Source organism: Tasmannia lanceolata, unplaced genomic scaffold, assembly GCF_043159265.1.
Source record: "Tasmannia lanceolata isolate RefF3 unplaced genomic scaffold, GAP_Taslan_0.1 ptg000003l, whole genome shotgun sequence".
Classification (NCBI taxonomy): domain Eukaryota; kingdom Viridiplantae; phylum Streptophyta; class Magnoliopsida; order Canellales; family Winteraceae; genus Tasmannia; species Tasmannia lanceolata.
The window spans coordinates 13,615,662-13,687,394 of NW_027518680.1; the positions used below are offsets into that span (position 1 = coordinate 13,615,662).

Sequence of the window (71,733 nt, forward strand, 5' to 3'; positions counted from 1 at the left end):
AATAGCTATTTTTTATCTTTCATTATACTCTAGTGTATCTATAGTTTTACATATGTGACATTATACTAAAAGGATTATGATTTGAAGTGCATAAAGCATCACTGGGCGTTGGTTATACATGAACATGAATTAGAATCAAGTTTTTTTCATATTATTATTATGACCATTTTATGATATGTATGACTAGTTAGGTTTATTTCTTGTGGGCATGAATGAAATGACACTGAAATGGCCATATTTCAATGATTAAAATAGTCTTAATACTTTTTTTCTTTTTAAATAAAAGATGGTGTGAACTTGTGTCATAGATGGAGTGAGGTTATGGTAGCAATATTTCATAGGTTGTTGATATGTTGTAAAATTACTCTGTTCAGAAATTCAATCAGGGTATGTTTTTGCATTTTTTTATTTATTATCCTTGTGAGAGTACTGAACTTGTCACTCGTTTCTGGTGTATTTTTGCCGGAATAATTTTCCCTTTAAAGGTTCATTTTGTTGGATTAAGTGCCCTATATTGTCATTTTCCTGAAACTCCTTAAGGTTTTGAACTTGTTTGAAATGTTAGGTGGCAATTTCAATTATACCTTTTTATTTTGATGATATGAAAATGGAAATTAAGATGGTCTTGACCGATATTAAATCAATTGATTTGTCCTTTTGTCATACATATTTTCTTAAATTGTATATGTAATAACATTAAATTTTAAGAAATTTTGAAATTTCATCTCTAAGTTGATGATGATTTTATCCCAGTTTTATGATTAAATGATTTTCAAAATAATTTAGTTTAGTCTGTAATAGTTTCTAAACTAACAGTGTCTCAAAGTAAAATTGAAATAAAATATTTGAACCTTTCAGTTAGATACATATCCTAAAGTCAGAGACTTGCCCAGTCTTTTAGATGCATATCCTGATATATCATAGCCATGGCGATGAAGGCGCTAGCCCAAGCCCATCCTTAGAGGACTCACTTAGTCCAAGTAGCACTCCCCTCTTTCATTTAAAAGATTTGCCCAGTCTTTTAGATGCATATCCTTTAAGACCTTAGGTTCCCCTTTTCATTGCACGGGCAGTGAAAGAGTTATTTAGAGCCCCCACTAGGAGACACACTATGTCTCGTAAGGCACTCTTCCCTTGGAGACAAGCCTTGTCTAGAGCTTACCCTTTAGGAAATTTATCCAAGTCTCACAACTCATACCTCTTAGGGGACAAGCTGTGTCTCAGAAAAATCAAACCCTTTTAGGAGACAAGCTATGTCTCATGTAGAAACGCCACACCCCTTTTTGAGGAGACAGGCTATGTCTCATATAGGAAAATTCACCCCCTTTGGAGACAGGCTTTGTCTCATTGGCCCTAGTTATCTTTTTGTTTTAGGAGACATGTCATGTCTCATTAGAGCCCTTCTCAGAGTCATTAGCATAGGAGTCTGTCGTTTAGTGTTAGGGGTCAGTCTTTCAGTTTCCGGAGTCAGTCCTATCATCATAGGGGTTAGGATTCTTTCCAACCTCTCATCAAATCATGTGATTTTTTTTATCCACTCTTGCAAGGTATAGGATGCTGTCCAACCCTTGCAGAGTCGTGGTTCTGTCATTTTCCCCCGCAAAGCATAGGATGCTGTCCAACCTTTGCGGGATATTAGGAGTCTGTCTTACCCTTATGATGACAGGATTATGTCCTCTTGTGTCAAAAACTCAAAAACATTCAAAAATTTTAAAAACATCAAAACATCTGAAAAATCAAAAATCTCAAAAATCAAGAGTCATTAGGAGTAGTTAGGGAATTCTGTTCCGAACTACGTTGGCTTGATCCCTATCCACAGGGTACGTAGTGCAGCTTGGGATTCGCATCCCAAGTCCAGCCAAACCTTTAATAATAAACATTTCAAATCTTCCAAAAATACAAAACTCTTCAAAACCTTTTCAAAAAGATCTTCCCCTAGAGTTAGGAGTATGTCCTAGTTGTTTAGGGTATTTTAGAATTAGGAGTCTGTCCTGATTTGTTGATAGGGTGTGTCCTGTCGTGTGAGTGTCCCTAGAGTTAGGAGGCCTCAAGTCGATTGGTTAGACATTTAGTCGAACCGATGGCTAGACTAGGAAGCATATAGTCAGCCCATGATTTTCCTTAGGTTGCACAGCCTAGTTACACATAGGATGTAGGGCTCACCTGCATTAGCTTAAGGCTAAACAACTTGCATTAGTGAGGGCATATAGAGAGTCCTAAAAATTACAATCCACTTGAACTTAAATAATCGTACAAAAAGCTTTAAAAATCACTCGAGTCTAGTGGAATCGAGTCTAGGATAGCGGTTCTAGATGGTTAGGCATCGTAGTTTAGAATAGGTCATCGAACTACGTTGACTCCGATTCTTCCCGAGGCCGGGATACGTAGAGCAGCTGGGATGGACGGCCATCCCGGTCCGAGTCAAGTCGCATTAGAGTTAGGATTTGTCTTGTCCTGTCATATATAGGATTGATTTGTGTTTTATGTTTTGATGTGTTTTCTTACTTTCTTGTACAGATCCTATACTTTTAGCTGTAGCATGCATGTGTTCGCACACCAGAACTTAGACACCAATTAGGTATGACATTCATAACCTAGATACTTTTAGGTGACACTTATTTTATTTCTTTTTTAAGTGTGTTCATTAATCGTCTTCGAGACATGCATGATTAGGTAGACGTCTTTTCGGAGATATTCGTTCCCATTTTATATGACTTTCGCCCAAAACTCTTCAAAATCAATAAGTAAATGGCATAAGAGACCAGGTGTTTACACTTGGGCGGATGAGGTGCTCTTTAGACCTTCCGAATTCGTAACCAGGCACGAACCTTCTTTTATATCTCTGGTTATCCGTTGCAACAGAGCATAGTATGGGATCCTTGGCCCATTTCCTTGGATGGCGACTCTTCTTTGTTTAAGGTACGCCTCGAATCTGGGCTAGTCCCCGAATCGAGAGGTATCTCACCTTTTAACGCCACTCATACTGTGAGTGGCACTTCTTTCGAGAGTTCCTTGGTAGAGCTCTCCATTCACGTGGATGATCCATAGAGACATAGCGTGTGGGGCTCGTCCCTCACCGCCTCTCTCGGATCGGGGTCCACACATATGTCCCAATCGGTTGTGTAACAACTTAGGAGCTTCAAGATTGTTAGAGTAATTAGGTCAAGCAAGAGGTTGCTTGAAGCATTACACCCAAGGTATCTAATTTGGAATACCAAGTTTGTTGCCTCCAGCCCCTATATATATTAGATACACTAGGGTTTTAATAGGTTAGTGGGCTCTAGCCCAAATAGGCCCACTACATCGGTTCATTATCTTATTGGGCTTATATTAGAACATACATGGGTTATATTATATACCCAACAATAATTTCTAGCCATCTGTTTGAAAACCTCCACTAATCATAACCATAACCATAAAGCATAAACCTAACCCTAACCATAAACATAATTCTACCTATAACCTACAAAACTAATGGGGTGGATGAGTCAACCAACTATGGGAGATAGGGTATTTAGAGGGCTGCTCAGGGTGAGCGATACCTCAGAAACCTTTTTCCTGTTTATATAAATATTAGAGCATATTAAGTATTAGAAAATAAGTTTATCAACCGATTTTTATTTCAATCTCATCACCCCTTGAATTTCATTTTTTTAGCTTCTAATACTAAGAGAGAGAGTGGGAAGAGAGAGATGAACGGTCTTATACTTCTTGTCATTTGAGAGAGACGAGCTGGAGAGATGAGTTGACGGTCTTACACTCTTTTGGTTAAAAACATAATGTATATAAACACCCTCCAGTCTTGTTAGAATGCTAATGGTATGAAATGCTATTAGGATCTGTGAATTTTGACACCTGTTTTCTTTTTTATTTTATTTTTTCTCTTCCTCCTCCTATTTTATACCTACATATAGTATTGTAAAGTATATATACTTTGAACATTATTTTCTAAGAAGGTACTCTCTTATATCTTATATCAATAGATTTTTTTTCTATTTTTTCTTTATTAAGTATCAGAAATAGGAGATTATAAATTACCAACCTAGGAACAATGTCGGTTCCTGATCTAGCAATAGGATATAAGAGATTATAAATTTATGGAGCATTAATTATGAAAACCCCAACTGTAAATGATTTAGATGAGGAAATGATATATTATGAAAGGCAAGATCGAAGATGAGTGTTACCAGATGTGTGTGCCATTGAGCGTGGGGGTACTCTTATAGAGAAGGAGTGAACAATGAAGTAGGAAACTTACCCTTTTAGGAGTCTTTCCTTATTGGGTGGTTTCCTTAGAGATAAACACCAAGTTTCCCTTCATGGGAGGATTTCTATCTCGAGCAGTCAACTTTTTAAGAAGGTTTCCCTATTCCAGTAGAACTCTCGGTGACGCTGACTTCCTTACTTGGAGACGTTATTAATTTATAGGGATGGGAGGATCCGTCCGGATATATCCTTCTCCAATAGATTCGCTTTCTAATCTGGGAGTAGCACCACTTTTTGACCATCCAAGGGAGGTACTGATTTTGCCCCTAACATATTGCCCCCACTCTCTTAAGCCATGATATGGGGTTGAGGGAGTAACTTCTAGTTTTGAGGATCCTTCGGTACTGACCTTTAACGGATCATCGATTTGAGCTTACTGAAGCTCGGTGAGGTGAAGCTTATAAGCATGAAGAGCATCTTAGCGTATCCGAGCTTCATGGAGGTTATGGGCAAACTTAGGCAAGTCTGACCATCGGGAGAGACCGTAGTTGCCCCTTCATGGAGATTGGTACGGCTCTTCTCATTCATTTTGGTCAGATTTAGACGAATTATGGTTTTTTAGAAAATGACGGTTGTCGCGGGCGAAACGAAGTGTTTCACCCATGTTTTGTCAAACCCCACTCTCACTTACACAACAAATAGACAACAACTAACATCTACAACCTAATACACATAACATATAACCACATAATTAACCCTACTGACATGCACATATAACATATAAGTCTTTTGTTTTTGTTTATTTGTGTTACGACCGATTAGGCACGTAACAAATTGGTATCAGAGTGGTAGATCCTGTGCCATGGATGTGTCTTCGGAGCTGTGGGAATCCATACATGAAGATCTGCAGGAGATTAAAAAGCACTAGTTTTGAAAATGATGGAAGGACATCAACAATTTGTGGATTGAAAAAAATCAGCATAGTAGTGGAGGAAATATGCAGAGATGGAGGAAGGCTGAAGCTTGAACATTTTGATGTTCGGACGGAGAAACAAGCAACAATTGATGATAATGAAAAATCCTATGTCTTCTCAACTTTGATCACAACATATTTCCAAAGTGTGATTTGAAAGATCACAATCATATTTTATGAAGAACCTGAAGGCCTGATGTCAATTCTGATGTTCAACAAAATTGTGTCCCTTAGGATTGGAGACTCTGGTGGAATAACATATTTTCTCTCACAAATAAACCTTGAGGACAAGGTTGCTTGTAAGGGGGAAGGAATCATATGTGCATGTGTTACTATGGTATATATATGATTAACTAAAATGTAGTTATTATGAAGTTAGGGCTTATGGGTTTAGCGTAGTGGGAGTTAGTTGTTGATGATGTGTCTTGTTAGTGGGTGTTGGTTACTTATTAAGTGTTATGTAAGTGGGTTAATTGGGTAGTTATGTGGCACTACCTTTATGCTTGTATTTAAGAAGTTTATGTTAACAAATATGGAGAAAAAAAAATCTACAGCACAAAGGAAACTTTGTTCTAAGAGAGTTGTGGTTCCTCTCAAATCAAGCCATTAGGAGGTTCGGTTGCCTCGAATCAACCATCATCTTCTCTTTTCTCTCTTTTGTTTTTGTTCATTTGTGTCAAAGCGGATTAGAAATCTCTTACCAGGACGAGTTTTTATCTGCTATTTGCCACGTGTGAAGTCCATTTTTTTCCAAAATGCTAATGTGGGACCCACTTCATAGGATACTCCGAACGGTTCATTTATTGGCCCACAGCATAAATAGGTTGTAGCTCCTAGATCATCTCTGTAGGATGATCCTAATCCTCAAATCTATAGAGGTTTCTATAATGTGTGCAATCCCCTTACACATCAGAGGGTTGGGATCATCCTATGGAAATGATCTTTGGATACATCCTATTTCCCAACAATTGAACCGTTTGGATCATCCTATAAAGTGGGCCCCACTGTACTTTATAAAAATTATTGGATTTCACTGAACTCACAGCATAGAAAATCTTGCTGACCAGAAATGAGGTACTTTGCACATGCCTAGTTCTATCGAGTGGCAATATCATTATCACTACTGCTAGCTTTCTATAGGTCCCTCAAATTCTATATAAAGGACCTATAAGGAGCCTCAAAAGAGAGACGAGTCGCCATCGCCATTTTCTCTCACCGTTGCTGTTTTTCGACGGCCTCGCCGGTGTTGCTGTTTTCTCCCTCCGTGCAATCTGACCTTCGGTTGCTGGAAGAGAAAAAACCTCCCGCTTGAGACATGGAACCTCCCGCTTGAGACATGGAACCTCCCGACCCTTGAAAGCAACCCACCTCCTTTCCCCGGAGAGTTGATGGGGAAGGTTGGCCTCTGCAATCTTCTCCCTTTGATTTTTTTTTTAACTTTGTTGGCTCTCTTCGTGACAAATTTCAGGAGGCTAAATGTCTTGGAATGGAGCAAGATGAAGCCAACCCTGGTGTGGCTCTGACCATACCCTCTGGGCAAGAAGATACCCTCTGGCCTTCCTACTCAATCCCAAAGAACAGATTCCTTGAGTGCCCTGATTCCTCTCCGATTGAGGGGAAATCCATAGACTATAATCCAGATACCCACTCTAAAACCGGAACTCGTCTGCACAAAAAACTGATTCGACCTTCCCCTCACGGTAAACCCTCTGGCCCCTCCAGGAAACTACCGGAAATTTTTTCCAACCCAAAACTTCTTGCGCGAAGAACTTGTCTGAGTGAAAAGCGCTCACCTACCTCCCCTGCCAAAACCAAACCAGCCCCACCGCCCCCTACACTGAACCGATATCCCCAGACGAATCCTGGAACCCATTCCCGCCCTCTCCAAAATTCAAATGTAACTCCCCCCACCTTTGTGTTCTCCACCACCCCTCCATCTGCTACACTCAAAGTCCAAAACTCCCCAACTGTTGAACCACCGACAGCCACTTCTCAGGCCCACAAATCCCCATATGTTGACCCCCCTCCTTTGTCTAAAATACTCACCTCCCCCGGAGCTCCCTCTAACCGGGGGACAGACACTCAAAACCCCACTAAACCTGACTTTTCTCTCATGAGACCTTGGAGTACCCTCTTCCAAAAGGAAACCTCTCCAATCCCTCCTACTTTGAATTTTATAAACCCCCATGTCTCTCCTGAAGGAATCGAAAAAGCTAAATTCGGAGCTGATGAAGTCAGTACAGGAGGTGAAAAATGGAGGAACTGCCTTCTTGGCTTTTTTCTTGGGAAAAGACCGTACTTCAGGAATTTGAAAGATAACCTCACAAGGAAATGGAAACTCAAGGGAGAAATGCACCTCATGGCTCTCCATAAAGGATTCTACCTCTTCAAGTTCTCCTGCCCAGAAGACTGTATCTCTGTCCTTGAAACAGAAAATCACTCCTATGCTGGAAAACCCCTCATCATCAAAAGATGGACCCCTAAAGGTCTTCTTGATCAGGGAAAAATAACCAGAGTACCTATTTGGATCAAATTCCCAGGTCTCCCACTTGAGTTCTGGAATCAAAATGGGATAAGCAAAATTGCCAGCTTGATAGGCACCCCCCTCTACATGGACTCCCTTACTGCAGAATGCACAAGATTGAACTTTGCTAGACTCTGTGTTGAAATACAAATTGGAGCCAAACTCCCTGATTCTGTAATCATAGAAACACCTGAAGGAACCCAATCTCAAGAAGTTCTCTACGAATGGAAACCCTCTGCTTGTCCCCAGTGCCTGACCTTCAGTCATTCCGCCAAAGCTTGCCCAAAATCTGTTAGAGAGGAAAAACCAAAAGACAAACAGGAATGGAGAGCAGTAGAAATGCTACCCTCCCCTGATGAGACAACCCAAACCTCAACTTTAAACCCCACTGAAACCTCCATCCCCAACCTAGTCCCAAACTCTAAGAAACCCAATCCAGCATCAAGCCCAAAGAAAACCACAACTCTGGAGAGCAATAAGGATAAACCCATAATCATTTCAAACAAATTTGACATCCTACTCTGTGAGGTCCAAGAAGAAGGAACAGATGAAGGAACTGAGAAAGATCTATCCAATCCTCCTCCAAGACCTGAAATAGAAAAGAGCAACCCAATTAATGGCAAAGGCAAAGAGGTACCGATATCTTCTTCTGGTCTTGTAGCCAATGGAGCCACCAAACCCCCTCCCCACTCTGATAACTCCACGGACTTACCCTCAATGGCAGACCCAGTGAACATCCTGTGTTGTCCCGGACCCTCTCTCAAATCTCCCTCCCCTTTTCAAACCCATCACCCCTCCCCCCATCCATCCCCCCACCCATCTCCCCTTCCCCTGCGTCTGGATCATCAATCCCCCTCCACACTCCCCCTCCCTCTCAATCCTGCTCACCAAAACTTCCCTCTCAATCCTCCCCACTTGCCCAGGACCTGCACCTACCCTATGCAAAACCCCCATCAAGATGCTGCCTCAGTCCCCATTAAAATCCTTCCCTACTCCAATGATCAAGCTAGCAAGCTGGAACATTAGAGGTCTTTGCTCCTCTACAAAGAGAGGATTTGCTCGAGACCTGACTGCCTCTGAAAACCTTGAGATAATCTGCCTCCTTGAAGTAAAAGCTAAGAAGGATGACCTCCTCCCCTTCATTCAGGAAATCTGCCTCGATTGGAATGCTGTTACCAACTACTCTCATGTGATCAAGGGTAGGATTTGGGTAGCCTGGAACCTCCACTACATTAACTTCACTCCTCTGGGGGACTCTGATCATCATATCCATGGAACTGTCCTTCACCTTCAATCACAAACCTCATGCTTTCTCACTGCTGTATATGCTAGTAACTTTGGGATTCTCAGGAGAACCTTGTGGGACAACCTCAACAGATCAAAGCCCCCAAACTCCCCGTGGCTGATAATTGGAGACTTCAACATCATCAGATACATCAGCGAAAAACTGGGAGGAGCTGATCCTAACAGAGAAGACATGAAAGAATTCAATGACTGCATCGATCATTGCTCCCTTCTTGACCTAAAGACTATTGGTCCACTCCTTACCTGGTCTAACAAGTCAAAAAATGATAATCTCAAACTGAGAAAATTGGACAGGGCTCTTGTAAATGATGAGTGGCTCTCCCTTTTTCCACAGTCTTTTGCAGCCAACAAAAACCCCGGCATTTCTAATCACTCTCCAATCATTATCCACTTGCATCCGGAATCCTCCAGGGATCACCCCCCCTTTAGATTTTTCTTTGTTTGGCTGGAAGACCTCTCCTTGTATGAAGTTGTCGAAAGAATGTGGCAAATCAATCTTAAAGGGACTCCCATGTTCAGATTAGTCAGAAAGCTAAAGTTGGTGAAACAAGCTATCAAAAACTGGAATTATAAAATCTATGGAAGAATAGACATCACCCTCCCAATTATCAAGGATCAACTAAATGAAATTCAATCCAAAATTGCCGTTGATCCCACAAACTATTCCCTCAGAGAGACAGAAAGACTCATCAGAGAAAACCTCCTCATTGTAGCAAGGAAAGAGGAAGCCATTGTCAGACAAAAAGCCAGAATCGATTGGCTAAATCTGGGGGACTCCAACACCAATTTCTTCCACTCAGCCATCAACTCAAGAAGGAACATGAACCACATCTACGGAATGACAAAGTCCAATGGAGAAATCTCTACCTCTAAATCAGAGATTGAAGAATCTTTTGTCAACTACTTCAAAAACACCCTTAACTCTACTGACTCTCACTTCTGGCAGGTCCGTGACCCTTTAAAGGTCATCTCCCCCCTTCAAGCTTCTTCCCTTACCGACCCTATCTCCAAAGAAGAAATTGAAAGAGTCATTCACCAAGCGGATGGAAACAAAAGCCCTGGGCCTGATGGGTTCAATGCTGATTTTTTCAAGGCTTTTTGGCATCTCATTGGGGAAGAAGTGACAACAGCTATTCAGAATTTCTTCCATTGTGGTGAAATGCTCTCGGAGCTAAACACCACATTCATCACTTTGATCCCTAAATTAGCTTATGCAACCTCCCCAGACAAATTCCGGCCTATCTCTCTCTGCAATTTCTTATACAAAATTATCACCAAAATTCTAGCTTCTAGACTTAGTGGAGTCATTAGCGACATCATCAGCCCCAACCAGTCAGCATTCATAAAAGGTAGGCTCATTCAAGATAACATCCTCCTTACCCATGATGTTATGCACAACTTCCATTCAAAAGACTCCAAACAAGCCATCTGTCTTAAACTTGACCTCCAAAAAGCTTTTGACAATGTAAATCTCCAAAGCCTTTTGACTTTCATGTCCAAACAGGGATTCAATGATACTTGGTGCAACTGGGTATCTCAATGTATCTCCACCCCCTCCTTTTCTATCCTCCTAAATGGATCCCCTAAAGGCTTCTTCAGTTCCTCAAATGGTTTGAGGCAGGGAGACCCTCTATCCCCCCTCCTATTCACCATTGTCATGGAAATGATGTCTTGTTTCCTAAATGAAGCTCTATCTATTGGCTCTCTTGGAACTCCATTTTCTAGGGGCAAAACAAAAATTTCTCACCTCCTTTTTGTAGATGACGTGATGATTTTTGTAGATGCAAACCCATCCACAGCTAAAGCAATCCTTAGTTGCCTTGATAGATTCAAAATGTGCTCTGGCCTCGACATTAACCGAAAAAAGCGAAATCTTCTTCAGTAAAGCCTGCATCCATGGTAGAGAGACCATCCTTGATATTCTAAAAGTTCCTGAAGGCACCCTCCCAATCAAATATCTTGGTCTCCCCCTTACCTCCTCCAGGATGAACTCTTCTGATTGCATCCCCCTTGTTTCTAAAGTTAGGAAAAAGATCTCCACCTGGTGCAACAAAAACCTATCCCGAGCTGGGAGACTTGAGCTGATCAAATCCGTCCTTAACTCATTTCAGATTTATTGGTCCTCTTCTTTCAACATTCTGTGGGACCCGATCCCGCGAGAGGGGTGGGGCGCGAGCCGCCACGCTCTCTCTTGGTCTCTCGTACCCACGCGATTGGCGTGTGCATTTTAATTATTGATTTTAATTCATCTTTTATGTGAACTTGGGATCACTAAGGCAATCCGAATTCCACACAAAAGAGACTGACAGAGTCGCCACCTAGATGTGAGATCTAGGACCGTAATTAACCAGAAATCTAGACTCGCTACCTGGTTGCAAGAATGGAAGGTATGGGGATTTATCCACCACATGCACCATTCCTGCCCGATAATCGGTCTTCAATTCCAAAAGCTAACTCTTTTAAATTTATTTTAAATGGCTCATTCAACTCTCTATTAATGTACTAACTACGGGACATGCATCCTATGATCTAATTTCAATGTGAATCCTAGATGTGTATCTTGATTTCTTAATTGGTTTGAATTCAATCTAAGTGAAAGTTCTCCTAAAATTCTAATTTCATGGAAAATCCTAAGTGATTTAATTAAGCATTTACAAGAAAATTAATATACAAAACCCCACAATTTGTTGTGGAGCCGACTCGCGGTTGGTATGCCATCAGACATCCAAGCTGCCTACGTACCCAAGCCTCACTGGGATCAGAGTCGACGTAGTTCGGTGCACCTAAGCTAAGCTACTTATGCCTAACTCAACTAAGACACCGACCTAGACGGGATTGACTGTTTCAACAGTTTTAGGAGAAGTTATTTAATTCAAGTTGAGGATTTTATTATCCTAGGATTTCATCTAAGATGCTATATGATTCTTATCTAAATGGAAGTTGTTCCTTAGACTAATGCAGGTTAGCCTACATCCTAGTTTACTAGGCTTGTCCTGGGGAAAGATTGGGTGACTAGTGTAACTAGACCTAGGGCACGGTTGCTATCCATAGCAAACGTACGTGATGAGGCTGGACTCCTAACTCTAAGACTCCTAAAACCTAAGACTCCCTAAAACTTAGGACAAGACACGACACCAGTGTTCCTAAATTGGGCTCTAAGGGTTCTTATGACAGAAACCGTAATCCAACGGTTCCGAAAGACACGAGATGAATCGATTTCAATTCTTGAAGTTAATTAATTTCAGATTTCAAGGATTTTTGGTTTCTGGACATTTAAGGAATACCAATGGTTCTAGGGTTCACCAATTTTGGCCTAGAATGGCATCCACGGAAGGGAATCGTGCGCTCATTCCTTGTGCAATTTAATACTTAGGTTATAGCATCTTATTGCCTGGCATTTCTCAGGATTTTCGTGGACAGTAACCTCGGAGCCAACAACATGCTATAGCTTAAATGTTCAAATTGTCAAAGATCGAGTGCAATAGGGATACGATTATGGATGCACTGGCCAATTTTCCAGGAAAATCTAAAGATCCTAAAATTTCTATTTCAATGGATTTAGGAATTAATATGTGACAAAAATTCAAGGTTCTTTAGAAACTTTATGATGATTTTTAATTAATTTCGAATTTTCAATGAATTTTATCAATTTTAAACTATATGAGTGATTTTACAAGTGAAATTATTGCAAATGACTTTGAAATGAATTGAAACTTCTACAGAAGCAAGATATGATGGGATGTAGCTTACTGGAAGATTTTTGCAGATTTTTACATTCAGCTCATATTTAATTTTGATTTAACAATAACGAGACCAGATTGCAAAAATAACACAGAAACTACTAGAAATAGAAATCTAAATTCATTGAAATTTGTACAGTAGTAAGATATAAGTAAACGTAGCATGCTGTGAGATTTTCTATCAATTTCGGATTTTTCAATTTTCAGATCAGATTATAAATTAACACTACATCCCATAGGAAACAAGATCCAAATAAATGAAAAATTTTACAATAGCAAGAAATATGAAATATAAGACTACTGTAAAAATTTTGAGAATTTTAATGGTGATCTGATGTCAGTAACAATTCTCACAAAATCTGATAATTTTCAAAGAAAGCATTAAATAATATATCAAACAGAATCCAAAAATTCTTAAAAATTCATGGTAGAATGTATCAGTACCATATTATTTTCCCACGAAATTTCATTAATTTTGGAATGCATTTAGTATATATTTTATTTTTCTTCATCGTAAAGATATTTTTGAAGAGTTTTACATTTTTAAAAACACGATTTTCGAGGAAATTACGACTCCGGAAAACGTCCTTTAATCTTGTTCTGATATGATGAACACAAGAAAAATTTTAAATTCCAAAAAATAGATCATCCTGAGATGGCTATTTTTTCGAATTTTGTAATTTCTGAGCCATTATTTTAAATAAAATTCCACTTATCACTCAAATTTTCAAAATCCTTTGATTCAATGTCCGATCCAATCCGATGGTTATTTTAGTCTATTTAAATAGATCAGTGTATTAAATTTCGGGACGAATCGGAATTGAAACACTCATGTAGATCGTGATTTTGAGCAAACACATATAATATTGAATTAAATTCAATTAAATGCTAAAAATCGTGCAAAAATACATAAAAAAAATATCAAATAATCCTGGAAAAATCTGAGAATAGTGCACCTACCTGTGATGGAGATTTTGGGTATCATTTGAATAGGACAAGATTTGAAGGCGGGGATATGGAGGATTTCTCTAGTAGTTTTCTTTGAGTCTTCTTCCTCTTTTTTTCTTTTTTTTTTCACTGCGGAGAGATGGAGGGTGACCGAGAGAGATGACACAGAGAGAGAGAGTTGAGAGAGATAGAGATGGAGGGAAAGAGAGAGAGAGTGAGAGAAAGAGTGAGAGAGAAGTCGAGGGAGAGATGACAGAGAGCAATAGAGCGAGATATGACAGAGAGAAGGTGAAGGAGAGAGTGAGAAATAACAGAAATGAGAGAGGGTAACTGAGAGATGACAGATAGAGAGAGAGGAAGTGAGCGTGAGAGATAACAGAGGTGAGATTGAGTTAGAGAGATAGAGATAGAGAGGGGGAGAGAAACAGAGATATATAGAGGGAGAGGGAAAAATAGAGAGATAGAGAATGAGCGAGAGTCCGAGAAACAGAGAGATAGAGAATGAGCGAGAGTCCAAGAAACAGAGAGAGAGAGAGAGAGAGAGAGAAAGAGAGAAAGAGAGAGATAACAAAAAAAAAAAAAACAGAGTATTCAATACTCTATTTTTTCACATTTTTTTGTTTCGTTTTTTTTTTTTTTTTATATAGGCTGCTGTTGGTGGGGATGAGATGGGCTGTGGAGGAGGGGTTCACAGAGAGAATCAAAACCGTGGGAGAAGGTAGGGGAGAGCCAAAAAATAGAGGGTGAGGGAGAGCTTAAGATGAGGGTGAGAATGAGATCTTTTTTTTTTCGTTTTTTTTTTCTCCCCAAAACCGGCACTCTGTTTTCGTAGAAAAAGATCAATCTCTCGGCTGTGCTTGAGGAGAGGTTAGAGGGCTTGAGAGAGCTTGAGTTGAGAGATGAGAAAAAGCTTGAGTTGAGAGAGAGAGAGAGATCTGTTGAGAGCTTGCGAGAAAAAAAAATGAGATGGGAGAGCGAGAGCTGTCGGGAGCTTGTTTCTTTTTTTTTCTTGAATAGAGACGAGAGCTCCTCCCCTTCCACACTGCCGCCCATCCTCTTTTTTGCCCGACCAAGAGTTTAGAAAAACTCCTCAAAATAGAATGTTGCTCCCTTTTAAAAAATTGTCTTTCTCTTTCTTCTTCTTTTCTTTCTTTTTTTTTCTTTTTTTTTGAGGATGGTTCCACCTTATTGCTGTTTTCTACATTCTCACCCATACGGGCATGTTGCAAAATTAGAAAGCACAAGTATAGGCGTGTTGACAAATTAAAGGCCACTATTCCCCAATATTATTCTTGTAAGCCCAATGGTTTCCACCTTGGCATTCCCATCTTATTTTGATGATTCCAATACACAAGTGATTTATGATCACTAATGTGTTTGATTGTCTAAGTTGTAGATCACATTGGTGCTAAGACAACATTGCTTGGATTGAGGCCAAGAAGCACTCATTGGACCACTTCATGAAGGCCAAAGACATCAAAATCCAAGACAAATGAAGACTTGAATAATCCATTGAAGATCAAGTTATATTAGATTGTATTAAGATCCAATCTTAGTTTTAGATTTGAAAGGCATAATTAAGTAAATAAACACACACCCTAAAAATATAAGTGATTGTATTTGTGGAGTTCCAACACCTTGGAACCCTCATAGCAATCCCATCTTGGTGTTAAGTTGGAAGCCCAAAAAACAGAAATGAAAATCTGCTCAGACATAGGCTTCTCGGAACTCCGAGAGTTTTTCTCGGAACTCCGAGAAATGGTCCAGTGACATTTTTTCATCTTCTGTTTGAATTCCCGGAACTCCGAGATTTTTTCTCGGAACTCCGAGAAATATTCTCGGAACTCCGAGAACACTACAACGGTCGGAAAAATGGCCGTTGGGAATTTTGCTGGAATTACCACAATGCCATTGAACGGTCATATTTTGGTTTTCCTATATATATGGGCATTCCAAACATTACAATAATCAATCTTAACACTCTAAAAACCTTCTTGAACATCCTTTGAGTGAATCAAACTTGTTTATGCCTCTCATCATCAAAGATTAGGATTTGGATCATAGGCTCAATTTGTACATCTTCTACCATCTTGTAAACCCTTGTGAGGGATTGTTTTTGTTCTTTCTTTCTTTTCGAGAACTTGTATTGGGCGAGTGTTCGGAGAAGCGTAGCCCACTCTCCGTGGTGAAGATCGCCACCAAGGTTAAAGGTGGTTGGAATTTGTAATCGGTACCGATCTTCGCCGAAGTTAAGAAGATCACATAGTGAAGCCATCAACGGGTTTTTGTTGGTGGAGTGGAGTAGGCCTCGCGTTTTGAGGACCGAACCACTTTAAATCTCGGGTGCACTCTCTCTTATCTTTTGCTCTATATTTGCATTTGCACCTTTAGATTTAACTTGTGTGCTTGAATTTATTTTCTTGATCTCTTAATTTCCAATTGGGTTTGAGTTTTTCAAAGGATTAAAACTTGGTAGAAACCTAATATTCTCACTCCTCATTTGTTGCCATTTCGGGACCACCCTTGGATTTTCAATTCTCCATTTCCTTTTTCTTTTAACATGCAAAAGAGAATAATTCCCAAAATGAATGCCATATTATTGCAGGTTATTAGAAGCTTTCTATCATGGCGGGTCCCACTGAATTTTGAACAAATTCGTATGCCTCTTGGCTTCAAATATATGGACTCGTTCAATACTAGCTAAATTATGCATCTTCCCCCATGATTCTCAAAATCAGTAGGGCCCACTCCAAGCTTGGCCGAATGACCTGAGATCATTATGAGTGTGCACTCATAGACGCATGGGCTGATCCGACCCGTCCAAATAATGCGAGCCTTAATACATGAACTAGTTGCTCCCCCTCCAATCGATTTCATGGGTTGATCCAAACCGCCCAATTGATGCATCACAATTTAAATTGGTTGTGCTCCCAAAATGACCTCCATTGACTAATCCGAGCCATCCAATTAATTACACCTAGCAACCCACCTCCATAAGATAAACCGAATTATCTGTTTGATGTGCCACAACACAATACATTGTGCTCCAAGAGTCTTCTCCACGGGATGATCTAAACCGTTCATTAGGTGGACCACTTCGCACAAACGGATTGCGTCCCATAGGCTATTTTTGCGGGCTGATCTGAGCCGTTCAATTACTAAGCCATGGCACAAATTGGGCTTCGAAGTGATTTAGCAACCTTTTCTATAAGATGACCCTAACTGTTCGTTTAATGGGCCATGTCATGAATTGGCGCGCTCTTAGAATCATTTCTATAAGATGATCCAGAGCCGCTCATTTGATGGGCGACAACTTGATGATCTTGACCGTTCAAATAACGGGTTGCAATGTGCACTAGTGAACCGCACCCCTTGAATCACTTTTATTGGATCAGAATAAGTTCAAAAACTCATTTTTCATTAAAAACAATGTGCGGGCCCCCTGTTTGATTCAAATCTAAACAAATGTTCAATGCAGGCCTACCAAACGGGTCTAAATTCTCCCTTGCTCGGATTCTCGTGAATAATCCTTCTCAACACTTAGCGGGAAGAAAAATGCAGAACATTGCGGGAATGATCGGAAAGATTGAGAAAACATAAAAGGCGGACACGGGAATGGGAAACACTGAAAAAGGATAACAAAACACTAACTTCTTTGTTGATTACAGCAGAGCAAAATGGGGTGTCTACACATTCCAGCTGGGGTGTTAGATGATATTGAAAAAATCCTGAGAAATTTCTTTTGGAGTGGAGAAGATAGGCACAAACAATTTCATGCCATCTCTTGGGCGGTCATTTGCACTCCCAAAAGAGAAGGGGGAGTTGGTCTGAGAAGAATCAGAGACACCAACCGTATTGGCCAAATGAAACAATTCTGGGGGCTGATATCGAACAGGAAATCCCTATGGAATGACTGGGTCCAACTCAAATACTTAAAAAAACAAAGCATTTGGCAAATGAAGATGCCCAGTCATCCTTCATGGGGATTTAAGGGAATCCTCCAAACCAGGGACACCATGAAAAATCACATTTGCTACTCTGTTGGAACAGGGGAAAACATCAACTTCTGGGACCACCCTTGGCACCCTGAAGGGACTATATCCAACCAATCCTCTTCTGCCTCACTTCTAACCAATATCAGTAAGAAAACCAACCTAAGTAGCATTCTCCTTAATGGCATCTGGGATCAGATGTTATCATTTCTTCTACAATCATCCATCCTGGTTACCCTGATAAAGCTATTTGGAAACCTTGCTCAAATGGTATTTTCACCTCAAAATCAGCCTGGAACGAAGTCAGAATCAAAGCGCAGAAAGTCCCCTGGTGCTCAACCATTTGGTTTTCAGGAAACATACCCCAGCATGCTCTCACAACATGGCAAGCCATCAGCAACAGACTCCCAACAAGAGACCGTCTGTGTTCCATGGGTACTACAACTGATCAAGCTTGCCTTCTATGTAACTCTGGGCTTGAATCAATAAACCACCTTTTCTTTCAATGCACCTTCTCCAAATGGATTTAGATCTTTCTGCTCTGGAGATTTAAATACAAAAGGAAAATTGGCAAATCTCTGTGTGATGAAGAAGCATGGGTGAGAAATCAATTCAGGGGCTCAAACCAAACTACCATTGCCATGAAAGTCTCTTTTGGGGCAGCCATATACTGTATATGGCAGGAAAGAAATTCAAGACTCCACGGAGGTACCCCAACACACAAAAGAGATATTCTTCATTTGATCATCGACAAGATTCAATCTAGAATTAGATTCCTCCACCTCCATGACAATCATTCCCCCAGAAGTCTCCAAGTTGCTCTCCATTTCAATATCCCTATCCATCTGAAACCTGATCTTATCCGAACCTGCTCCTGGATCAAACCCCCTGTCGGTGTTGCCAAAATTAACACTGATGCATCCCTTTCTGTTAATGGTGCCTCCTTGGGAGGTCTCATTAGGGACCCCAACTCTGTCCTCGCCCTCTTCTCTATTCCTGCTTCTGGAGACGACATCACAATCTTGGAACTGAAAGCTATTGACTATGGATTATCTTTGGCTCAGGAAAAAGCCCTCATCAGAATCTGGGTTGAATCTGACTCCCTCAATGCTATCAATATTATCAACTCTCAAGCCCCCTGCCCATGGAAGGCCCTCACCTTGTTGGACAAAATCTACCTTGGTCTGGCTGACTTTGTTGACTGGAAAGTCACTCATGTTTGGAGAGAAGCAAACTCAGCTGCTGATTTCCTTTCAAAAGAGGACTGCCCTTGCAAGGGAGAAGACATCCCTCCGTCGTCCATCCCAATCTCTCTCAAAGATATTATTGCATCTGATTCCGCTGGAGTCCCCTACACAAGGACATAGCTCTGTATCTCTTATGTTTTTTATTGTCTCTTTTGTTCTTTTTGTTTCCTGGGAGCATGTTCCCCGCCTGTTGGCCTTTGAGCCCCCTTAGATTGTAATTCTCTTTCTCATTAATTTTAGCCGGTAGGGGTCCGCCTAACCCCAACTTACTTACCAAAAAAAAAAAAGAGAAGAGATACGAGCTGAGCCACTTGTAAAATCCCCAATTAAGTAAGAGGTTCATAGCTTCCTCAGTCATGGAAGCCCTTGCTCTTTTCCTTATCCTCTCAACATCCCTTTCAGTTTCACAAGCCAGAGAGTCTCATCCAATTAACTTTCTCCGGTCAGTCACTGGCACCGGAGCTGTGCACTCCGATGGTGTCTCGTGCCAAAGCTGGAGACTTGCTGTAGAGACTTACAACATTCGGCATTGGGAGACAGTTCCTGAGTCTTGTGAGACCTATATAGGCAATTACATGTTGGGTGATCGCTACCGTAAGGACTCCAAAGTAGTGGCAAATGAGGCTGTTCTTTATGCTGAAAGCTTGAAACTCGGAGGTAATGGCAAAGACGTTTGGATCTTCGACATTGATGAGACTACACTCTCTAATCTACCTTACTATGCTCACCATGGATTTGGGTTAGTCTCTCTCTCTCTCTCTCTCTCTCATGGGTTAGAAACTGTTGTCCCCAATTCCATGAATCGCTTATGCATGTTGTGATCGTAAGAGAATGGAGAGGGAGCTTAGGAGATGGACGGAAATAAGAGATTACGACACCTGTACGTTCTCCCTTAAGCCTTCACCCTTGAAGCTTCTCTCACATTTTCCACATAGAATAACTAACTTGAAGACTACATAGACTTTCCACAAAAAATACAAATATTAATTTTGATTTACTATTTCCATCGTACTCGGCTAGACACGGAAGTTGGTCGAGTTGAGTCAACTCGGTTGAGTCAATGGTGATTTAATAATAACATATTTTAGATCTAAGGCAATGTTTGGCAACCATGATTTTTTTTTTTTTTGGCTAATGATGTTGGCACTAACGCACTACCATGCTTGTTTGATAAATGAACTGATCCAGCTTGTCTTTTATGTTTTAAACAGCTGTTAAAGGTTATTACAGTTCCTAAAAGGCTGTCAGAAGCCAATTAAAAAGGAGGAGATAAGCTGAGTTTGCGCAATTATTTAAACATGGCAGTGCCAATATCACCAGCCTTTTTTCAATGGAATAATAGTTTAGGCATTGGTGAGGGAGGATGGTAGAGGGAAAGACCTGAGAGGATTTGGTGAGGGCTGAGTAGAGGGTTAGAAAAGGCTGAAAAACAAGGAAAAAAAAAAGCTGCCTCATAGGCCCCAATGTAAGTAGGCCTTTCTCAAATATCATCTCCAAATGATGATCCTAACACTCTAATCTGTAGAGGACTAGAGGTTGATCGAAGGGTTTGGATCATCCTATGGATATGATTTTATCGGCAAGGCCTATTTACGTTGGGGCCTAACAAATGAACGATTTGGATCTTTGAACCGAGTGGGCCCAAGTAATTTTTAATGAAAAAATAAACTTTTTATAGTGTCCACCTTGATCAAAGATCTACACCATTCATTATTGGGCCCCACTAAGGGTGCATGATCAAATAGAGTATTAAAGTGAGATTAAGTATAAGTGGGGTCTACCGTGTTCAAAGATTTATACAATTCACTTGTTAGGCCCCACCAAAGGTTCATATTTATCACTTGGATGATTGTAAAAGGGGGCGAACTAATCCTAGTTAAGGGTGAATTTATTACTTGTGAAACCAAAAATTGCATGACTTCAATAAAAAAGGAAAGTGATTTAGCCATTGGAGATGAAGCCAAGAATATACAGTTGTCTTTAGTTCCCTATGTCAGGCTTCAAGCTTACCATAATGTGATTTTTCCCTCGACCATTGAGATTTAAGATCTTGCAATATCTCGAGGCAGAATGGGCAGTACTGGGTATTTTTTTTTTTTTTTTTGAAATAGCGATTTGTATTAAATGAAAGGGAGCACCCGAGAAGGGGCAACCCAGAGAACAAAAACAAGATAGAAGAAACAAGAAAGAAAAAGAAAAGAGACAACAAAAATTACAAAATTATACTACGAGAGAAGATGATCGAACCAGAGAATACTCTCCCCCCCAATTCACTGCTTGGTTAACACATCCGCTTTTTTGTTTGCTGACCTCCAAACGTGTTTAAAGACAATAGCCGAACCCGCAACAAAATGTAGTATTGGGTGATTATACACTATAAAAATAATGTAGTACTGCACCTTATATTTTAAAAGGTAGATGGATCTAAACGATATCTTTCCTTATTTCTATTTTGCCTAGCAGTGAATAGTGTGGTCTTTGTGGGGTCATCCTAAGGGTTTGCTTGTAATTTCAGGGTGGAGAAATACAACTCAACCAGTTTCAATGAATGGATAGCTCTGGGAAAAGCACTTGCATTACCAGAGAGCCTAAACTTATACCAGAAATTAGTCCATAAGGGATTCAAGATCATCTTTTTAACAAGGAGAAACGAAGCACGACGAAATATTACTGCCACCAATCTCAACAACGTTGGATATCACACCTACGAGAAGCTCATATTAAGGTCTCTTTCTCTCTTTACTTTGTTTTTTTTTTTCTCTAAGCTTAGCCAATGTGTCTGTTTAACAATGTATATTGCTTTTGGTGGAAATATTTTGCAGAGGTTCAAGTGATGTGGAAACATCTCTAATGTACAAATTTCGGCAGAGGAGCAACCTTGTGGAAGAAGGGTATAGAATTCTGGGGAATATGGGGGATCAATGGAGTGATATTCTTGGAAGCAACATTGGAAATCGTACCTTCAGGTCCCAGACCCTATGTACTACATTGCTTGACGTTGCCTTTGATGGTTTATGTCATTTGATGCTTTATTTTAGCTGTAGTAACTTTGTTGTGAGAAGATTTGCCTAAATAAAAAAGGAGCATTGCTCTTGTGTGCTTCTAGTCTTGTTGTCAAGTTTAGATTTGCACCTTTTGTCATGCCCCAAGCCGGGGTGCCTGTAACCATGGTTTAAAATTTCGACCGGAATCGAGACCGACACCGAAATTGACCAAAACCGAAACGTTCATTTATTCGGCCGAAATTTCAGTTTTTCAGAAATTTGACCCAAAAAAATTGTTTTTTTAATATTAATTTAATATTTTACCGAAATTTCGACCAAAATTTAATATTAAACAAAATATTCATTTCGTGTTTTGCACCAAATTTCGACCGAAATTTCAAAATTTCAAGTACCGAAACCGAAATTTTAAACCTTGCCTGTAACAGTGCCGCATGCCCTCCAACAAAATCGACAACTAGGGCATGCAAGGCCAAAACAATTAACCACATTCCATTTTCAGAGCAACTAGCAGAAGACAAATTTAATATTTCAAAAAAATCCATAAACATCCATAATAATTAACCTGCACTACAAGAAAAATGAGTTTCACCGACGGTCATGACCGTCGGTGTATATACCGATGAATGTCGGTGTAACTTACACCGACACTTTTAGTGAACGTCACTGATGCTACCGTGGCTAAATGTATATACCGACGTTTATTTAAAAACGTCGGTGATACTATTTATACCGGCGTTTATGAACGTCGTTATAAATCAAAATCAAACGTTGCTGTTAAGGTAATCGCCGACGCCGATGGTTTAAGAAACCGTCGGTGTATATAATATTACACCGACGGTCGTGACCGTCGTTAATTCCCAAGTGGCCTTTGGATATGTATATTTGCCATCGTTTTTGGAGCGTTGGTAAATACACCGACGGTTACTGACCATTGATGAATATACTATTCAGCGACGTTTTTGGAGCGTCGGTGATTATTGTTGAAAACACCGACGGTCAGGACCGTCGGTAAATATAGAAAATTTTTTTTTAAAAAAAAATCCCTTTATTTTGAATATGTCCATCAAATGAAGATACAACCTCTAACCTGTATCAAGCGAGCACAAGGAAGTCGTGCTTCCTCTTTGATCTTCTAAACTACTTTCATCAACATCTTGAATCTAAAATAAAATAAATAGAAGTTATAAAATCAATGGCATTAATCCATCTCTACCACAAGCTTATCATGAACGACTCATAGAATCAACAAGGGAAACTTATCAGATTATGATATTAATGAAATCACTGATTGTTTAATTCTCCCTAAATTTCGGTACATTTACACTACAGCACATGTGTTAATCTGGTGTACACCTGTTTACATTTTAATACAAACAATCACATAAATATATCCACATTCACAACTTGTTTGGATAAACAACCATTACATTATGCACACAACCTGTTGACAAGTACAAGTAACTACATCCACAAATTTTATTAATAGAACCTGTATACACACCTATACTAGCATAATGAAATGTCTCCATACATGAGAGACAACCTGAAAACCTCTAGTTCTTGTGTTCCCCTGTCCAAAATTAACATAAAATAGTTCAATAACATCCATTTCAGACACTACGCACAAGAACCACTAGATACAAGGAAAGAGAGTAACCTTGACACTCGCATAAGAGCTGTAGAGCTTCAAAGGATGCTCAATTTTGTGCATTCTGAATTACCGGATGCAATCTTCACCTCTTCATCAGTCCAAGTGCACGTCGAGAATCTGAAATGCAGAGGTCTTAGGTAAGATGGCTTCATAAATCACAATTTCGTATAGAAATAACATATTAAATGAAAATCTGATGTCAATACAGTCAGCATTTGTTAAGAGTACCTGTCCCTGAAAATATCCTTTTTCTTTGTTAGTACTTCACCTTCATTATAAGAACAGATACTCATGAAAATTTTCTAAAGCATTCATTTACCGACCCCAAATAGTTTGGGACAAAGGCTTAGTTGAGTTGAGTTGCGTAGATTATAAGAACAGAAAATATTGTAAAATTGAATATCAAGAGCCAATGGAGGAATTCAAATGAAAACCACCATCCCTGTTCTTCTGATTTTGCTTGTTGTGAGGAAATGAGAAAAGATCAGATGCACAGGAAATGTATTCATTGAATGAATTTTTTCATGTGACATACGTTCTAAATACTAATGATAGAAGTCCTGTAACAAAGAAATTAAAGGTTTCGTTAAATTGGAATCAAAGCATCAATTTATACATGGCTACCTCAAATACAAAGAGTTGGGCCACATTATCACGGAGACCAAACCCCTTAAACTCAATGCACTCTCCCTCCAGCAAGCAAAACCTAGGACAATGAAGTCACGAGTCAGAAATCTAACTGAACCAGAATAGCACATTACTATTTAATGTGAGAGAAGATGAAGCACAAGCAAAAATACTTACAAATTCTCTTTCCAAAATATGGCACAACCATCCATTGCCTCCCTAGTACGTCTCTGCAAGATCGAATAAAACATCTAATGTTAGCTCCAATCATTTTACTCATCAAAGTAACAGATCAAGATTCATAAGAAACATAACAAGTATAAAAATCAAACCCACACCCATGTTGAATTTTGCAGAATATTCACCTTAATGCTACCAATATAGCCTTTGTTCCTCATACCGCTCAAAAGATCATCATATCTATCCACCTCCTGAGGGGTTCACAAATAATAAGGCTCATATTTGAAACATAATGCATATATAGAGATCCAAATAATTTTAAAAAAAAAAACCGGCATAGAGATCCAAATAAATAACACCATGTTTGTTGCAAGGATTTAAATCAGGTTGGCTTTTCCCAGCCCAACCCAAGGAAATACCAATCAAACCTGACCCGAAAACAGGTTGAGCCCAACCCAAGTTGCACCCTGATTGTATATATGGGAGCCACTGAATCCCCAATACTCCTAAAAGGGTTTAGATGTGATATTTGTTAGGATAAATTTGGTATGGTGAATGCTCAAACAGATGGATACACAAATAATCAAAAAGGAAGAACACAAAGGGAAATTAGAAACAGTCAGAATAATGAGAAGTAGGCAAGGCAAGGCAAACCGAAGCTTTCTCTTATAGACTTCATTTCCTCACATATGCAGGTGGCTACTATGGAAATAAGTCCCGAGGATACACTGCCTATGCCAAGAAGGCACGAACAAGGAGTGCACCACCCCGAGTTCAAGAAACCCAGCATGCCCATACTCAGAGAAAAAAATGAGAAAACTAAAAGAGGAGAAAGAGACATTTAAAATGAGACCTTAACCCTTATTTTATAGATGATAAAAAGACACAAAGCCTCCCTATGAAATGAAAGTACCCTTTCACTTAAAATAAATCTTTTGAATAATCAACATGCCTAACTGTCCTTCCAATGGAAATACCATTTCACAAAAAAGAAAGGTCTCTTAGAAAAAAGACTCATTTTTTCTATTTTAAAAAATAAAATATTTTGCAAATATCCAACAACTATCATTCCTCAATTCCTCTCAGTTTAATGACTTGTATAAGTTTCTTACCATACCGGTTGTAGCTGAGATTACAGAGCCAGGAATGGCCAAAAATATGCCCATAGTGCATGCCAGTAGAACTCCCCATGGAGGTAGCTGGAGTTGCTTTTTAAAGTAACTACAACTGAAAATTGACAAAATAGTGGAAACCAAGATAATGCAGAACCACCATTGTGGAACAGGGTCATAGCTTCTCATCAGCTTGTTATGAATATCACCACCTGTTCAAGATCGGCCTTGCCAGGCTTCTTTCAACTGACGCCAAAGTGTTCTTGAATAAAAATAATGACCACACATTATACAATCAGAATGTATGCTGCTTCTGAAGGGGCAAAAAAACATGGGGGCAGAAATTTAAGAGTATGAATTTAGATTAAAAACTGACCATTGATATGATGAGAAACAACATTACCCTGTTGTTTATAGGTTATGGAGTGCAATTACGCTCCGAATGAGGGACGAAAGGAAAATAACCAGCAGCATATCATTCGTTTTCACTGCAAGAGTAAAAAGTTAGATGTAACAATTACAATATGATGAATGAAGGCCAAAATACAGTTTTCAGCAACATTGATGCCATTACCTGCAAAAGCCTTGATTAGTTCACTCACATTTAGATTTGGAAGTAGATTGAACACATCCTGCAAGGAAGGATTTCAAAAGCATCCAAAGTCAACCAGTGTTTGGAATAAGATAGCTACCAAATCCATAAAACATTGCTTTTCTCCTGGATTTTTAAAAGGCTAATTGATTTGAATGGAAGGATTCTGTATGGCCGAAAAAATAAACCGACATTGCTTTTAATCAACCAAATTGGTTATATGAGTGTATGAAATGGGAAGAATTAACCTAAACCTAAAATGAAAACCCAAACCCTGACAAGAACTATTACATTTATAGTAATTAAATGACAACCAACCAAGCTTTGTTTAGGGAGATATTATATGATGGAGGGCCGTATGAACATTTTCGCACCATCCCATCCTTGATATTTGATCCAACAGCAGCTCACTTTTTGAGGAGCTGCTGTTAGATCAAATATCAATAGAAGCCATCAGATGCCAAGTTCCACTAAATGTAGAGTTTGGAGAATTGTTTGTATTCTATAGATGAAGTGCTATTCTACTTTAATGCAGATATTGGGTTCATGAAGTAACATACTCTAGATAGTGTTTGGAATTCATCTTTGGGCTGAGTTGTCATATAAATGAGGAGCAGCTCTCAAGTACGGAAAAAATCAAACAACTATTAGATTAACTAAGCAACTAACAAGTTGGTCACAACATGAAACCTATCGTGAGTCTGGCCCCCAAACTATGGAATCACATCCATGCCAACTGCATAACAGAAATGTATGTAAACTTCATAATTGAGTTTCGAGAAGAAATTGATAAGAAGGTGACGTCTATTGCTTACACCTGACATATTAAGTGCAAAACTCATGGATTTGAGGGTTTTGGGAAAGAGAAGCACACTGAAATTTCTTTCTTTCTGCTACTACGCTTTAATAAAGATGGGTATAGCGATTTTAGTAGCAAATAGGTGCACACAGTTTTGAAGAAATTGAGATAAGTCGAACTTAAGACTCATGAAATTGTGAAGTTTCATAATGTAGCTGAAGCTTATAGGCATCCACAAATAAACTTGCCTCAAGGCAGAGAAGTACACCTATTCAAAATGATGCTTAAGCCTGAGCTAATATGAACTTAATAACTGAAAAGTATAACAGTTGCAGATTATAGCATGTAAAAAGAAAACAAGACCCGAAAAAAAAATATCCGCAGATAGCCAACAGATAATTGAGCTCATGAATATTTAAATTCTTACAAGAAATTTGTATTTTTTTGGAGTAGATTATCAAATGAATCCTGGTGGAGCCAGTATTGGAAAATGAGGAGATCAAAATTGGGATGGGACCTAATGCAACACTGTATTGGACAATGAGCTACATCCTATTGAATGAATACTAAATATTAGGAGGGGATAATTGAAAGACACAAAAAACTTCACCAACTGCCTTGTGCAAAATAAAACAGATATGCCAAAGTAATATAATGATACTCTTTGATCTAGAGAGGTGTTATAAAAGAATTTCCAAGTGGAATTCTCTTTGAAACTAGCATTTCATTGGCATACAATAGTACGATCATAAAGCCACCATTACCGCAGAACAAAAATAGGTACAATGATCGGATTCACATCTTCTAAATCCTAAGATGAAGGAATCAAACTTCTTATACCAATACCTTGGCTTCTTTTTTAAACCATGAAGGCCATGTTTGAATAACGCAAGTTTTAACTAGGACTGGCAAGCCATTAACAAAGATCGATTCATAAGTATAATAAGTAACAATAGCATTCAAGATTGTACCCAAATAAGATTATATGCATATTAAATTATATGCAAATAATTTTTAGGGGCATCAAAAGATGCCTAAGTTCATGGAGGTGTTAGTGCTTCCAAAAGGTTGTTAGTGGAGGTCATATAATGTACTTTTGAATTAAGTAGATACTAATCTCAGAGACAGCAGAAAAGGTAGTGATGTACTTGTATGTTGGTACAAAATAGTACATGCTATGTAAAACAACTTAGAATCCTAAAGGTGCATAAAAAAGAACTTCCATTAGATTAGCTTTAAAAAGTTTTCTATGTGCGAAAGTACAAATAGCGTAACCAATTTTTGTCTCTACCTCCTAATGAAATATTTCTTCTTCAACTGAGTTGTATGCCCCATTAACATCCTATGACCATTAATCAAAGGGAAATAGAAAACAATTTCAAATGTCAGTTACGACTGAGGTTCTGCCATGATGCAATCAAAAGTAATATTTAGAAGATACATATAGAGTATCTTGCACAACAACACAAACAGGCTGATATTAGAATCATACAAGTCATCATGCTCCAAACCTATGGCAGCACAGAACCTTGCCACGCTGATGTAACAAGTAAACAATCAAATACTTGTCTTTGACCTGCAACTAGTTGATGTAAATTCCATCCTAGAAGCAACCAAGTGCAAATACAGATGAAACTTTCAACGCGTCATACCAGACAGTTGCCACCTTCCAATTATAAATGGGATATGGAAAAAAAATGAAATAGACACTGCAAATAATGGTAAAACAAACAAACAACTCATATTCAACAAACCAGAAACCTAAAAAAAACAATCAAAACAAGCTTGGAGACCGTTGCAGATTAAAAACCCATCAGCCAAGTTTACAAAAATCCTTAAAACTGGAAACCCCAAAATTTAAAAGCAAATTACTCAAACTAAATAATGCAAATTCAAGCATCCAAGAAATACAGAGCCTGAATTCAATAACCTAAACACCTACAAATCCAAAATTCAAAACACATAACCAATAACCAAGATCCCAAATTAAATAATCAAACAAAATCAAACAAGTAATAGCAGAACAACTTATACAGATGACATTCAACATATACTTCCACATTCCATTAAAATATGTCCACTCACAGGAAAAAAAAATTAAGGCAAAGGCTTGGATTCGCTACCCACGAAAACCCTAGGTCCGATACATACATAGTCCACGAAAATCCCAAAATAAAATCTCATGAAAACCCAAAAATACATAATCATATTACCATGAAAAAACCCCCAAAAATCCATGAAAAAAGCCCCAAATATCAAACTGAATCCTCCATGAAATTAATCTATTTATAAAGAAGTGTGTGTGTGTGTGTGTGTGTGTGTGTGTGTGAGAGAGAGAGAGAGAGAGAGAGAGAGAGGGTACCGTTTTTACTTAGAGACCTCCATAACCCTCCCAAAAAATGAGATCTGAGAGATGATGGAGGCTGAGACAATGGAGCTCCTCCTTGATGAATCCTCCCTATTTTTGTTCTTCAAAACGACCATTAATCGAAACCCAAACCCAAACCCATTCTTCTTCTTCCTCTTCAGAAAAGAAACCCTACCTTGAAACCAGTGGCGACGGCGGCTGAGTTTCTCGGCGGCGACGGGAAGAGAAAGGAAGAAGGAAACCCTAGCTTTTGTTCGCGCCAGAGAGGAGAGAGCGAAATAAGGTTTTCCCGCACGCGAGGGTTTCCTTATCTTCCTTATCTTTGGGCGCGAGTGGAAAAATCCTCACCGTCGCTCCTTTGGTGAACGTCGGTGTATGTACTATTATTAGGGACGTTCAACATGACGAACGTCGGTGAATGCCCTTTTTCTTGTAGTGCTGTGACTCAAAATGCTTGCGTTCCACAATGATAAAATAAATCCCTACTACCTGCATAAGCAAAGGTCTACTAATAAAATAAATTCCTAAGCAACTATTGAACTGTGAAATCTAAACTCTTTGAGCTGTGAAATTTGATTCATGCAGTAGTGCATTTATATAGATGTAGATGGATGGAAAAACTGCCTAGATTTAAGGCCATTTTGACAGCCATGAATTTTTTTTTCCACAGAATACTAGTGTATCAAGTGAGCTGAGAGGACCAAAGAGGGTGGGAGAGGGAGAGGGAGAGGGAGAGAGAGTGGGAGTTAATTGAGAGGGCATGAGAGGATCATAGTTAGCAAAACGTGATTCGGATTAAAAAAACACGGGACTAGAAAAACTTTGAGTGAATTGGTTATAAAAAAAATAGGGAAAATTACATTTACACCCCCTCTAGTTTCTGACACATCCACTTCCACCCCTATAGTTTAAAACGTGACAAATACACCCCTGTAGTTTCAATTTGTTTAAGGTAGGCCCCCTCAGCTGAAGGTTCGTCCATAGATTGAAGGGTTAGGATGATCCGATGGAGCTGATTTTTTGGGCACACCCTATCTATGTCAGGACCCATCAAATGAACGCTTTGGATCATCCATAGATTGAAGGGTTAGGTACATGAGGAGTCACCATGGCATGTTCATCTCCAAGCTCCTTCTTGACACTTGTTGGGAACTTGTAGGATCTTCTTGTTGAGCTTCTTACTTGGACATCTTCAAATGATCATGTCCAACGTAGGTGCAAGCTCTTAGTTCTTTTGCTTTCTTAATCCACAAGCCATGTGTTGAGAAGAGTTGTGTAACGGTGATTATGACATGAAAATCCTATATGCAACACAACATCTCAAGGCAACACATTAGTCCATAAATGTTAATCAATTTGGTTTGCTAGCATCAAAACAAGAAGGTAAGGTGAATGATTAACCCATGGGAACTCTTGGGCTTATAATATTATCTTGTCATTATACTATGAGGGAGTGATTTATTCACCCTTTTTTTACTTGGGAAAGCCCCTCTAGTGTATTTTTGACTACCCTTTTACACTAGTGGGAGTTGTCCCAAGTAAACAAAGGGGGCGACTATATCATGAGAAGTGATATTTACACCCCTTTTGATCACTAGGGACACCCCAGTGTACGGGGCAATCATATCCACTGGATTTTTCGGACGTCAAGTACATTAGCCCCCTTTAGTCATTGATACATTGGCGCTGGGTGTCCCTAGTGATCAAAAGGGGTGTAAATATCACTTCCTAATATCATTTCTCTAATATTATCTTGAGATAAGTTATTGCCACGGCGTGAAAATCACAAAGGTGAATTTCCTTACTATAGGTACCTCTGAACATTATTTGCATATAATGCTATATACAAATGGCTTCGAAGTTAAATATAATTATTCCCATAGAATAGTTAGAATAGTTGTAGAAACTATAGAATTGATTGTTTCCAAAGAGACCTTAAAGTCCCATTTGTAAGTAAGATTAAATTAAGAAAATTTTATATGCAAATTAGTACCCATTTTACTTTGGCATCCAAAGTTACGTGCATCATGCAAATTACGGATAAAGATATAATTTTTATAATTGCGTACTTTATCTGTTTTTCAATTATTTTAATTATTTTAAGGCATGATTTCATTAAATTTTATTAAAAAAAGATATATAAATTCCCCATTATTAAATTTCATTAAAATAATATGGAATAAATGTCGGTGCTAAATCTTCTAGGAAGAAACGGAACAAAAAATAAATAAATAATTTTCCAATTCCCTTTCCTGAGAAATGAATAAATCGCCTGGTGGATATGTCGTGGATAGGGGTAGGATTATAATTAGCAAATTGCATTTCAAACTCCATTTAGAAGAATAATGATATGGTAACCTAAGTAGGGGACCAAGTATGGAACCGAACAAATACCCTATTCCCATATTAGCATTTTTGCTCCTTGATTTTTGGCTTTTTATTCCTTGAAATGGGAAAACTAGCCCTCCCGTGTCATGTGGCATATGGGGATTTGCTCGGTTCCACACCCGGTCTCACTCTTGGTCTTCATAGCAGCACTCTTTTTATAAAAAAAAACGTTTTATTGGTTTGCAGTTTAATACTCCGTTTAAAACAGTTACAGTAAGAAAACTCCATTTTTTCTGAAGAAAATGTTTTAAAAACGTTGAAAAGCACATTTAAAACGTGTTTTAAACGCGCGTTTCCCCAACTTTTCAACTTAACCCGACTGTATTTTTTAATTGAAAACAATTTAAACTCTTTTTTTTGTTTTTCCATTTGTTTTACGACCTTTTTTTTTAACCCATACAGTATTAAACTCAATTTTCCCATCCCATTTTTGGCTGAATCCCGTTTTGTACATGTGCCGTACATAATTGACTTGTTTGATCAGTCTCCGGTAACTGAGAGATCTGATTGCATATTTCAAAATCATGTGGTCATAAGGTAGTCAAATTTGTAATTTATTTGATGGGAATCTTTTGTCTTTACTCATGTCCTCACTGTTGGGTTTTTCATTGAAGAAAATGCGCTTAAATTACGAAGCAAATATATGTGCGGATTAAATAATCAAACCAACAAGAGAGCAATCACACAAGAGAGCACAAAAGATTTATGTGGAAAACCCTCCAACGAAGAGGGAAAACCCAAGGGGCGAATCCGACAAAATATCCACTAATCAAATAAGTAATACAACGTCTCTTGAGAACAACAAATCACACAAGAGAAATAAAATGGTTGCCTCGTTGAGAACAACAAAACCCACTTTCTCACTAAAAATTACCCACTTCGATCTTTAAGTCGAAGAAACCCAAATCTTCTTGAAGTCTCCGTACAACGAGAGGATCCAACGGCGCGGTAACCAGGAAGAAACGCTCCAAACGTTAGGTTTTGATCCCACACAAGACCCCAAAAAAAGAGCACAAGAATAGCCCTAGTTTTCTTCTTCTTCTCTTCTCTCTCTTTCATTTTTTTTTGTTTTTGCCAAAACGGCAAAAACACACCGATTTCCACTTTTTCTGTTCCTTTTCTAACTAGGAATACTCGGTTTCCTATTTAATTACGATCGTGTGAAGGTGTGGGGCCCACATGGACTGGACCCACCAACAATCTCCCCCTCCAGGCCCATGAAGAGGAGACACCAACCTTGACTCTCACTTGGAGTCCATACGAGCTATGTCTATGCATAGCCTAAGCTTTTCTTTGGGAACAACTTTAGTAATCATATCAGACAACTTCCTATCGGTATGAATCTTCTTCTGCACCAACCGCATTTTGATCACATCGCAGATCCATCGGTTCCTGAAAATCCATTCCACTACTACCCAATATTCTTTGCCTTTGTGAGATTGTGTCTCATGAAACCTTTTTCGCTCCCCCTCATTAGCAACCAACATATAATCTGAGGTAGGATATCTCGTTGATGGCCGATGCTCTCTAGTAGATATTCTAACCTGAGATTCCACTATCTCTGTCTGTGGGGGTTGCTCCCCCTGCTCATGATCTATCACAGTATCATGATCACCTGCATCTGATCCATGATCACTACCATCTTCTTGCACTTCTCCCCCATGTGTAACATGCTCGAACAGAGAACGAACAAATGTAAGATATTACCATCAACCACACTCTTAGATTTTTCAACCCTCTCAAAATTTGCAAAAGTCTGGTCTTCATGGAACACCGCATCTCTGCTTCTGACTATCTTCTTCTTTTTCAAGATCCCATAGTCTGTAACCAAATTCTTCATTTCATAGCCCAAAAATACCCGGAGTAACTTTATCATCAAGCTTTAACCTTTGTTCTTTGGGCAAATGAGCAAAAGCTTTACACCCAAACACCCTCAAATGAGAGTAGGAAACATGTGCGAAACCAGAGATTCTGGGTTCGATCCCCAGCAGAGTCGCCAGCCTGTGGACCCCGATCCTGAGAGGACGAGTGCGGCGAGGGACGCGAGGTCCCCCTGCAATCCTCAAAGATCTCCACATGTGAAGGAGAGCTCTACCAAGGAACTGTCGAAACGGTGTCACTCTCACAGCATAGCATGAGTGGCGATACAAAACGAATGAGATACATCCTGATCCGGAGCCAGGGCTCGAAACCAAGATGTACCTAAAAATAACTCAAAGTCGTCATCCATGGATACACTATGGAACCAAAATAAATGCTCTGTCTGCAACGGATAACCAGAGATACAAAAGGCCCGTGCCTGATTACGAATGGGGAAGGTCCGAAGAGCACCCCCTATTCGTCCGAGTACAAGCACTTGGTCTCTTATGCCATTTATTATTAACCTCGAAGAGTTTCGGGCGAAAATCATATGAAATGAGAACAAAATACCCCCGAGAAGACGTCTACCTAATCATACATGACTCGGGGAAGAAATATTAAGCACATATAAGACAAAATAAAAGATGTGTTGCGTAAGCATCTAGGTTATGAGTGACATGCCTAAATGGTGTCTAAGTTCTCATGGACAAACGCATGCATGCTACAGCTAAAGGTATAAGGTATGCGCATGAAAGTAAGAGAGCACAACAAAATACAAATCACGACAACACAATAAATCCTAAACTCTAAACGATTTAGCCTAAGTCCTCGGATGGTCTGATGTTCATCCAAGGAAGCTTACGTATCCCCACCTTCACGAGAATCAAAGCAACGTAGTTCTTCACGCCTATTCTAAGCTATGATGCCTAAGACACCTAGACCTCTTATCTTAGACTCGATCTAAAAGACCGAACTAGTTATTAAAGCTTCTTGAACGATTATTTAAATTCTAGTGAATTGTGGATTTTAGGACACCCTATATGCCCTAACTAAATGCAAGTTAGCCTTAAGCTGATGCAAGTGATTCCTACAACCTACGTGTAACTAGGCTGTATGCCCTGAGAAAAACAAAGGGTGGACTAACGCATCCTATTATAGTCATCAGTCGGTGATGTGAATCGCCAACTGACCGGACGGAAGCGCTTCTTTAACTCTAGGACAAACCCCTAACTCTAAAACAAGCACACAACAAATCAAAGACAAACTCCTAACTCTAAAACTCTCTATCTAGGACAAACTCCTAACTCTAGAGGAAGATCTTGTTGAAAACAAGGTTTTAAAGAAAAAGGGTTAAAGTATATTTATTTACAAAGTTTGGCTGGACCTGAGATAAGAATCTCAAGCTGCACTACGTACCTCTTGGAAGAGGATCAAGCCAACGTAGTTCGAAAATCGAACTCTCCTAACTAAAACCTAACACTTCAAATGATTTAACGGTTTTAATGTTTTTCAAATGTTTTTGATATTTTTTAAAATTTTCAAATGTTTTTGAGTTTCAAATTTCTAATGTTTTTGGATTTTAAAGCTTTTCCAATGTCTTTTTTTTGTAAATTCAAATGATCTCAATGTTCTTGTGATTGTAAATGATTTCAAAGTTTATAGATTTTAAAATTTTAAATACTCTCACCCTTTTGGTCAAAGGCCAAAGGGAACACACAAAGCAACACCCTAGGGCAAAACCCTTAGGGTAAAGGAGAAACCCCAAATCAACAAACTAGTATTCCATAACAAAATGCAACAATCCACAAACAAGTAGACGAGTACTGCAAGAACAGAGAAAACATCCTAAAATTCCAAGCGAGCACAGCTCTAATAAGACTGAGCTAGTCTTTAACAAAGAAGAAAGACTACAACTCTAAAGGAGAAACTCCCAGCTATCAAAAACGAAGAAGGGGTGCAAGTGAGTCAATGACTCTCTAATAACGCCACCAAGAATGGGGGTAAAAATAGTCAAAGACTCGCTAGAAGAAAGGGGGATTCTAACATGAGGCTGGGTAAGCCTCCTAAAAGAAAAACTCCCTACCAAACTAAGGTAACTCTTCTATGGGATAGACTCTAAACAACAAGGCTTGTCTCTGAAAGAGAACTGCCTTTCGAGACGAAACACATCTCCTAATGGGGGAATCAAATATCTAAAGGTAACTAAAAGGACTTGGAAGGCTTACCTAAGGAAAGAGGGGAGTGCTATTAAGACAAGGCAAGTCCCCTAATGATGGGCTTGGGCTAACGCCTTCATCGCCATTGCAATGAAAAGACTACTAATGAAAAGGTTAGGGTGTAAGAAAATGAAAAGATCCCATACTTTCTAGATTTTCTTAAGGCCATTACTCATATAAGAAAGCATCTCCCCTAATTATCTATCTTGAAGCAACCTGAAAGACTTTATTGATTTCCACTAATGATATTCTCGATGAAAAGAAGAAAATACCACTAAGAAAATTATACCAAAGCTATATGATGACCACAAAATAAGAACATGCTATGATTTGCAATAATCTTTCCACCATAAGTACACCATACCTTAAAGCAAAGAGACACGTATAGACATTGAATCACAAATTATGAAACCTGAACACTGCTCATATACAAATAACGAGAGTTAATGCCATCGTCTAAGAGCATGATACTATTAACTCTCTCATCAACTATTCTGAAGTTATCTTTTTCTTTAGTAACACATTTCCAAATAAATATAATAACCCCGATAGCCTTATTGTTAGGCACCTGATTTAGTACAGACAATTACAAGAAGTTCAATTCTTCTGGCATCAAGACAAGATAGTACAAAGATTGACAATCAAAGTATGCAGTATCAGCGAGACTTTGTACATTTAAACTAATCCGGATAATACACGCCCTAATTTTATTACACACTAATCTGCACACCCCTATATCTCCCTGGACAACCCATTACAGAAAATTTGAACTGGTTTTCTAGGTTCCTGCGCACCCCTGTTTCTGGCTGAATCGCCACCCTTATTCCTACACCACGCTTTGCTACAAACCTCGCTTGTTTGCTAGGCAAACAGTGACGGATTCGGACGAAAATTTACAGGGACCTAAATGAGACCCTAACCTATTCTATGAACAAATTTGGGACATTAAAACACCAGTTTGATAGGGTTTCTACCCTAACGACTCTATTAGGGTTCGGTCAAAATGGGATGTCTACACCTGTCCACACTCTTACTGGAATATCAAAAATCCAAAGCAGCAAAGGGAGACCTGTTAATTAAGTAGCAAGCAGTGCGAACTGCTTCACCCAAAAATGACTTTGGCAACTTAGCCATCTTCACCATGCATCTGACTGTCTCACTAATAGTGTGGTTCATCTTCTCTGCCACCCCATTATCAGGAACTGTCTTTTCAATTCTTATACCATGTTTAGAACAATAACCTTTAAACTCATTTGATATATACTCTCCCCTGTTACCAGTACAGAGGCACTTCAAAGGCTTTCATGTCTCTCTTTCTACCATGACATGAAATCTCTGAAAACATTGGAACACTTGATCTTTTGTTTTCAAAAAATAAACCCACACTTTTCTCGATGCATCATCCAAAAAGGTGACAAAATACCGATTGCCACCAAGGAATTCCACCTCAAAGGGACCACACACGTCAGAAAAGACCATGTCTAAAATATCAAATTTTCTTTCTGACAACGTAACAAAAGAGACCCTATGTTGTTTACCAAATAAACAATGATCACATGGGTTAAGATGCATACCTTTGACGAATGGAATAAGTGCCTTCTTTGCCAAAATCTGCAACTCCTTCTCACTCATGTGAGCAAGCCTCTTATGCTAGAAGCTAGGAGAACTATCTTCAGTAACATTTATCATATCCTTGCACACTTTTGCATAAGTCTTGTATAATGTGCAACAAACCTTCCCCTTTGCAACGACGAGTGAACCTTTGGTAAATTTCCATATTTCCTTAGCAAAGTAGCTTTCATAACCTTCCCTAATCCATGGCTATCCCAGAAATAAGATTTACGTGTAAATCAGGAACATGTCACACATCTCTCAAAGTCAAAGTGCACCCAACATTGGTTTCTATGCACACATCACCAATTCCAACAATCTTTGAGAGACAAGTGTTACACCCATCTTCACCATACCAAAGTCTCCTGCTTTATATGAAGTGAAGAACTCCCTGTTGGGAGTAGCGTGGTAAGAAAAACATGTATCAACAACTCACTCTATACCCTAATCTGCAACATGTAAACACTCTTCTTCTCCAAAAGAGAGTGTTATCACATCTTCATCAGACACGGTAGCCGTAGTGTCTTTATCATCATCATTTTTCTGATTTTTACCTTCATTTTGTTCTCTTTTGTAAACCCAACAATTCATCCTTATATGGGCCTCTTTGCCACAATGGAAGCATTTTTTTCTCCTCTCTTGTATTCGACATTTCTCTGGATTTGTCATAATTTGTTTACTCTCTGCTTTTACTTCTACCCATGTTCTCTAGGAGGAGAGCCTGTGCATGGTCTGTACCCGTTGATTTTCTTCTAGTCTCTTCATTAAGCAAGCTACTAGTAACTTGGCTCATACTAAGTATACCATCTGGAGCAGAGTTACTAAGTGACACCACCAAAGTTTCCCAACTGTCAGGTTACGAGCTGAAAAGTAATAATGCCTGCAACTCATCAACTAGAACCATCTTCATTGAAAACAACTGATTCACTATGCTCTGAATTTCATTCAAATGCTCTGCAATTGAACCACCTTCTTTGAACTTTAGGTTCACAAGCTTTCTAATCAAGAAAGCTTTGTTCCCAGCAGTCTTTCTCTCATAAAGACTCTCTAACTTTGTCCATAGAGAACGTGCAGATGTTTCATTAGACAAATGGTGGAACACACCGTCATCCAATCATTGCCTAATATGTCTGATAGCCTTTCTATTTAATTTTTGCCAATCTCTATCAGACATGCTAGTAGGCTTGGCTTTTTCACCTTCAATGGGTTCATACAAATCCTTATAATAAAGAATATCCTCCATCTTTGGTTTTCAAATCATCCAATTTGATCTTGTAAGCTTGATCATGGTTCCCGTAGAACTCTCAATCTCAATCCACACAAACAACTATGATTCCAAACAACTTCAGCTATGATACCACTTGTTGGGTTTTTCACCGAAGAAAACCCACTTAAATTACGAAGCAAATATATGTGCGGATTAAATAATCAAACTAACAAGAGAGCAATCACACAAGATAGCACAAAATATTTACGTGGAAAACCCTCCAACGAAGAGGGAAAAACCATAGGGCGAATTCGACGAAATATCCATTAATCAAATAAGTAATACAACATCTCTTTCTCAAGTTTTCACCCAAAACTTGAGCCAATACAAGAAACAAGAGAAATAAAAGGGTTACCTCATTGCGAACAACAAAACCCACTTTCTCACAAAAAATTATCCACTTCGATCTTCAAGTCGAAGAAACCCAAATCTTCTCGAAGTCTCCGTTCAACGAGAGGATCCAACGGCGCAGTGAAAATCTCCAGGAAGAAACGCTCCAAACGTTAGGTTTTGATCCCACACAAAACCCCCCAAAAAGTGCACAAGAAAAACCCTAGTTTTCTTCTTCTTCTCTTCTCTCTCTTTCTTTTTTTCTTTTTTTTTTGTTTCTGCCAAAATGGCAAACACACCCACGATTTCCACTTTTCTTGTTCCTTTTCTAACTAGGAATACTCGTTTTTCTATTTAATTAGGATCGTGTGAAGGTGTGGGGCCCACATGGGCTGGACCCACCAACATTCAAAGTCAAGGAAAATTCCATCTTGAAGAAAAAATATTTAAAATGAAAAATTGATAAAATAACAAATCCTCTGGATGGAAAAATTATTCTAAAAAGTAAAATGATAAAAAAAATTATTTAAAATTATTACAAGGAGCAGATATCTGCACTCCACTTACCTACCAAATATATATATATATATATATATATATATATATATATATATATATATATATATATATATATATATATCTACTATAAGCTGGGAGGAAAAGCCTAGGCTTTTCCGATTTTCCTGAAAATTCTGTGGAATTTACACCTCAGCTGAAACAGATAAATGCCTCATATGCCCTCAAATTCACACTTTTCTGAGTTTTAAATACCTCATGTGCCCTCAAATTACACGCAGCTTCTGTGTATACATCAGAGATATTTTTGGCATCAGACCCTCTCTCGCTCTGCACGTATTCCCTTCTCTTTCACGAACTCTCCACAAAAATCTCTCTTCCCCAGTTGTCTGACTTGAAGATCCCTCTCAATCAAGGTATGATATTGACAAAATCTGTGATTCGAGGGTTCGACGAAATTTTGCGTTTTCAAAGTCTTTTTTGCTATTTTTTTGGCATGTGTATACTGTAAAAAAAACCGATCCAGCTGCTTCGGAAATTTATTTACTGATTTTGAGGAAAGCCGGAAATTTCTGATCGATAGTTCTAAGGTTCTTGCTCTCTCTTCCTAATATTTTTTATTGGGTTTTTTTTTTTAGATTGTGAAACTGAGACAGAAGAAGGTACAGAGGCTTTCAGTTCACTTCAGATAGGACTTGAAGTTTTCTCTTTCAAAAGAAAGACCGGAAGTTTAAGGTTTGATTCTTATGATTTCTCTGTGAGAGAGCCTTCACCACGCTAGAAGATTTTTAGGTCTTTCACGCTATGTGTTGGATCATCTTATAGATTGTATCTTGCTTTCAAAGTAGAGAGGGCTGGGCTACTTATTTGTAAATAATATTACTTTTTGTAAATTGTATTTTGTAAATAGAGGCGTTAATGAGGTCACTTTGTAACCCATTAACTATATCTTTTCTAAAACTGTTTGAGCATTAGTTGCAATTAATTTTAGGATCTGTTTGGAGGTTATTTTAGGAATGCATGAAGACCTAATTTTATTGTACAGAGACATTCATGCTTTAATAGGAAATCCATTATGATGCCTTAATTCATATAGTCTTTCACATTTTAGTCATTTAATACTATCAATATAATGAATCTGCTTCTTCCAAGCCATTGATGTAATGGGGGCAAATGCTTGCATCTGCTACACGCCATTTGTCTGATGAAATGCCTAAGTGAGATGAAATTATATGGACGACTATAATTACTGGGTACATAATCTCAGGGGTTCGCCTTTGATTCGCATTTCGATGATGGAATTTTCACTATTATTACTGGGTACATAATCTCAGGGGTTCGCCTTTGATTTCCGTTTCAATGATGGAATTTTGCGAGGCTCCATAGTTTTTTGGGAGTTATGTGTATTGTGAAGGTTTGTACTCTCTTTCAATGTTGGTTTCTAATAACATGTGTTGTCTTCTCATTTGGAAATTTGTCAATTTGCTGGGTTGAAAACACAATACAATCTATTGATGTTTGTTCGATCAATGATCTCTTTTGAGTTTGTTTCATAGGTTTTGTTTTGCCTTACCTTCTTAATTATTGAGCTTGCTGACAGACAGTTTGCAATTGGTCAAGTTTCTGGCTTGAAAACACAATCCCATCTATTGATTTTATTAGATCAAAACAAATCTACTACTATAAGCTGGCAGGAAAAGAAGTGAATTTTTTGAATTTTTTTGAAAATTATATAAGAATTACACATCACTTTCTTTGTCGGCCCGTGCGATAACGGGTTCTTTTGCTTAGTATATATATATCTGCACTCTACCTCCGCAATAATGGCGCCCACTCGTACGTCCTTTTCTAACATTTATTTTCATAACCTTTTACGATCAGTCCAAAACCAGGAGAATTTTTATGGCCGACAGCCATGCATGTTACTTAAGTTATTTTTAGTAACTTCCAAATCGAGTTGGAAAAAAAGAGCGGACAAAAAGTACGTGATGTGAATTCTTGCTATAAAAAATCAAATATAAAAGTGGGAAAAAAGGTACGTGTCAAGCCCGTTACTGAGTTAACTCATAGCCCGTTACTGAGTTAACTCATCACCTTTTTTTTTTTTTAGCATAAAAATGACCGGTTTATATCATCGATTCATCATAAAAATGGCCCTTGTGTACTTTCTAAAAAATACTAGACATCACGCTCACTCACCATAAAATCGCTTAACAGCATCTCTCTAGGACGAGTTTTTATATGATGTGTGCACGTGGGATGATCAGAACTGTTCATTAATTGGGCCAAAGCATAAATAGGCCGTAGCTCATAGATCATCTCTGCAGGATAATCCTAACCATCGAATCTATAGAGGTTTCTATAATGTGCAGCCCCCTGCAGAACAGAGGATTAGGATCATCCTATGGAAATTATCTACGGGTACATTCTATTTACGCACCTCAACAAATGAACCGTTTGGATCATCCTATGAAGTGGGGCCCACTGTACTTTTTCAAAAATATTGGATTTCACTCGCTCACGAGCTACAACATGTAAAATCTCACCTACCACAAGTTTTAAATTTCGACCGACACCGAAATGCATCAAAACCGAAACGGTCATTTATTTCGGCCAAATTTCGGAATTTCGGTTGAAATTTCGGTTTTCCGGAAATTTGACCCAAAAAATCTGTTTTTTTAGTATTAATTTAATATTTCACCAAAATTTCGGTAATTTCGGCCGAAATTTAATATGGAATAAAATATTCGTTTCGGATTATGTACCATATTTAGACCGAAATTTCAAAATTCTGGTCGAAATTTTGAAACTCCGGGGGCCGAAACCGGTACGAAACCAAAATTTTAAACTTTGCTTTCAACATGCCTAATTCTAGGAGTGGCAATATCATTTTCACTACGGCTAGCTTTCTATAGCTCCTTCAAATTCTATTTGAAGGACCACTATAAGGAACCTCAAAAGAGATAAGACTAAGAGACAGTTGTAAATCTCTAGCAATAGGTTCATTGTCCCCTTAGTCATGGAAGGCCTTGCTCTCTTTTTTATCCTTACTACAGCCCTTTCAGTTTCACAAGCGAGAGAGCCCCTCCCAATTCACTTTCTCCGGTCACTCTCCGGTACCGGAGCTGAGCATTCCGATGGGGTCTCGTGCCTGAGTTGGAGACTTGCTGTGGAGACTCATAACATTCGAGAATGGAAAACAGTTCCCGAGTCTTGTGAAGACTATATGGGAAACTACATGCTGGGTAATCGCTATCGTAAGGACTCCAAAGTGGTGGCAAATGAAGCCACTTTGTATGCTAAGAGTTTGAAACTCGGAGGTGATGGCAAAGATGTTTGGATCTTTGATGTTGATGAGACTACACTCTCTAATCTACCTTACTATGCTCAGCATGGATTTGGGTCAGTACTCTTTCTCTCTCTTTCTCTCTCATAGTTTAGAAACTCGGCTAGACTCAAAAGTTGGTTGGGTTGAGTCAACTCGGACGAGTCAATGGTGATTTTATAATAATACTGGTACATTTTGCATCTAAGGCCATTTTGGCAACCATGATTTTTTTGGCTATTGATGATGTTGCTAGTTGCTACCATGTTTTGATAATTGCACTAACCCAGCTTGTCTTTTATTATTTGAACGGGTAATTACAAGTTCCCAAAATGTTTAGCTGAGTTTGTGCGATTATTAAAACATGACAGTGCGCCAATATCACTAGCCTTTTTTGTGGAATATTTAATTTACCCAATGGTGAGGGAGGATGATAGAGGGAAAGACCAAAGAGGGATTTGGAGAGGACTGAGGAGATGGACCCAATGTAAATAGGCCCAAAAATCATCTCCATATGATGATCCTAACACCCCGATTTGTATAGGTTGATCAAAGGGTTTGGATCATCCTATGGAGATGATTTTATGGGAAAGGGGTATTTACGGTGGGGTCCAACAAATGAATGGTTTGGATCTTTGAACCAGGTGGTCCCAAGTGATTTAAAAAAAAAAATTACACTTTTTTATAGTGGCCACCTTGTTCAAAGATCTAAACCATTCCTTATTGGCCCCACTAAGGGTTCGTGCTCAAATAGAGAATTAGAGTGAGAATAGGGGTGTAACTCGGGTCGGGTTGGGTCGGATTAAGGCCAACCCTATCCCAATTCCCAACCCGAGATAGCATTCCCTCAACCCTAACCCATCACAACCCATCCCAACCCAACCCGCCTTCCGTTGAGGGTGGTCAACCCTAACCCAACCAAGGTTTTAAATTTCGGTTTCGGTACTCATCGAAACAGAAATTTCAGCCGAAAATTTGAAATTTCGGACAAAATCTAGTGAAATCGCTTAACACCTATTTTATCTCGTCCATAATTTCGCCTGGAATTTCTGAAATTTCAGCCGAAACTTAGGTAATTTCGGCTGAAATTTCAGGATAATATTAAATATTTATCAAGAACCCAAATTTTTGGGTGAAATCCCTTAAATTTCGGACGAAATTATAAGCGAAATTTCGATCGAAATAAAGTAAGGCGGATACCCAGAAGATTTAGATTTGGATTTCTCACATTTCCAGTTAAGATTTTGAACTAGATCAAATCCTTTGATTTCCAAATCAGCTACAACAGTGAAAAAAATTCGATTTCCAAATCTGTTTTGCGAGACATTATTTGGAAATCAATATTTGTGGCAATTACCTTCACCCCCGCTGCTCCTCAACCTTGCTGCTGCAGCAGCCAGACGTCCTTCCATCTCTCTCTCTCTCTCTCTCTCTCTCTCTCTCTCTCTCTCTCTCTCTCTCCCCTGATTTCCAAATCTGTTCTGCGAGACATTATTTGGAAATCAATATTTGTAGCAATTACCTTCACCCTCGCTGCTCCTCAACCTTGCTGCTGCTGCAGCTAGACGTCTCTCTCTCTCTCTCTCTCTCTCTCTCTCTCTCTCTCTCTCTCTCTCTCTCTCTCCCCCCCCCCCCCCCGATTTCCAAATCCGTTCTGCGAGACATTATTTGGAAATCAATATTTGTGGCAATTACCTTCACCCTCGCTGCTCCTCAACCTTGCTGCTGCTGCAGCCAGACGTCTCTCTCTCTCTCTCTCTCTCTCTCTCTCTCTCTCTCTCTCTCTCTCTCTCTCTCTCTCCCCCACCCCGATTTCCAAATCTGTTCTGCGAGACATTATTTGGAAATCAATATTTGTGGCAATTACCTTCACCCTCGCTGCTCCTCAACCTTGCTGCTGCTGCAGCCAGACGTCTCTCTCTCTCTCTCTCTCTCTCTCTCTCTCTCTCTCTCTCTCTCTCTCTCTCTCTCTCTCTCTCTCTCTCATTTCCAAATCGGTTCTGCGAGACATTATTTGGAAATCAATATTTGTGGCAATTATCGTCACCCTCGCTGCTCTTCGACCTTGCTGCAGCAACAGCCCCTTCATCCATCCCTCCCTCTTTCCATCTATCTTGTACAACATTAGCATGAATATGAATGATGTATTTTTTTATCCAAAATGCAAATCCAAATCCAAATACAAATACATGAGGTATCCAAACGTGGCCTAACGTTTTGATTTCTACGGATTTTGATTTCGGTCTCGACCGAAACCCGAAATGTCAGATTTCGGTCGAAATTTAAAACCTTCAACCCAACCTGTCTCTAAATCTCTCAACCCTAACCCAACCCGTCTAACCCGAAATCGGGTTGGGTTCTCGGGTTAGGTTCGGTTTCACCTAGTGCCAAACAGAAAATGCAATAACTCAAAGATAATAGAGATAAAATTAGAGGACAAAGGTCGGGTTCGGATCTAGTCGCCAAGGCCTCAACCCTAACACAACACGAAATTAAATTGGATTGGGTTGGCTTGTCCCAATCCTAGCCCATCCCAACCTGTGGAAATGCCAACCCAACCCGAGCCAATTCAGGTTGAGCCTGACCCAAGTTGCACCCCTAAGTGAGAATAACTACAGGTGGGGTCTACTTTGTTCAAAGATCTATACAATTCACTTGTTAGGCCCCAGCAAAGGTTCATACTTTGTAAAAGGGGTTGAACTAATCCTAGAAGAGGGTGAATTTATCACCTGTGAAACCATAAATTTCATTACTTTTTTTTTTTTTTTGATAGGTAAGCTGAGGTTAGGCATGGACCCCTAGGCAGAATGGGCACCTTATCTTTTGAAAGGCAGATGTATCTAATCTAATACTAGTTCTTTCCTTATTTCTATTTTGCCTAGCATTGAATAGTGTGGTTTCTGTGGGGTCGTCTAATGGTTTGCTGGTAATTTCAGTGTGGAGACTTACAACTCTACTAGTATCAATGAATGGGTGTATCTCGGAAAAGCACCTGCATTACCAGAAAGCCTAAAATTATACAAGAAATTAGTCTCTTTGGGATTCAAGATCATCTTTTTAACTGGGAGAGGCGAAGCACAACGAAATATTACTGTCTCCAATCTCAAGAACGTTGGATATCACACCTGGGAAAGGCTCATACTAAAGTCTAATTTCTCTCTTTACATTGATTTTTTTCTCTTATTCTCAGACAATAGCACGATTTAACAATATATGTGGCTTTTGGTGATAATATTTTGCAGAGGTTCGAGTGAGGTAGGGACATCTCTACAGTACAAATCTCGGCAGAGGAAGGTACTTGTGGAAGAAGGGTATAGAATTCTGGGGAACATGGGGGATCAATGGAGTGATCTTCTTGGGAGGAACATTGGAAATCGTACCTTCAAGGTCCCGGACCCTATGTACTACATTGCTTGAGATTGCCCCCTGTTTTTTCTATGTGGCTTTGTTTTATGTTGTTTGATGCTTTGTTTTCAAGGTATTAACTTTGTTGTGAAGCCTCCCTTGAGCATTACTCTTGTTGTCAGGTTTGGATTTGCCTAAGAAATTTGATTCATGAAGTAGTGAATTATATAGATGTAGATGGATGGAAAAACAAGGGATTTTTGTTGATTAGTCCCTACATGGCAAAAATAATTGCTTATAAGTCTCTCACAAAAGCATATTAGCTGAACAGTCTTACTTTTAGAAAATATTTGCCAAAAGGTCCCTAAAACTTAGGGCTGCAACTCGAGCCGGGTTTTACCCGACCCGCATCGACCCGGCCCGAAAATAGCCTGGGTTGGGTTCAAGTTTCATGGGTTTCGTCGAGCCGGGTTGAGCATTCAAAAGCCCGCATGAATCTCGGGTCGAGCCGGGTTTGAAGGGGCCCGACCCGACCCGAGTTACATAAGTTATAGTATGTACATTTTTTTCTATTGTTAGTTAAAAGTTAGAAGTGAAAACCCACGCACCCACTGTTATTGTATGTGAGTGTAATTTCTGCTTCTATGAGTTGAGTTGATTCAAGTGTTTGATTCAGCATTGTTTGATTGTAATTACAACATTGTTTGATTACAGCATTGTTTGATTCAAGTGTAATGTGAGTGTAATTACATCATTGTTTGATTCAAGTGTGATGTGAGTGTAATTTCTGCTTCTATGAGTTGAGTTGCCTTGCCAAACAAGAAATTTCCTTAAAAAATTGCGTCAACGTGAAAAGACCCGACCCGACCCGAGATTTATAATGGGTAGGGCCGGGTTTGGAAATCGTGGGTTTTCCGAAAAAAAACCCGACCCGACCCGACCCGAGATATTTCTCGGGTAGGGTTGGGTTCTCCAAAACCCGACCCGCCCGACCCGAGTTGCAGCCCTACTAAAACTCACGAACTTCAATTTTCTCCGTTAAAATTTTTAAAATGGCAAATTCACCCCACAACCCATTTAATTATTTTTAGCATTTTTTGATTTCCTTTCCAATATTTTTGGAAAAAAACTAGGAAATAAGCAACAATATTATCTCTTCCAATATTCTCGTAAAAATAACTCCAACAAAAAAAATCATTTTAGGAATTAAATAAATTGAAATCCCTCTATAATAAATTAAATAAGGTCGGTTTGAGTTATCTTTTCTTCATAGATAAATAAAGTAAGAAATTGTAGGAATATTTTTTGTTTTTAACTTTTATAAGAAATTCCTATCTTGGTTGGATTGCAAGAAAATATCTTTGATGGAAAATTATTTCTATGGAAATTTTTTTCATTGAGGAATTATGTCTGATTAATTTAGACGGATAACATCATTAACCGAAGGTCCCTAATTGAAAAATTGAATAGGGTTAGTTTACCTTTTTTTGTGTGTGTAAGAAATTTGAAATTTTAGAGTATTTTCCTTTCCGAACTTTTGTTTTGCGAATAAAAAGTAGGGTTTGGCTTCTAATCTTAGGAGAAGAAGAAGGGAGAATGTCAAAGGGAAAGTCAATATTAGAAGAGATAATATTGTTGCTTATTTCCTAGTTTTTTTTTCCTGAAAATATTGGAAGGGAAATTTAAAATGGTGGGGGGGGGGGGGGGGTGTTATAAATTTGCCATTTCTATTGGGTTTTTGCAAATGAAGTCTTCTACTTTGCTTTATTTGCAAAAAGAGTCTTTTAGTTCCACAATTTGCTAATAGAGTCGTATTTATGACCAAAATATCCAATTGTAGATTTTTTAACTCTTAAGCAGCCCAAAATGTCGTCGCATATGAAAAGATGAAATTTATCTTTTAAAAAGGCCAAAATACCCATGATGCTCACGGATATGCTTTGATAAGGCAGGCCAGACCAAGTCAACTCAAACCCATGCATTTGGTCGGGCCCACCAATTTGCCTTATGTTTCTATGGGGTGGAGCCCATGTATAGGGTAGGGTTCATAATTTTACAGCTTATGTAGTTATGTTGTGATAGGTTGGGCTCATTTTTTATGCAAAGGCCAAGAATGCTATGATTGGGTAGGTCCCACGATCTCCACCCGAGCCCATGTATAGAGTAGGGCCCATATTTTTTGTCTTTTAATGTATAAGAATGCTAGTATATACAGAAGGAATTTTGGTCTTTTTATAAGGTAGTTTATCTTTTTAAATACAAGGACATTTTGGTCTTTTATGAGTAAAGAAATCTACCATGGGCATTTTGGTCACAAACAAATGACATGACCTGATTTGCAAAATTCATTCAAACGTTACGACTCTATTTGCAAAGTAGGAACCTTTTAGCAAATATTTTCTAACAGTAGGACTGTTGAGCTAATATGCTTTTCTTAGGTACTGATTAGCAATTATTTTGCCATGTAGGGACTAATCAGCAAAAATCCCAAAAAAAAAAAAAAAAAAAAAATTATGGTTGCCAAACATGGCCTAAGTTTTGGATATAAGTTTAATTAATAGTTGGAATTTATGGTCAACAAATTATATCGCTATAAAATGAGTTATTAGATAGGCAAGGGTATTTATTCCAATGAGGGTAAATACGAGAGGGTAACCTATTTCAAGGTAAACCATTCAGAGGAATCTACTTTTTTGTATGATCTAATTTTCATTGTTCTAATGGGCAGAGTAAACTAAGAGAAGTATTTGATTTCAAATATTCCACTTACCACATGTTTTAGAGGTAAATGAATGACTTTTCTAAGCTATCCATTTTACACCAAGTAGATCAGAGGGCTACGATCTCAAGAAGATTTTTGGGCCACAATCTACTTACGGCGAGGACCACTAGATGAATAGTGTAATCATTCAAATAAGCGGGCATGTTGTATGATCATTTCCTAAGCACAAGACTGATTGTAAAGAGCGAGCACATGGAGAGAGAGAGAGAGAGAGAGAGAGAGAGGATTTCTTTTTTGGGTTCCTCTCGGGTTTTCCTCTAAAGTTCATCTTTCGGGTTTTCGCAGGTACTCTCTTGTACGATCTTGGGTGAGAGGGCAAGGAAAGGATTGCGAGCTTGGGTTAATCGATAGTAATTCTTATAATTTTGTTTTTCTCATAGTGGAAGATTGTGTTCTCGCCCGTGGATGTGAACATCTTGGCCGAACCACGTAAAATCTTGGTATGCATATTGTGGTTTGCTTCTTGTTTTTTACTTTTCCATTAATTTATGCACAACTTAATCGGATTCACCCGATGAATTTTCTCAGCAACATCATACAAAAGAAGAAAAAAATAATTCTGTACATGCTAAGAATTGAAATTGGAAATGATGTTATGGCAGCAAAATAGAGAAAAGGTTTGCCTTGTCGTATATGCTTTAACTACTTATCAAAGGTTGTTAACAACATCTTGGTTAAGCATATAGGACAAGGTCAGTCCGCACTTATTATCAAAATATGGTTGGGGTGATATCATTTCCCTAATAATATTTGTATTTTGCAACATGCAAATTCAATGGACTCCAACTAAGTCGATGTACTTCAACATAGGATTGGATCCTAAGATCAACATTAGGCCTCAAAATGTAATGCTTCTCTTAACAAACCCCAAATAAGGATCGTAGGTCAATTTTTGGGAATTTTGCTTGATCTTTTACCATAAAACTGGGTCAACTTTCGGTGGAGGCCAATTCATTTTTTAGCAAATTCACAACCCGGCCTAACCCAAATTGCGACATGACGACCCAAATTGCCCCCTACAAAGCAATTGGGAAATTAATTGAGAAAATTTTTGGGGCATGACGGGGAAAAATAAATTAATGGTTTAGATCATTGAGTCATTGGTCACCACCACCAGTACTTTGCCTGCCCTTATTAATCTTGGGGTTGTATAAATTTCTTGTCTTATGTCCTCAAACAAAAAAATCACGTACTAGAACATTCAACAAATATTGAAAGCTAGACAGAAGTCTATTTCTAACATGGAAAAATACAAGTGGTTCTTTTTTTTCCAATTTGTGAAAGTGTGAGAGATGAGTCTTCCCTACATTGTCGTATATTCTAGCGATTCATCAACGGGAGATAAAAAGATGTTAGATTTTGATTTTCAAAATCTTACTTTTTGGGTCAAAAGATGGTATATGTAAAAGGTATTCTAAAGTTGTATTGGAAAAGAAAAACCCTTCTTTTCGAAAAAGTTGCTTTTTAGTTGTGAGTGTAGAAGTGATGGGAAAAAGATAGTCCCACATAGGAAGTAAAGAAAGAAAGAGTTGGGTTTATAAAGCTTTACTCTTTTCTCTTCTTTGTTATGGTGCACATTTGGTCATAGCCATGGGTTGAACTGCGGTAGAGTCATGAACTGAAAGGATGCCCAGAAAGGGTGTTTTTCAACGTAAAAAGACACCAAAAGCTCTATTTAAAGAATTCAGAAGCGATCTCACTCTCTGTTATCCCCTACAAAGTTTTTATTTTACTGTTTTACAAATCCCTTTTAAAGTGTTATGTTGTTCTGTCCCCTACAAAGTCTTTATTTTACTGTTTTACAAATCCCTTTCAAGTGTTTTGTTGTTCTGTCCCCTACAAAGTCTTTATTTTACTGTTTTACAAATCCCTTTCAAGTGTTCTGCAGAAACAGACACTTGGGTCTCAAATACTTACAAAATCTAAAGGTGATTCAAGCTTGATTCCGTTCGGTGCAGAACGTCAACAAGCAACCGGTTTGGAACCAGGCTTCATTGTATCGTGGAGGCTTATCCCCTTCAAAGTCTTTATTTTACTGTTTTACAAATCCCTTTCAAGTGTTCTTTTGTTCTGCAGAAACAGACGCTTGGGTCTCAAATACTTGCAAAATCTAAAGGTGATTCAGGCTTGATTCTGTTCAGTGCAGAACGTCATCAAGCAATCAGTTTGGAACCGGGCTTCATTGTATCATGGAGGCGAGTTCGTGATCCCCTTTGCACACTACTGGCAGGGTTGAATATCGTCTTAAGGAAAATGTTTACACACCTTGCAGCATCTTCTTATCTTCTTCTCATTTCTGATCAACTACTACATCAAATTTCTCCAACAAAAGCGTCATTGAACAAGTCCATGTAGCAATTGAAATGCATTCTGAAATGAACGACTTTAAGGCGTTAATCTTATAAGGTCTTGATTATCTTAAATTAGCCATTATCTTTGTGATTATCTCATAAGGTGGGTCCCACCTCTTTCTTTTCGTACAGTAGGCCCCATTATTTATACTTAAATCTAGCCTTTATTTTAACAAAACGAGAAATTGAGATCAACGGGTATCAATGGACCCTGATAGTGCTGTGGATCCAAAGGATTGAAACGTTAATGGACAAGATTTAGGCACAATAGTTGGATCCCAGCCATGTCCATTGGATCCATATGCTAAGGTTTGAAATTATTTCAGATCGTGATGCAGCCAAAAAAATCCGAAGGAGCGTCCTAGATCCGAATGTAGGGCACCGATATCTAAAAACACCGTACGCTAATTTTTAATCTGAAATTTTTTAATATTGCTTGAGTCTTTAGAGGAATTATAATCATTACATTCACAAAGGACTAAGTATCGGTAATGTGCAACTCATTATTGGACTCAAAATTAAATGCAAGGTCCTGTTCATTTCAGATTGTGATAACCGAGTGTGAGTGCCAAACCGATTGTTGGACTCAAAATTATGTTTAAATTTGAGTCCAATAATCAATTTGGCACTCACAATCGGTTGTTTTAATATTAAACGAACATGGCCTAAATTTGAGGCCAACACGATTTAGGCCATGTTTGTTTCAGATTGTTACAACCGGATTGTGAGCTCCCCCAACTGATTATTGGCTCAAAATTTCGTTTAATTTTTAGCCAATAATCCGTTGGGGGGTGGGGAGGGGGATGAATATTTTACATGAATATTTTTCCTTCCAAACTTTTTCACAAAATTCCTGCAATCCAATAAGGGCCTAGGGTAATCAAATGGACATGGCCCACTGAATATTTTACAAGAATATTTTTCCTTCCAAACTTTTTCACAAAATTCCTGCAATCCAATAAGGGCCTAGGGTAATCAAATGGACATTGCCCACTCCAACCATGTGAACAATCAGCATCGACCAAACATTGGAGCTAGGGGTGCAACTCGGGTCGAGTTGAGGCCAACCCGACCCGACCTAAGGAGCCCTTTTTCCAACCTGAACACAACCCGACCCAAGGAACCCTTTTTTTCCAACCTGAACCGGACCTGAGTTCAACCCGACCTTACCCGAGTTTTTTAAACTTAGAAAAAATAATTTTCATAAAAAATGTCGGGTTTCACTTGAGTCGGGTTGCCCAAACCTTTATCCTAAGCGCGACCCGAACTCAACCCGAACCCGAACTCAACCAGACCCAACCCAACCCAACCCAACTTTTTTTGCACCCCTTATTTGGAGCCCACTGTGTTGGCTGGCATGCCGCTTTCTGCCTTTCTCTGTATTACGATGAGGTACAGAGAAAGCGGATTACGGTCAAGAATAGGGTTTTTGTTTGTTTGATGATTTGGGTCTTTTGGGGTTTTCACGTGTTGCATTGAACGGAAATGATAAACCATTGCGGGGTTTCTTTCTAATTTTCTCATTTTTCTTGATGTAAGTAGTGGTTGTGCTGATCGAATTTTTTTTCAATGTGTTTTGAACTTGCGTATTGAATAACGATTAACGAATAGGTTTTATTGAGGTTATCGAACTTTATCAGATTTTCCGAATGTGGGTCCTTTCACATTTGTTGGACTTTGGAATGGAGTTTTGGGATGCTATTGATCTTTAATGAAACACAATGAAGAATGATATTAGTAAAGCAGTGAAATATACAACAAAGAATGATGTTACATGTGAGTGCATGGAATAAGGAGGATGTTTGGGTAAATGCTCATCTTTTATTGTATTAACGCATTTTGACCTTCAGGATGGAAAGGACGGGTGCGAAGGTGTTTTCTGCGGAGGCTAGCAAATCCCTTTAGAAAATAAAAAGTCTATTGCATATCATGAATTCTGATGTATCTTTCAGCATGTTTTATTTTGTAAATTAAGGATGAGCATGGGTGCGAATTTTGTTGTGAGAGATTATTGATTTCATTGCATATTGAGATTCCATGGAAATGTTTTGACCCAGTTGGGGTTGATTGTGATTTGATTTGAATCATGTATGCCATTAGTCCAGCCACGTATTGAGGTAGCCTACCTACCAGTGGGGTTGATGCACTTGAACTACACAGGATACCTAGCTACCTCCCAGTGGGGTTGTGGCACTGGCGTGTGATCACACAGATCGATCAATTTACGCTTTGTTTATTGGTGGGAGTACCACTGGCTGTGGCCATGTTAGATCGACACCATTACCTGTCAGTGGGATTGTGGCACTGGCCGTGGCCATGTTAGACTAAGGCCATTACCTGTCAGTGGGATTGTGGCACTGACCGTGGTCGAAGGCTATTGGGGAAAAGTGATTTGTTGCATAGTGTTTGAATGGAAAATATTGTTCAGTTTAATTGTTCAAAAGTTATGATCTCTTTCCATGACAAATGACTTTGGAAGTTTGAAATGTTTTAATCATGTTTTACTTTTATGCACATATTTGATTTGCTGATCGTTAAGCTCACCCCGTTATTATCTTATGTTATTTCAGATCCTAAGTACTAAATTGGACGCACTATGGAAATCTTGGGGGCGAGTGAGAAATTTAGCTGATAGGACTACCATCATATTTATTATTTCTTTAAGATCACTGTGACAAAATTTTAATTTTCTTTAACTATCCTTAGCGAAGTGATATGAATGGTGACTTTATGGAGATTTATTTTTATTGACTGGTTAATTTAACTAATGTAGATATTTGTAGCTCTGCATACAATTGATACAAACGATGTGGTTGGATAGCCTCGCGCTCGTGCGGTTGAGTCATGGGCGTGTGGTGCTGTTGTGCACCTGGCCACGACCCTGGTTTGGGGTGTGACAATGTACAACCACATTGGTTTAGAAAACTCACGAAAAGCTGATTTTTTTTATTATTTTTTTTTTTTTTCAACACATGCTGCGGTCTCATTGTCGTTTCCTTCAATCGGTCTTACTCTTGGTGCCAATATCATTTCCTATGTAAAATCAAACTCAAAGGGCCCGTTTGGCTGCTAGGAATTGTTTTTTCATGATAAATTGGTCGTCTCCAAGTGGAGATGAGAGTGAAACCGGCTAAAAATCCGGAATCAAAATCGCGGAAGCAGTGTCTCCGGCGAGGAGAAGTTGCTAAAAATTGGGAAACCAAAAACTCTTCTCAAAACCGGATCAACCTTTTCCCTTTCCTGGTTTTTTAACAACTTCTCCACTGGTCCAGCGATTTTGATTCCGAATTTTTAGCAGACTTCCTCCTCATCTCCACTTGAAGATGCCCAATTTATCATGAAAAACAATTCCCGGAAGCCAAAGGTGCCCAAACTGTTAATACATCGTCTTTTTTCCCTTTAAAAAAAATTACCTGACAGGACAAAAGAAATCCCACGTTTTTTTTATGACAATAATGTAGGTTTTGGTGCTTAAAGTAGCCTTTAATAGCCAAGGAGAAATATGTTAAATACAGAGGCATGACAGAGTTAAAACAAGAAAGTGTAGTTATCATCCTCCCTTTTTGGTTTTTTTGACTTTTTGGAGGTGTCTCTTTTCTTACATGTGAAGAAGTCCATAGTTTGCTGTCTTTTTAGGCAACTTTGTAAGTGGGAAGTGCTAGCGTACATGGCAGAAGACATTTCGCGGCTTGTTTGTCGCACCTTAGACCAGCCACCTCGTGAATGGAGACAACAGCTTTTATCTCCATTCACGAGGTGGATGGTCTTACATGCGACAGACCAACCGTAAAATGCCTTTTGCGATGGACCTTAGCAAATCCCATTCAAAGGATGTTTGGCGACCGTGAGTATTTTTTCATGGTGGTGATGAGGGTGAAGCGGCTAAAAATCAGAAAACAAAAAATAGGAAACTAGTGTCTCCAAGCGATAAGAAATAGCAAAAAAATCAAGAAATAAAAAACTCTACTCAAAATCATATAGACTTTTTCCTGATTTTTAGCCACTTCTCAGGCTCTTCTTAATTGTGCCCTCTCAAATCTCACTCCTCCGCCAACTTCCCTACCCTTTTCCCACCACTTGGAGACAGCAATTTATCATGAAAAAAAAAATTCCTAGCAGCCAAACATGACCTAAATGTCACATTTGTAAATAGATTAAATTAAGAAAATTTTATATGCAAATAAGGATCGATTTTACTTCGGCATCCAAGTTGATGGATTCCAAAAAATTTCTGTGGGATGATAAGTCACATGCGTCACGTGATTTATGGAAAAAGATATAATCTTAATAATTTAAGAAGATTGGTACCTAAACATGTTGGGTTCTCAAATTCTTATATCTTTTTCCGATTTCATATTTCAAAATCACGTGGCAATAAGGTTATCAAATCTCAAATTCTTAAATCTCTTGTCTTTATTCTTGTCCTCGTAGTTCAGTGCAGAAGAGAAAAAATATTTTTAAATGAAAAAATTTGATAAAATAACCAATCCTCTAGAAGAAAAAAAATATTTTAAAAAGTTAAAAAATAATAAAATTATTTAAAATTATTATAGGGAGGTGATATCTGCACCCCATCTTGGAAAAAGTATTTCTTAACTTTCGTCCTTTCCTAACTTTTTTTATTTTCATTACTTTAAAATGACAAAAGTAACTCTCGATCGTTGGTTATTACTATGTTTGGGGACAACGTAAATAGGTTGTGCCCCAAAAATCATTTCCATAGGATGATCCTAACCCTCCGATCTAAAATGATCTGAATATGGAGTGCCCCAAAAATCATTTATGAAATCTTCTACAGATCGGAGGGTTAGGATCATCCTATTGAAATGATTTTTGGGGCACAACCTATTTACGTTGTGCCCAAACATATGAATGGTTTGGATCATCATATGGAGTGGGCCGTACCTACTTTTTTAGACTTCAAGTGTTTTCACGGCCACCCATCATATAAATTCTCCATTACTATTGCTTTTCCTCCTCTTTCTATTACTGGACTCAAAATCATCCAAGGTTTAGTTATTAGGGTTGATGTGAAATACACTTTATAAATTAAAAAACTTGTTCCAATTCCAATGATCCATGAGGACCATTCCTTCATGTCGAGGCCAATATCTTGGTTTCATCTCCATCTTGGTCTCATCACCCTTATTATAATTCCACTCTTTTTAGTCTTGGTCAATATCTTGGTTTAGGGAACCCCCCCCCCCCGTGCTTAGCTGATGCACGTGGTTTATAGGTAATTGATCTGAATGTTAGAAGGTTGATCCTAACCCTCTATAGATCGGACGGTTATGATCAACCTATGGAAATAATTTTTGGGGCACAGTCTATTTAGGTTGTGGCCCATCTAATGGACGGTTTGGATCATCCTATGGTGAGGGCCATGCCGTACTTTTAATAAAGTGAGAGTGCCCTCATCAAAATACAGTAGTGCTGATAACATTTCCCTTTATATGTTGCATGGTTGTCTAGTCCAGTATTTTTCATAAAGTACTGTATGGACCACTCCATGGGATGATCCAAACCGTTCATTTGTTGGGCCACAATGTAACTTGCTCTTTACATATCTTCTCTCTTCATCCTCGAGAACTTTTCCGTTAACTGCGGTGGCAATACGTTCTTCTACCCGATTCTCAGAGGTAGGGCGATATGTTGTGGTTTTATCAGTCATAACAGTGAAAATTTTGTCTTGATTCGCATGTACAGTTGGGGCTCTTATATTTTATATTGCTAGTGGTATCCTTTTCTTATATATGGGGGCGAGGTTTCTGACATATCGTGCAGGGTAAGCAGCCCTTTATAAAACACCATCTCCATGTAGCTTCACTCATCCAACCCATTCATTCTATAGAACCTCACATAGATTAGGTGTTCCTAACAAACCATAACCCATAACCATAACCCAAATAATTTCTAGCCATCTGTTTGAAAACCTCCACTAATCATAACCATAACCATAAACCATAACCCTAACCCTAACCATAAACATAATCCTACCTATAACCTACAAAACTAATGGGGTGGATGAGTCAACCAACTATGGGAGATAGGGTATTTAGAGGGCTGCTCAGGGTAAGCGATACCTCAGAAACCTTTTTCCTGTTTATATAAATATTAGAGCATATTAAGTATTAGAAAATAAGTTTATCAACCGATTTTGATTTCAATCTCATCACCCCTTGAATTTCATTTTTTTTAGCTTCTAATACTAAGAGAGAGAGTGGGAAGAGAGAGATGAACGGTCTTATACTTCTTGTCATTTGAGAGAGACGAGCTGGAGAGATGAGTTGACGGTCTTACACTCTTTTGGTTAAAAACATAATGTATATACACACCCTCCGATCTTGTTAGAATGCTAATGGTATGAAATGCTATTAGGATCTGTGAATTTTGACACCTGTTTTCTTTTTTATTTTCTTTTTTCTCTTCCTCCTCCTATGTTATACCTACATATAGTATTGTAAAGTATATATACTTTGAACAATATTTTCTAAGAAGGTACTCTCTTATATCTTATATCAATAGATTTTTTTTCTATTTTTTCTTTATTAAGTATCAGAAAAGGAGATTATAAATTACCAACCTAGGAACAATGTCGGTTCCTGATCTAGCAATAGGATATAAGAGATTATAAATTTATGGAGCATTAATTATGAAAACCCAAACTGTAAATGATTTAGATGAGGAAATGATATATTATGAAAGGCAAGATTGAAGATGAGTGTTACCAGTTATGTGTGCCATTGAGCGTGGTGGTTTCCTTAGAGATAAACATCAAGTTTCCCTTCATGGGAGGATTTCTATCTCGAGCAGTCAACTTTTTAAGAAGCTTTCCCTATTCCAGTAGAACTCTCGGTGAGGCTGACTTCCTTAGTTGGGGACGTTATTAATTTATAGGGATGGGAGGATCCGTCCGGATATATCCTTCTCCAATAGATTCCCTTTCTAATCTGGGAGTATCACCACGTTTTGACCATCCAAGGGAGGTACTGATTTTGCCTCTAACATATTGCCCCCACTCTCTTAGGCCATGATATGGGGTTGAGGGAGTAACTTCTGGTTTTGAGGATCCTTCAGTACTGACCTTTAACGGGTCATCGATTTGAGCTTACTGAAGCTCGGCGAGGTGAAGTTTGGAAGCATGAAGAGCATCTTAGCGTATCCGAGCTTCATGAAGGTTATGGGCAAACTTAGGCAAGTCTGACCATCGGGAGAGACTGTAGTTGCCCCTTCATGGAGATTGGTACCGCTCTTCCCATTCATTTTGGTCAGATTTAGACGAACTATGGTTTTTTAGAAAATGACGGCTGTCGCAGGCGAAACGAAGTGTTTCACCCATGTTTTGTCAAACCCCACTCCCACTTACACAACACATAGACAACAACTAACATCCACAACCTAATACACATAACATATAACCACATAATTAACCCTACTGACATGCACATATAACATATAACTCTTTTGTTTTTGTTTATTTGTGACAAATTGGTATCAGAGTGGTAGATCCTGTGCCATTGATGTGTCTTCAGAGCTGTGGGAATCCATACATGAAGATCTGCAGGAGATTAAAAAGCACTGGTTTTGAAAATGATGGAAGGACATCAACAATTTGTGGATTGAAAAAAATCAGCATAGTAGTGGAGGAAATACGCAGAGATGGAGGAAGGCTGAAGCTTGAAGATTTTGATGTTCGGACGGAGAAAAAAGCAACAATTGATGATAATGAAAAATCCTATTTCTTCTCAACTTTAAGCACAACATATTTCCAAAGTGAGATTTGAAAGATCACAATCATATTTTATGAAGAACCTGAAGGTCTGATGTCAATTCTGATGTTCAACAAAATTGTGTCCCTTAGGATTGGGGACTCCGGTGGAATAACATATTTTCTCTAACAAATAAACCTTGAGGACAAGGTTACTTGTAAGGGGGAAGGAATCATATGTGCATGTGTTACTTGGTGTATATGTGATTAACTAAAATGTAGTTATTATGTAGTTAGGGCTTATGGGTTTAGCGTAGTGGGAGTTAGTTGTTGATGATGTGTCTTGTTAGTGGGTGTTAGTTACTTATTAAGTGTTATGTAAGTGGGTTACTTGGGTAGTTATGTGGCACTACCTTTATGCTTGTATTTAAGAAGTTTATATTAACAAATATGCAGAAAAATAGAAATCTACAGCACAAAGGAAACTTTGTTCTAAGAGAGTTGTAGTTCCTCTCGAATCAAACCATTAGGAGCGAGGTTCAGTTGCCTCGAATCAACCATCATCTTCTCTTTTCTCTCTTTTGTTTTTGTTCATTTGTGTTAAGGCGGATTAGAAATCTCTTACCAGGACGAGTTTTTATCTGCTATTTGCCACGTGTGAAGTCCATTTTTTTCCAAAATGCTAATGTGGGACCCACTTCATAGGATACTCCGAACGGTTCATTTATTGGCCCACAGCATAAATAGCTTGTAGCTCCTAGATCATCTCCGTAGGATGATCCTAATCCTCGAATCTATAGAGGTTTCTATAATGTGTGCAATCCCCTTACAGGTTTCTATAATGTGCCAATATTACATGTTTCCAATAGAATGATTCCCAAATATTGGTGTCAATATGCCAAACGTGTAATGTAGTTTCCAATAATAGCTTCTTTTCATGGATCTTGCTACTTTTCATGGATTTGAAGGATTAGAGGTTGGAAGTCACAGTTTGATCTTCATTTCCAAACCAATTCCTCCTTGATTGCATCAAGGATTTCTTCAAACCAGGGGAGTTAGGCATCTACTTGCCTAATTCGACCAATTTTCCGTAAATACTAGACGAAGTTTGAAGACTCCTTTTATTACTTGTGGGATTTCAATCTTCCTAAATCGGTAACTCCTCTATCTAAATAGAGATTTAGACTTAAAAATAAAGATTTAGACAGCTATAATCAAGCTTTGTAAGATCATATTTTAAGGTAATTTCATACAAATAAAGGTGGTCTATCAAAATCATCTGGTAGGTCCTACCATAGATCTAAACGCTCAGATGATCATAACCGTCCAACCAACTCATTCACTCAGACCCCACATAAAAAAAATGTAGCCCATAAAAAAGTTTACCCCAACAATTGAACCGTTTGGATCATCCTATAAAGTGGGCCCCACTGTACTTTATAAAAATTATTGGATTTCACTGAACTCACATCATAGAAAATCTCGCTGACCAGAAATGAGGTACTTTGCACATGCCTAGTTCTATCGAGTGGCAATATCATTTTCACTACTGCTAGCTTTCTATAGGTCCCTCAAATTCTATATAAAGGACCTATAAGGAGCCTCAAAAGAGATACGAGCTGAGCCACTTGTAAAATCTCCAGTTAAGCAAGAGGTTCATAGCTTCCTTAGTCATGGAAGCCCTTGCTCTTTTCCTTATCCTCTCAACATCCCTTTCAGTTTCACAAGCCAGAGAGTCCCTTCCAATTAACTTTCTCCGGTCAGTCACTGGCACCGGAGCTGTGCACTCCGATGGTGTCTCGTGCCAAAGCTGGAGACTTGCTGTAGAGAGTTACAACATTCGGGATTGGGAGACAGTTCCTGAGTCTTGTGTGACCTATATAGGCAATTACATGATGGGTGATCGCTACCGTAAGGACTCCAAAGTAGTGGCAAATGAGGCTGTTCTTTATGCTGAAAGCTTGAAACTCGGAGGTGATGGCAAAGACGTTTGGATCTTCGACATTGATGAGACTACACTCTCTAATCTACCTTACTATGCTCACCATGGATTTGGGTTAGTCTCTCTCTCTCTCTCTCTCTCTCTCTCTCTCTCTCTCTCTCTCTCATGGGTTAGAAACTGTTGTCCCCAATTCCATGGATCGATTATGCATGTTGTGATCGTAAGAGAATGGAAAGGGAGCTTAGGAGATATACGGCCAAAGGGCACGTATAGAGTTCCACCAAAAAACCAAGTATAACAACAAAATAAGAACTCTTTATATATATATATCAAAACAAGAGATTACGACACCTGTTCTCCCTTAAGCCTTCACCCTTAAAGCTTCTCTCACATTTTCCACATAGAATAACTAACTTGAAGACTACATAGACTTTCCACAAAATAATACAAATATTAATTTTGATTTACTATTTCCATCATACTCGGCTAGACTCGGAAGTTGGTCGAGTTGAGTCAACTCGGTTGAGTCAATGGTGATTTAATAATAACATATTTTAGATCTAAGGCAATGTTTGGCAACCATGATTTTTGTTTGGCTAATGATGTTGGCACTAACGCACTACCATGCTTGTTTGATAAATGAACTGACCCAGCTTGTCTTTTATGTTTTAAACAGCTGTTAAAGGTTATTACAGTTCCTAAAAGGCTGTCAAAAGCCAATTAAAAAGGAGGAGATAAGCTGAGTTTGTGCAATTATTTAAACATGGCAGTGCCAATATCACCAGCCTTTTTTCAATGGAATAATAGTTTAGGCATTGGTGAGGAAGGATGGTAGAGGGAAAGACCTGAGAGGATTTGGTGAGGGCTGAGTAGAGGATTAGAAAAGGCTGAAAAACAAGGAAAAAAAAAAGCTGCCTCATAGGCCCCAATGTAAGTAGGCCTTTCCCAAATATCATCTCCAAATGATGATCCTAACACTCCAATCTGTAGAGGACTAGAGGTTGATCAAAGGGTTTGGATCATCCTATGGATATGATTTTATCTGCAAGGCCTATTTACGTTGGGGCCTAACAAATGAACGATTTGGATCTTTGAACCGAGTGGGCCCAAGTAATTTTTAATGACAAAATAAACTTTTTTTAGTGTCCACCTTGCTCAAAGATCTACACCATTCATTATTGTGCCCCACTAAGGGTGCGTGATCAAATAGAGTATTAAAGTGAGATTAAGTATAAGTGGGGTCTACCGTGTTCAAAGATCTATACAATTCACTTGTTAGGCCTCACCAAAGGTTCATATTTATCACTTGAATGATTGTAAAAGGGGGCGAACTAATCCTAGTTAAGGGTGAATTTATTACTTGTGAAACCAAAAATTTCACGACTTCAATAAAAAAGGAAAGTGATTTAGCCATTGGAGATGAAGCCAAGAATATACAGTTGTCTTTAGTTCCCTATGTCGGGCTTCAAGCTTACCATAATGTGATTTTTTCCTCGACCATTGAGATTTAAGATCTTGCAATATCTCGAGGCAGAATGGGTAGTACTGGGTGATTTTTTGTTTTGTTTTGAAATAGCGATTTGTATTAAATGAAAGGGAGCACCCGAGAAGGGGCAACCCAAAGAACAAAAACAAGATAGAAGAAACAGGAAAGAAAAAGAAAAGAGACAACAAAAATTACAAAATTATACTACGGGAGAAGATGATCGAACCAGAGAATACTCCTCCCCCCCCCCCCAATTCCCTGCTTGGCTAACACATCCGCTTTTTTGTTTGCTGACCTCCAAACGTGTTTAAAGACAATAGCCGAACCCGCAACAAAATGTAGTACTGGGTGATTATACACTATAAAAATAATGTAGTACTGCACCTTATATTTTAAAAGGTAGATGGATCTAAACGATATCTTTCCTTATTTCTATTTTGCCTAGCGGTGAATAGTGTGCTCTTTGTGGGGTCATCCTAAGGGTTTGCTTGTAATTTCAGGGTGGAGAAATACAACTCAACCAGTTTCAATGAATGGGTAGCTCTGGGAAAAGCACTTGCATTACCAGAGAGCCTAAACTTATACCAGAAATTAGTCCATAAGGGATTCAAGATCATCTTTTTAACAGGGAGAAATGAAGCACGACGAAATATTACTGCCACCAATCTCAACAACGTTGGATATCACACCTACGAGAAGCTCATATTAAGGTCTCTTTCTCTCTTTACATTGTTTTTTTTCTCTCTAAGCTTAGCCAATGTGTCTGTTTAACAATGTATATTGCTTTTGGTGGTAATATTTTGCAGAGGTTTAAGTGATGTGGGAACATCTCTAATGTACAAATCTGGGCAGAGGAGCAACCTTGTGGAAGAAGGGTATAGAATTCTGGGGAATATGGGGGATCAATGGAGTGATATTCTTGGAAGCAACATTGGAAATCGTACCTTCAAGGTCCCAGACCCTATGTACTACATTGCTTGACATTGCCTCTGTTGGTTTATGTCATTTGATGCTTTATTTTAGCTGTAGTAACTTTGTTGTGAGAAGATTTGCCTAAATAAAAAAGGAGCATTGCTCTTGTGTGCTTCTAGTCTTGTTGTCAAGTTTAGATTTGCACCTTTTGTCATGCCCCTCCAACAAAATCGACCACTTGGGCATGCAAGGCCAAAACAATTAACCACATTCCATTCTCAGAGCAACTAGCGGAAGACAAATTTAATATTCCAAAAAAATCCATAAACATCCATAATAATTAACCCGTGACTCAAAATGCTATAAAATAAATCCCTATATACCACCTGCATAAGCAAAGGTCTACTAATAAAATAAATCCCTAAGCAACTACTGAACTGTGAAATCTTAACTCTTTGAGCTGTGAAATTTGATTCATGCAGTAGTGCATGTATATAGATGTAGATGGATGGAAAAACTGCCTAGATTTAAGGCCATTTTGACAGCCATGAAATTTTTTTTCCACGGAATGCTAGTTTATCAAGTGAGTAGAGAGGACCATAGAGGGTGGGAGAGGGAGAGGGAGAGGGAGTGGGAGTTAATTGAGAGGGCATGAGAGGATCATAGTTAGCAAAACGTGATTCGGATAAAAAAAACACGGGACTAGAAAAACTTTGAGTGTATTGGTTATAAAAAATATATACTAAAAAAACCGGAAACACAAAAAATACACTTCTAAAAATTTGTCATTTTCATAACATAGTGTGGGCAAAGTTGGAAATTTGTCCAAATTAACGCCTTTAATACATTTTAAATGCATTTTAAATGTGCTTTGAACATTTCTTCAGAAAAATGGGGTTTTTTTAAGGGCAGTGATAAATCAGTCTCCCAAGTATCTTAAATCGACTCCCTATGTGTCTTTCTCTCTCCTCTGGGTTAGAGAGAGAAAGTGGAGAGATAGAAAAATGAGGGGTCGATTTAAGAGAGATTTTATATGGTGCCCGACCGTCAAAAAACAAGGGTGGTGAGAGAGAACCCCTCCCACCTTTGATTTTTGATCGAGCAAAAGCCCCCTTTTTGACTTTTTTGCTAGATCGGAAATCATGGGCGAGGAGTTTTCTCTCTCCACCCTTGTTTCTTAATGGGGGCATCATATAATCTCGATTTAAGATATATGGGAGTCGATTTATCACTCCCTTTTTTTATTGTAAAAGTTAAACGGGGTGTCCACTGACAAACCACCAAAATGGATTTTTTTTCAAGAAAAGAAAAAAGAAAGAAAAGTTTTTTTAAAGGGGCATTGATAATTGGCCCCTGTGAGAACCTATGCGCCCCTTTTTTCGAGGTTGTTGCCAATACACTCATTTTGTCAGTTTCTCTTTTTTCCTCTCACAGACGTTGTAATCTGTCTTACTCTCAACAACTAAATGATTTAGATGAGGAAGTGATGTATCTGCCCCCTTTTTTTGCTTGGGACAGCCCTTGTAGTGTAAAAAAGAAGTCATAACAATTAAAAAAGGGAAATGATTTCTGCGCTCCAATGTTTTTTTTTTTTCGCTCCAAGTTTTGTTGTATAGTCAGGAATATTACAATTCTCAAAAAGATCTTAATCATGCATGTCTCGGAGATGAATAATAAGCACACACAAGAGGACATGAAAGACGTGCCACCTAAGAATAGCTAGGTTATGAGTGTCACGCCTAATTGGTGTCTAAGTTCCGATGGGCAAACACATGCATGCTAAAGCTAAAGGTATAGGGTCTGTACATGAAAGTAAGAAAACACAGCAAAACACACAGCACCACACGACTCCACACACGACTCGACACGACAAACCCTAGACTCTAATGTGATACTTGACTCGGACCAAGATGGCCATCCATCTCGGCTGCTCTACGTATCCCGGCCTTGGGAAGAATCAGAGTCAACGTAGTTCAGCGGCCTATTCTAAACTACAATGCCTGACCATCTAGGACCGCTATCCTAGACTCGATCCACTAAACCCGACTAGTTTTTAAAGCTTCTTGCGCTATTACTTAAGTTCAAGTGAATGATAATTTTTAGGACTCCTTATATGCCTTAGCTAATGCAGGTGGGCCCTACACCCTATGTGTGACTAGGCTGTCGTCTTAAGGAAAACAATGAGATATCTAAATACATCCTAGTCTAGCCATCGGCTCGACTAAGTGTCTAACCGACCACGACTCGAGGCCTCCTAACTCTAGGGACACTCACATGACCAGACACACACAGCATCAACCTATCCAGGACAGACTCCTAACTCTATAGGAAGAACTTTTTAAAAATGGTTTGCAAGGTTATTTCGAAGAATTTTTGTATTTTTGGAAGATTTGAAAGGTTTTGAAGTTAGGGAAGTTTTTGAAGTTGTGACTGAACTCAGGATGCCAGCTGCAAGCCTAAGCTGCCTACGTAGCCCTCAACTAGGGATCAAGCCATCCGTAGTTCGGAACAGATTTTCCTAACTACTCTATGAAAGAATGACAGAATCCTAGATTTTATGAATGGCAGGACGGAATCCTATGACTCTATGAAGAAAGAACAGAATCCTAAACTCTAGAAGGTTAGAACAGACTTCTAAACTTTATAGGGGTAGGACAGACTCCTAAACACTATAAGGGTAGGACGGAATCCTATAGCTCTATGAAGGTATAGGACAGACTCCTAAACTCTATAAGGCAGGACATACTCCTAACTCACTGAGGGTAGGACAGACTCCTAACTCTATGATGGTAGGACAGACTCCTAACTTCTATAGAGGATATGACAGACTCCTAGACTCTATGGGGGGATAGGACAGACTCCTAAACTCTATGGCGGTAGAACAAACTCCTGAACCCTATGAACGACCCTAAAAGGTAGAAATCCCTTAACCTGCGAAAGTTCTAAGGCAGGAAAGAAAGAGGTTGGCTCAAGAGGCATTCCGTCATAGCCTGGACCCAAGGGGGAGATAGATTTCCAAATGAATAAAGCTCCTAGTCTCAAAGGAACATATATGTCAAATGCCAAGACAAGGTTTGAAGAAAAAGATAAAGGGCCACAATACAAGGTACAACCTTAAGACAATTCAGTGCAGACAAAATTATAGACGCTATGAACTTCTTATTCACATGTCCTCTAATACCTTCTTTTTTTTCACAATCACCATGCGAAGACACCTAATCTAATTCATATACTTAAAAATCACAGTCAACAAGATCAGGTAGAAGAGAGGTTCAAATTCCAGTTACCAACATGAAGACACTTTTAATATGATGCTTTGATAATTATATCGAAGCCTTGTTACTTCAAATCTTTCAGTGACAAGAGGGTTATGAGTGCAATTCAAAAGGCATTCCAAATTCTTCAATTAACTTCGCAGAACAATGAATAACCAAAGACTTAGAAACTTCATATCTGAAAATTTCATACTTTCGAAGACAAAGATGTGAACAAATAATCATATTGTTGAAACCCACAGAATAATGCAGACATAATCACCCTACATATCAAATGAATACATTCAAAGCGTTTCCTGAGCATGTAGATATAACACCTAAAGGACAATCTCTTTCTTTTCAGTACACATGTTTAATACTAAAATAGCCATTCCAACAGACAAACGGACTTGGGCATACCTCTTAAGTTTCAATAACTTAAGTGAACGCACTCAGAAGCATTTCCTATGTGTGTGACTATAAACTCAGAAACATTCATTTCGGGTATATAATCACGACAAGAGATTGCTAATGGAACAATGCAAATGAATTGCAAACATATCAATCAAGAGGGATTAATGATCATTTGAGAAGAACAAAATTTATGTCGTCATCTACTACTCTTGTTCACACCATGGTGGCTAAATGAGGTTCTTATTAATCAACACTACATACCTGTTTGTGTCAATCTTATAGATGATTCCATACCCACAGATGACCTTGATGAGTGCAACATCAGCGATAGTAAAAAAAAATTTGTCGTATATACATCAAAGAATGTGACCGCTTGTTTGAAATTCCATTTTTATAAATTGTCTAAATATACACCTATGGTACCCAAGTAGTTTCAATAATTCTGTAACCCAAAACCAAATTCCATTTGGTACTCTTTAAGATATACCTTTCTTACTCTTACAGTTCAAAGAATTTAAGAGGGAAATCTATGGAGATTAAGTATAACAACTAAGGCATTCATGACCCCGTGAAACTCATGATGAACCATAAAAACAAATTTCAATTTCAGCTAACCCTCATAATCCTTTTGAAAAAGAACAAGAAATATGCATTTATTACCACATAGCAATCCCCTCTTATTATTGAAATCATAAAATTAAGCCAATAGGAAGGAAATTATACAAAATCAATTTCAGTTGACCCTAATCAGAACGTGAATCTAACTTTATCAAACCATTAAGAGCATGAGAATCACTGCCACAAAATTAGGGGAAAATTCGTAAAACCTCATTATCTTTGAAAGAAAGATCCCAACAACTTTGCTGAATGCAACTTTTGAACTCCGACAATGGATAGAACTAATTAGGGAACAATTTCAATCTTTTTGGAAACCATAGCATTAGAAACATCAACAAAACATGAAACTTTGGTAATTAATTCATTCCAAGAAGAATTTCCGATGTGACCTATCAGAAAATTCATTAACAACTCATTTGAAGCAATCTATCTTCCAAATGTAACAAATTCGCGAAATCAATGAACTTGTTCAAAAAATATTCTAGAAACAGAATTTCCAAACAAAACAAACCCATCACAAGAGATGAATACAATTGAATCATACACCTATACCCTCGACATGGGGTAATGAAATGAAATTAGATAATTCACACACCATACCCTCGACACGGGGCCTCCAGCGAAATCAGATGATACTCGTACCCACGACATGGAGTAGAGTAATCATCTGATTTCCTACATCAATTGAGCATTCATAACTCCATAATCCATTCGACACAGGAAATCAGATTGCATACAAGAACCAAGTTAATGCCAAATCCTTGAATTAATACTATATTATCATAAAACAAGGCAAGTAGCCATGCAAATTTCAGCAATACAGGGGGGGATAGATGTTACCTAAGCTTCGACTAAGATACGAGGTGGAAATGATGCAGAGGGTTTGCAAGTAGAAGATTCGGCACCGGCGAGAAGAGGCCAACGAATCTGGCCGAAAAATATGATGGATCTCTCTCTCTCTCTCTCTCTCTCTCTCTCTCTCTCTCTCTCTCTCTCTCTCAATCCTCTGTGTATTTTTCTAAACGAAAATGGGGGGTCTGCAAAATGGGAGAAAAGTAGTTAGGGTTCTTAGGATTTCGGATTTTTGCAGAATGGGTTTAATGGAGATGATTTGATGGGATTAATAGAGGTTCGGAGGTGGTTCTTAGGGATGAAAACGAAATGGGTTTGAGGCTAAAAATGGAGTGGGATTTAAATCTGGTTTTTAATGGTGGTTTTGCTGGAATTAGGTTCAAGATTGTGGTAGATAATGAGAGTGGGATATAGAAATTGGAGCAGGGATGGTCGGATTGGGGTAGAAATGACGAAGATGGGTTTCAAGGGTTTGAGAGGTAGAGAAATGGGCGAAAATGAAGAGAGGAAGATGGTGGCTGAGAAATGGAAGAGGGTTTCATGTTCTTAACGGTTTAAAGAAAAAGGATTGAGAATGGTGGAAATCGAGGCTGGAAAAGATGAAGGTGGCCGGAGATGGTGGGCGGCTGGAGGTTGAAGATGGGTTTTAGGATCTTGGAAAATCAAGGAGATGGGTTCGATGGCTGGTAGCAAAAGGAAAAGGATATCAGAGAAAAAGGAGGTGGTTGGGGCGAGATGACCGGAATCATTGCAATGAAGGTGTCGTGGAGTCACCGGATTCCGGCAAAGTGACCGGAGATGATGAGGATAATGGCGGTATATAAAATGGGGAAGATGAAATGGTTCTTGTGGTGAAGATGAACAAGAAAGATGATGGAGGTGAGGTGGTCGGAATTGGGTGGAGCAGAAGAGATGAGGGAGGTGGTGGAGGCTCGGCCGGAATCCGGCAAGGTTGCCGGAGAAGTATTTTTTTTCTTCTTTATTTTCTCTCATCTCTCTCTCTCTCTCTCTCGATTTTTCTTGCAAAAATGAGGCCCTCCTCTCTCTAAGAAACCCTAGCTCGATGGCATATAAAGGGAAATGATAAAAAATTTCTCCCCCCATCCTCCATGGACAACCACCACATAGTGTATTTTGCGATAATTTTTAACCTAAGGGGCGTAGTCCAAGCAAAAAAGCAGGGGAAAACAAAGAAAAAAAGATTCTCTTTTCTACACAAACTTAGCCTCCTAATTTGATCTAATGGCTCTTAAGGGTAGCTTGCAACAAAAGCAATACCAGGATTCCAAAATTACCCTTGTAAGAAATGGCAAATCCCCTCTCTTTAAGTATTGTCTTTTATAGAAAAAGGATGGGGGGGATATCTACACAACCAAACTTTGACAATTCATACCCTAACACAACCCAGTTTTGATTATTGCACAAACTTCGCATGTCTTATTTTACATTTTTCGCCTGATTGCCATGAAATTTTGCTGGGGTATCCCTGAGAACACTAACAATCTCCTGGGGAATTTGTACCCATAAATGCGCACAATAAGATGCTCAAAAACTCAAGCCTTCCTCTCATTTTGGATCCATTCTTCAGGAATTTCTTCAACTCCGAGACCTCGACTCTATTTTAGGAACTTTAGGGCCTGGTCAAAATGGGGTGTCTACAGGGACTATTTTGCGCTTTCACATGGAACCCCCAACAGGCTCATGTTTTTTTGAACTCTTGCTCAGATAACTTATCTGAGGTATCGCGCAGAAAATGTTTCCCCATATATATATATATATATATATATATATAGCTAGAGAAAAAAGGAATTTCTTTTCTTTTTATGCGAGATTTACACATCATCATTACTCTTTTACCATTAACCCCTTTGCTGATATCTAACATCTATCTCTATGAGAAATTATTTGAGGGTAAAATCGTAATCTAGATATGAAAAGTACCAACCCAGGGTAACTGTCTATGACAATTACGAAAAAAAACTACCAAGAAGAGGTAAAGACATTTGATAATGACGAAATAACTACTTTATATTACTCATGCAGTACACTTGCAAAATATTGAAGGATCCTGGGCACCTGAAGAGGAACAACAATTATGGAAACCTGTATCAATTGAAGGGCTAGGATCAACCTATATCGATTGGAGGGCTAGGATCAACCTATGGATATGATTTTACGGGCACAACCGATTGATGTTGTGTTCCATCACATGGACGGTTTGGATCAACCTATAACCCGCTATATATCGGAGGGTTCGGATCAACTTATGAAAATTATTTTTGGGGCACAACCTATGTTGCCCATCTAACGGACGGTTTGGATAATCCTATGTTACGGGCCATACCGTACATTTTAATAAAGTGAGGAGTGCGATCATCAAAATACGGTGAGTAGTGCCATTAAAAAATATGGTAGTGAGGACATTAGCACTATATATAATTTGAAACCATCATTGTTACTTGGATGTTCCCACGCGGGTCGGGTTCAACCCGAATTTGGGTTGGGTCAGGTTAAGCTTTTTCGCAAATCGGGTTGGGTTAGGTTGGGAAAAATCAACCCGAATTGGAAATCGGGTCGGGTCGGGTTGGGCTTGTCGGGCAACCCGACCCGACTCGAAACCCAAATTTGGGTTCCACGTGAAGAAGTTCTGTATGTGTTTTTCTTTTTCGACATTGAAATAGTCTCCACAGTCCACACTGGACGGTTTGGATAATCCTATGGTGCGGGCCATACCGTACTTTAATAAAGTGAGGAGTGTGATATCAAAATATAGTAGTGCGGATAACATTTCCCTTTGTTAATTGTTAGTCCCTGTTTGGTTTGGATTTTGAAAACTGATTGTGAGTTAAAAACTGATTATTGGTGACTCACTATTGGTTCTCAAAATCCAAAACAACCCGACTTGAGTTGAGGTGGACAACAATTAGTACCAAATCAAATCGGGTCAACCCGACCCAACCCGACCCGAATTGGAAATCAGGTTCGGTCGGGTTGAACCCAATCGGGTTGGAAATCGGGAACTACTTTTCCTTATTCGCTATGTGCGGGTCAAATTACGAAAAGTTTGATATTACGAATGCGGGACACCTGTAAAAATATTGACGAATTCTTGGCACCTTAAGAGGAACAACAATTATCGAAACCTCTATAGATTGGAGGGCTAGGATCAGCCTATGGAAATTATTTTACGGGCACAACCTATTTATGTTGTGTTCCATCACATGGACGGTTTAGATCAACCTATGATGTGGTCTGTACAATTCTTTGTCGGCCCGTGCATCACACGG

The 71,733-nt window shown here is 38.7% G+C and overlaps 5 protein-coding genes and 1 pseudogene across 9 annotated transcripts; 5 read left to right on the forward strand and 1 right to left on the reverse strand.

The window, feature by feature from the left end:
* The first annotated feature begins 6,665 nt into the window (after window positions 1–6,665).
* On the forward strand, window positions 6,666–18,177 carry LOC143865668 (uncharacterized). Its single transcript, XM_077375888.1, has 4 exons — window positions 6,666–8,355; window positions 8,627–10,539; window positions 14,344–14,414; window positions 17,592–18,177. Exons 1-4 carry the CDS (start codon window positions 6,666–6,668, stop codon window positions 18,175–18,177), a joined length of 4,260 nt encoding a protein of 1,419 aa, XP_077232003.1.
* A 152-nt stretch (window positions 18,178–18,329) lies between these two features.
* On the forward strand, window positions 18,330–19,055 carry LOC143865684 (uncharacterized). The gene has a single exon (XM_077375889.1). The coding sequence runs from the start codon at window positions 18,330–18,332 to the stop codon at window positions 19,053–19,055; it is 726 nt and encodes a 241-aa protein (XP_077232004.1).
* Window positions 19,056–19,291: 236 nt separating this feature from the next.
* LOC143861350 (acid phosphatase 1-like) lies at window positions 19,292–21,931 on the forward strand (annotated as a pseudogene).
* Window positions 21,932–23,177: 1,246 nt separating this feature from the next.
* Window positions 23,178–30,026, reverse strand: LOC143851885 (carbon catabolite repressor protein 4 homolog 6-like). 5 transcript variants are annotated; one of them, XM_077361389.1, is made up of 10 exons: window positions 29,264–30,026; window positions 26,085–26,142; window positions 25,511–25,998; window positions 24,827–24,904; window positions 24,584–24,649; window positions 24,396–24,448; window positions 24,216–24,297; window positions 23,820–23,859; window positions 23,598–23,708; window positions 23,178–23,510 (listed from the first exon to the last, which is right to left on the reverse strand). In XM_077361389.1, exons 3-8 carry the CDS (start codon window positions 25,697–25,699, stop codon window positions 23,848–23,850), a joined length of 480 nt encoding a protein of 159 aa, XP_077217504.1. In that variant the 5' UTR covers window positions 25,700–25,998; window positions 26,085–26,142; window positions 29,264–30,026; the 3' UTR covers window positions 23,178–23,510; window positions 23,598–23,708; window positions 23,820–23,847. The 5 variants fall into 5 exon arrangements, 3 of the variants coding, with proteins under 3 accessions (XP_077217504.1, XP_077217501.1, XP_077217509.1); XM_077361386.1 differs by lacking the exon at window positions 23,820–23,859 and having other exon boundaries at window positions 25,511–25,772; window positions 25,887–25,998; window positions 29,264–30,021; XR_013236558.1 differs by lacking the exon at window positions 23,820–23,859 and having other exon boundaries at window positions 24,832–24,904; window positions 29,264–30,017.
* Window positions 30,027–42,403: 12,377 nt separating this feature from the next.
* Window positions 42,404–46,342, forward strand: LOC143851910 (acid phosphatase 1-like). Its single transcript, XM_077361414.1, has 3 exons — window positions 42,404–42,859; window positions 45,719–45,928; window positions 46,025–46,342. Exons 1-3 carry the CDS (start codon window positions 42,477–42,479, stop codon window positions 46,197–46,199), a joined length of 768 nt encoding a protein of 255 aa, XP_077217529.1. The 5' UTR covers window positions 42,404–42,476; the 3' UTR covers window positions 46,200–46,342.
* Window positions 46,343–60,603: 14,261 nt separating this feature from the next.
* On the forward strand, window positions 60,604–63,447 carry LOC143861355 (acid phosphatase 1-like). Its single transcript, XM_077372283.1, has 3 exons — window positions 60,604–61,024; window positions 62,897–63,106; window positions 63,203–63,447. Exons 1-3 carry the CDS (start codon window positions 60,642–60,644, stop codon window positions 63,375–63,377), a joined length of 768 nt encoding a protein of 255 aa, XP_077228398.1. The 5' UTR covers window positions 60,604–60,641; the 3' UTR covers window positions 63,378–63,447.
* The last annotated feature ends 8,286 nt before the right edge of the window (window positions 63,448–71,733 follow it).

Coding starts and splice junctions, on each gene's coding strand:
- LOC143865668 (XM_077375888.1), top strand. CDS start 6,666: ATGGAGCAAGATGAAGCCAACCCTGGTGTGGCTCTGACCATACCCTCT. Junction 10,540..14,343: donor ATGATACTTGGTGCAACTGG/GTATCTCAATGT, acceptor TTTTTTATATAG/GCTGCTGTTGGTGGGGATGA. Junction 14,415..17,591: donor AATCAAAACCGTGGGAGAAG/GTAGGGGAGAGC, acceptor GATATCGAACAG/GAAATCCCTATGGAATGACT.
- LOC143865684 (XM_077375889.1), top strand. CDS start 18,330: ATGAAAGTCTCTTTTGGGGCAGCCATATACTGTATATGGCAGGAAAGA.
- LOC143851885 (XM_077361386.1), bottom strand. CDS start 25,699: ATGAGAAGCTATGACCCTGTTCCACAATGGTGGTTCTGCATTATCTTG. Junction 24,650..24,826: donor TCAACCTGTTTTCGGGTCAG/GTTTGATTGGTA, acceptor TGAACCCCTCAG/GAGGTGGATAGATATGATGA. Junction 24,298..24,395: donor ATATTTTGGAAAGAGAATTT/GTAAGTATTTTT, acceptor TCATTGTCCTAG/GTTTTGCTTGCTGGAGGGAG.
- LOC143851910 (XM_077361414.1), top strand. CDS start 42,477: ATGGAAGGCCTTGCTCTCTTTTTTATCCTTACTACAGCCCTTTCAGTT. Junction 42,860..45,718: donor TATGCTCAGCATGGATTTGG/GTCAGTACTCTT, acceptor TGGTAATTTCAG/TGTGGAGACTTACAACTCTA. Junction 45,929..46,024: donor TGGGAAAGGCTCATACTAAA/GTCTAATTTCTC, acceptor AATATTTTGCAG/AGGTTCGAGTGAGGTAGGGA.
- LOC143861355 (XM_077372283.1), top strand. CDS start 60,642: ATGGAAGCCCTTGCTCTTTTCCTTATCCTCTCAACATCCCTTTCAGTT. Junction 61,025..62,896: donor TATGCTCACCATGGATTTGG/GTTAGTCTCTCT, acceptor TTGTAATTTCAG/GGTGGAGAAATACAACTCAA. Junction 63,107..63,202: donor TACGAGAAGCTCATATTAAG/GTCTCTTTCTCT, acceptor AATATTTTGCAG/AGGTTTAAGTGATGTGGGAA.